Source organism: Lipophrys pholis (assembly GCF_963383615.2).
Source record: "Lipophrys pholis genome assembly, chromosome: 5".
NCBI classification, from domain to species: Eukaryota; Metazoa; Chordata; class Actinopteri; order Blenniiformes; family Blenniidae; genus Lipophrys; species Lipophrys pholis.
The window spans coordinates 27,693,963-27,761,662 of record NC_137628.1 but is presented as its reverse complement, the minus strand read 5'-3'; the positions used below and the strand labels follow the sequence as shown (position 1 = coordinate 27,761,662).

At 41.7% G+C, this 67,700-nt stretch overlaps 6 protein-coding genes across 11 annotated transcripts; 2 read left to right on the top strand and 4 right to left on the bottom strand.

Annotated features, from left to right (window-relative positions):
- Positions 1-7,759: 7,759 nt before the first annotated feature.
- Positions 7,760-11,165, bottom strand: LOC308110234 (monocyte to macrophage differentiation factor 2-like; the record flags this gene model as incomplete). The annotated part of the gene is made up of 6 exons (XM_080464415.1): positions 7,760-7,963; positions 8,050-8,119; positions 9,394-9,495; positions 9,607-9,681; positions 10,727-10,887; positions 11,088-11,165. 6 exons carry the CDS (start codon positions 11,163-11,165, stop codon positions 7,760-7,762), a joined length of 690 nt encoding a protein of 229 aa, XP_080320541.1.
- Positions 11,166-19,057: 7,892 nt separating this feature from the next.
- On the bottom strand, positions 19,058-24,971 carry arpc1b (actin related protein 2/3 complex, subunit 1B). The gene is made up of 10 exons (XM_080463489.1): positions 24,613-24,971; positions 23,963-24,098; positions 23,232-23,336; positions 21,851-22,073; positions 21,646-21,753; positions 21,320-21,556; positions 21,066-21,141; positions 19,968-20,167; positions 19,578-19,668; positions 19,058-19,499 (listed from the first exon to the last, which is right to left on the bottom strand). Exons 2-10 carry the CDS (start codon positions 24,024-24,026, stop codon positions 19,461-19,463), a joined length of 1,143 nt encoding a protein of 380 aa, XP_080319615.1. The 5' UTR covers positions 24,027-24,098; positions 24,613-24,971; the 3' UTR covers positions 19,058-19,460.
- A 3,033-nt stretch (positions 24,972-28,004) lies between these two features.
- arpc1a (actin related protein 2/3 complex, subunit 1A) lies at positions 28,005-37,418 on the bottom strand. Of its 5 annotated transcripts, none has more exons than XM_080463484.1 (11): positions 37,097-37,418; positions 36,385-36,478; positions 36,003-36,107; positions 35,581-35,803; positions 34,317-34,424; positions 34,071-34,174; positions 33,876-33,984; positions 30,349-30,424; positions 30,064-30,257; positions 28,868-28,958; positions 28,005-28,787 (listed from the first exon to the last, which is right to left on the bottom strand). In XM_080463484.1, exons 2-11 carry the CDS (start codon positions 36,446-36,448, stop codon positions 28,749-28,751), a joined length of 1,113 nt encoding a protein of 370 aa, XP_080319610.1. In that variant the 5' UTR covers positions 36,449-36,478; positions 37,097-37,418; the 3' UTR covers positions 28,005-28,748. The 5 variants fall into 5 exon arrangements, with proteins under 5 accessions (XP_080319610.1, XP_080319611.1, XP_080319614.1 ...); XM_080463485.1 differs by having other exon boundaries at positions 36,883-37,107; XM_080463488.1 differs by having other exon boundaries at positions 36,561-37,102.
- A 3,486-nt stretch (positions 37,419-40,904) lies between these two features.
- On the top strand, positions 40,905-41,789 carry LOC308109715 (uncharacterized protein; the record flags this gene model as incomplete). Its single annotated transcript, XM_080463483.1, has 1 exon — positions 40,905-41,789. Exon 1 carries the CDS (start codon positions 40,944-40,946, stop codon positions 41,787-41,789), a length of 846 nt encoding a protein of 281 aa, XP_080319609.1. The 5' UTR covers positions 40,905-40,943.
- Positions 41,790-42,677: 888 nt separating this feature from the next.
- Positions 42,678-57,914, bottom strand: abcg2b (ATP-binding cassette, sub-family G (WHITE), member 2b; the record flags this gene model as incomplete). Its single annotated transcript, XM_080464566.1, has 15 exons — positions 42,678-42,983; positions 44,051-44,103; positions 44,238-44,327; positions 44,432-44,586; positions 45,050-45,174; positions 46,115-46,204; positions 52,504-52,655; positions 52,916-53,058; positions 54,068-54,160; positions 54,390-54,541; positions 54,720-54,877; positions 56,193-56,348; positions 56,431-56,548; positions 56,653-56,712; positions 57,769-57,914. The coding sequence occupies 15 exons, from the start codon at positions 57,912-57,914 to the stop codon at positions 42,836-42,838; spliced, it is 1,839 nt and encodes a 612-aa protein (XP_080320692.1). The 3' UTR covers positions 42,678-42,835.
- A 1,949-nt stretch (positions 57,915-59,863) lies between these two features.
- Positions 59,864-63,912, top strand: hapstr1b (HUWE1 associated protein modifying stress responses b). Of its 2 annotated transcripts, none has more exons than XM_080463466.1 (4): positions 59,864-60,300; positions 61,628-61,711; positions 61,849-62,124; positions 62,228-63,912. In XM_080463466.1, the coding sequence occupies exons 1-4, from the start codon at positions 60,105-60,107 to the stop codon at positions 62,464-62,466; spliced, it is 795 nt and encodes a 264-aa protein (XP_080319592.1). In that variant the 5' UTR covers positions 59,864-60,104; the 3' UTR covers positions 62,467-63,912. The 2 variants fall into 2 exon arrangements, with proteins under 2 accessions (XP_080319592.1, XP_080319593.1); XM_080463467.1 differs by having other exon boundaries at positions 59,897-60,300; positions 61,628-61,715; positions 61,853-62,124; positions 62,228-63,906.
- The last annotated feature ends 3,788 nt before the right edge of the window (positions 63,913-67,700 follow it).

The following is a 67,700-nucleotide window of genomic DNA, read 5'->3' as shown; positions in this document are numbered from 1 at the left end:
GTTGGAACTTATGTCCACTTTATGTATTTTTTCCTCCTCCTCCTCCTCCTCTCTCGCTCTCTCTTTCTCTCCAGCACATATCTGGCAGGAGGCCTAAAAGGTGTTGTTGTAGCTGACTGTGCAAGGGCTGGTGGGATAACGTGACTATTTAAAATGCCTGCTAATCCACTGTAATCTGGCTACTTGGCCGCAGTTAACTCAATCCTGGGACCAACAAACCCGTCCTGCATCAACACACACACACACACACACACACACACACACACACACACACACACACACACACACACACACACACACACACACACACACACACACACACACACACACACACACACACACACACACACACACACACACACACACACACACACAACACCTAAACACACACACACACACACACACACTCTTGTCTACCCTTGTCTTCACTTGCAGAAGGTCACAAATAAAAACTGCGTTGAGGAGAAAACATTCAACATGATAGATGAGATTACTGCGCACAACTTGTGAGTCTGTCCTTTTTTTTTTTTTTTTTTTTTTTTTAAGCGTCAGTCAGTCTGTTTACCACTTCCGACTGACTGGTCGTCAGTAGCAACCGCCGTACCAACAAAAGGCAGGAGAAAATCCTCAGAAATTAATCCGCTGATGAGTCGAGAGGCGCGGCACCGGAACACGGGCAGCCCCGGCCTCTTGACAGCCAGCAGGTGTGTCCACCGTGCCCCGCCACCCCGATTAATTACCCCCCACCCATCCACCCCCCAAGTCTAGTCTGACTATTGTAGGTGCGTCTGAGCAGCAACGAGAATAAAACGCTTCTTTCCGAGTGTGAGGGCGCCGAGAGCCGCGGCGCGTCTCCCCGGGAATAAAATAGGTCGCGCAAAAGTTGATGAGTGATTCCAGCAGTGAGCCAGTCCTCCCCCGGGGGGCTCTCCTGGTGTCTGTTGCGTTTGTACTCACGCTGTCTGCAATGCGTGGCTTCTCCATGGTGCTGCTGGGGAATCCTTCCTTGGCTCCTCTCTCATTCCGTTCCCCCCCTGCGAGGTAGAAAATCCCCTGAAAAAAAAAAATGAAGGAAAAAAAACCCACATACACAACAGCCCGGCTGCCCTGTTCCGAACGACAACACCCAGCGGTCCGGGGCTCACACCCGCATCCCATTAAAAAACAAACAAAACAAAACAAAAAAACAGCCCCCGTTAACTTGGGCACCGGCCAGCCGCTGTGGGCTCCGGTATCCGTGCGCTCATCTCCGCTGAGTGTCCAGCAATGCCCACACAGCCTCCGGCAGCCGCATTCCTACATCCACAGCGGTTCACTGACGAACGGCGACGGAAAGAGCCGAGCTCGAGGCGCCGCTTCACCTCGGTACACCTGCTCTGGCAGCCGAGTGTGCGCAGACGACTCCCCCTGGCGGACAGCAGCGGTACGACAGCCACGAAGAGGCAGTGTGGGGACACAATGAAATATGAAACCAATTAAAAAAAAAAAACCGAAATAAATCGAGGAAAGGAGAAGTGGAAAGTGTGCTTAAAATATTTGCTGGAGTACAACTACAGTTTTATCATTCAAATGTTACTCGACTACCGTTGTCTTTAACTGGTTTACGTTGCGTTGTTAATAACAGACATCTGATTCAATTCTCCTGAGTAGAATATTTGTGTTCAAATCACGTCTCTGAGACGAATGATAGAGTATATAAATATTACACCATGGTATTTGGGTTTGTCACCAATTTGAGATATAAATCAGGATATATTTCTTTTAAAATAATTAAGTAATTTGACACAAAGATGCAGATCAAAATGTTTGAATAGTATTTAAAAGTAATAGCAGCCTTTGTATTACTTATCTAGACCATGCCTGTGTGTAATGCATCATATTTGCATAGGAATTTTGTTTGTTTTATTATTATGGATGGACAATAGTTTGTACTTGTGATTTTAAAAATTAGTAAAGTGGATCACAAGGTGTAAATTGCGTTTGTAGCATATGAGTAAAACTTACCTCGAAACATCCATCTCCACCACAGAGATGCAGTAATTGTGGATTCCTACAACATTTCCTTAGTAATATGTGGCTTTAAGAGTCCAAAAAGCGGCTATTACCTGATTCTTATAATTGTATTTAAGGCAGTTTAGTTCCACTTTGCACTGTTTAAGTTTAGCCTTTATTTTTTATAATTACAACAGGGGGAAAAAATGATGATCAAATTCCTCCCCCCTTTCTCAAACAGTTATGCGTCTCCATACATATTCCAGCCTTGGTCTTATACCTTACTGCCACTAACTGCTTCTAAAATATGAGGTATTTCATCAAAAAGCAGTCCTCGCATAAGAAATCTGATTTAAAGTGGACAAACAAGACTGATAGCAATACTTTGACAAATCAATTTGTCACAGTAGAGTTTAGAGTCCCCAAACTTGCTGTTGGTTAATATGGTTTATATCTTCCTGTACAAGATTCAGCAAGAAACTGCAGAAGTATTTATTTGTAAGAACCTCCGTAGACACACACACAAAAAGAAGAGTAAAACATCAGAAAATGTTGAGTCATAAAGTATACTGCATGAAAAACTTTTTTTTATTACAAGAGAAATAGAAAAGATAAAAGCATTGTTGGCATCATATCAGCTTATCACAGCACAAAAAGCACCACAGACACAATAACCAATATGAAACCTAGAGAAAGACACAGAGAATCTAGGATAATAATATAATCGGTCTTGTCAGACCAGAAAGAAAAACACCAGCGGGACCGAGAACAGAGTCAGCAGCTCCACAATCACAGAGCATCTCTAAATAATATACAGAGGGTCCATGAAGGCTCCGCGGAGAGTTTAGAAAACCACAGATCTATACAAAGGCAGGTGGGCACTGTGTGTCTGAATGAGACAGATATTTGTGACCGAGACAAGACAGACGCACGTCGAATCCTCAGCTTCATCCCTGCATATCCAAACCTGCCCGTGGATCCCGTCATAATACTGGCAGTAATACGACAGTAAACTCCCGAATGTTTGGTGCGTTCGCAAAGGATCGGGTAAACACAGAGAGTCTGAACACCAAAAACTGTGCGTGAGAATATTCCATCCGAAGTCTCTCGTTTCAAACAGTGTGACGAAGGCATTTCACTGACAGCGAGATGAACAGACAGAAAATAACACGATGAAGGTGAAGATTTGTGTTACCACCCTGGTGTAGTTATAGATCAAATATCTCAGTGTTCATGAACATATTTGATTGAGGTCTGGTGTTTGTTTGTTTGTTGTTGTTTTTTTAATGTTATCATGAGAAGATTCCGTTGTTGGACGCTGCAGCAGAATGCTGCGTTCACACGCTGGTGCATGGGTTTTACATTTTATCACTGTGGCTGTTCAGGAATGACTGTTAGGCGCACCGAGGCAGCAAAGGGTGCGACGTTCTGTACAGAGAGTTGCTGTTTTGCTCTAGAAGTATATTTAGTTTATTTTTATTTTTTGCCTGTTTATTAATTTGCTGATTACTTTTAAAGGGGACGATCCTCCCTTCACAAGAGTGCAGACTGGACTATAATCATCATGGAACACGTTAAACGTGTCGAGCTGGCTCACTGTGGCACTCCTACTGTGACCCTGGCCCATCTTTTAGCTCAGGGAACATTAAACCTCGCCAAACCAAAGGCAACAAAGTCCAAAGCAGTCAGAGGCACCAAGGGACGGGTTATAACACCTCCATAGTTGGGATTACATAATCTGAGAGACTGCCATCATGTAGTATCTAGTGCTAGTAATTTGACACCATCCTCACTAACTTCAACGATGCTGTTGAACCAGAGGTTTTCATAGACCCCTCAAGGTTGAACCACCGTGCACTTTAAAAGTAGTAGTCGTAGTTGGTTGACTGCCACACTTTGTAGTGTTATTAGCATTTGTTAATCCCAAAAAGCATGACTCATGCAAATTATATGAGATTAGATTCTAACTGGTAATATCTGGTACGAATACAGTGTTCCTCATTTGGTTTTCCATTACAGCATCTTGATTACACTGATTTTAAATGCGGTTTTACAAATGTGGACTTTTCTTGAAATAATCAATAGTTTGACATATTTCCTGTCATCATTTCTCCTGAAGAAAATCTGAAGGAAAACATCATTTTAGAAAAAAAGGCGTCGCCCTGAAAAACAGATTTTTCCTGCTTTTGCAGCAAGTAGTTAAAACCTGAAATGACGGGCTAACCTCTTTAGTTGATATTACAGCCGTGTTCAATATAAAACGACCATTATGGCAACGATAATGCACCGATCTCAAAATACCGAGGACGATCATCGATCCCCTTGAGAGCTGTGAAGCCTCGGACTGAAAGTCAATCACTGATGGTGTGGAACTGAATCTGGTGTTTATACAAATAATTTAACACTAAACCATTGCACAATAAGGCAATCTACATCTTTTTATCATTTGTCAACAACTTCTGCACTTGCATGAATGAGGGGAAATCTTATCTTATGAGAGATTATTCCTGTGTATCTTTAAGACAAATCCAAAATGCAAATTTATGGATTTCACAGCAAATTCAAAGGAGTTTGGAATATTTGTTTTCTGGGTCTTTAATATAATCATCAAGCACATTTGGTGTCATAATATTTGTTGGGATTTTATACAGATTTCTCACAATTCCCCCCCCCCCCCCCCCCCCCCCTCCTTTGCTTAAGCTTCCTCCTGTTTGGTTGTGTGTGAAATATTACCCATATGTAAAGCTTAGAGGAAACCTCTGGAACAGCTGCCGCGCTTGAGCAAGCGGGCGGAGCTGCGTGGAGAAGTGCTGGCAGTAAAGAAAGCAGCTTCACAGCCATTGTTGCTGCAGACGGCACCCAAACAACTGGAGCAGCTTTAGTGGTCCTTAAAAAAAGTGGCTTCACAGACTTTTAAACCTTAAACGATCCAAATCCTGAGAGACACACAGAAGTGAAAATACAATGAACCGGAGATTAGAAATGTTGTCTTAAATGGTTTTAAATACCAAACGCTTCTGACCTTTTGGTCCTCGAGCCACATTCATCTCACTGTACAAGCTTGTCCAAAATACCATGTGCCACCACATACAGTTTACCACTAATAATACACACATATTTCAAATATATATATATATATTATTTTTTTTTGTATATGTTCAACATACATGCGTTCACGTGTAAACATAGACTCAGCCAATAGAAGGCTTTGGATTCATGGGGGTCAGATAGTAGAGGGGTACATACACCCACACACACAAGCACACCCACATGCATGTACGCACGCACACACACACCTGAGATGCCTTAATAGTGGGCCGGATTGTTCAACAATACTATAGCTTCAGTTTCCTTTCAAGTGTGAGACATATGTGGTAGTAGTGTGCTATCGGTTACGGCAGTAAGTCAGTCTTCTGGCAGTGCTGAATCAGACAGTGGGCTTTTTTCTGTTTTGTTTTTCTCCTACGAGGTTCAACCGTGTAGCTTTGATGAACTATCAGATAGTTTCCATTCATTTAGGATGAAAATCATGGCGATAATCAAGTAACACTACGAAAAAAAAAACATTTAAAAAAAATATATATAGACGAGTTCAGCATGGACTGCGCGTCTTTGATAAATACTGTATAAATTGAACTGATGACTTCACATACTAAACCTATTCAACAACGGTAAACTATTAGAATTCAGTAAATATACTTGATAATCTACTGTGCAGAGCCTAGTAAATGTGGAAGCACACAGGTGAAATCTCCAAGGCTGAAACCAGGGGGGGGGTCTGTATGTTGAAGAGAGGGAATATCGTCCTACAGTCATGCTCGATTTGAAGATCACAGTAAGTCACTGACTGAAGCAGCCCTGGTTAAAATCACGCAGTGTACTAAAGTGTCGATAGCACAACTAATAACAATGAGAACACGATCTAGAGCTCTGAATTAGAATAGTGAATTGCTGATGTTGCAACCTCCTCAAGCGTAATCAAACATCTGTTCATGACAATTTACCTAAACTAATTACGATAGTCAAGTTAGCAAATTGTAAACACTGTCTTCCTCTGGATTATCAGACAATGCCTTCAATTCAGCTTCTGAACACTGAATCTGGACGTGCACCACAGAGAGAGAGAGAGAGAGAGAGAGAGAGAGAGAGAGAGAGAGAGAGAGAGAGAGAGAGAGAGAATCTCCAAGAATAGTGATTAACCCCTGACCATTGCAGTGAAGCCAAATTCCTGCAAAAACTGTAACGAATAAGCAAAACGAACTGAAGTGGGGGAAGGAGAAAAAAAAAAAAAAAGACAGGAAGCTGTGTCCCAGTTCACTGGCGGCGCCACTGTGGGAGGTCTGTCATGTACTTAGACCCAACATGAACCGTGTGTGATGGTGCATTCAAATATCCTCGTCAGCTGGTAAAGTCCGAAGGTATCGCGTCATACGTATGAGGTATTTGAGGAGGCCATCAGAAACTGAGAAACGACGAAAGCAAAGTTTAACGTAGGACTATGAACTCGTTAAAATTCCTCCAAATAGTGTCCGCTCGCTGTCTGCCAGCATAGAGAAATGAGAGGCACTGGATCAATAAAATGTTAATATGCTATACCTGCACTGTTTTACAAGCTGTGCACAACTGTAGGCGGGCTGTCGTTGCCCCGGTCTTTGCCTCACAGTCTCACACTGCGTCAGTCTTCTAACCAGCGGAGGCTTTCCGTGCTGTGTGTCGACATACAGGAATGCTGTAGGTGCAGGCATCAAACGGACTAGAACAAAAATAGTGGCAACTCTTCTGCAGGACAACGACGAAGAAATAGGTCGTTTAATTCCAATCTTACTGTTTGTACCATTAGAAGCGTAAAAAAGAAAAGAGTTTTTAATCAGTTATAATCTGGGACGGATCTGCTGGCTGTCCCAAAGAGTTAAAAATAAAATAATTAAATAAAAAATGAGAGGCAGGTTTTTTTTTTTTACGCAACACATATTTAGAAATCCTCCAGAAAACTTAAGGCCTGCTTCAACTCTTTCACAATCGGGTTATCAACTCTCCTATTTATTTCTGTCTTGAATTACAGACATTTCATTCATTTAGTCACGTCACATGTGGCCCAATAAGTTTGAGTCTTATCTTTTTTTTAAATCAAATATATAATTTCTTTAAAACATATCTTATTTATATCCTACAAAAGCTTAAGTATGCTTTGTTTAGGTAACTTTGTTACTTAAAAAAAAAATGGGGGAGGAAGAAAAGATTAAAGTTAAATATTGATCTACAACTAATTTCTGGAAAAATGTGCTGTAAGTTATAAATATATGTTATATATAAACGAAGGAAAGGGTAGTTTATCCAAGAAGGCAAAATCGTCTATCAACAAGCTTCTGGTGTGCTTTCAGAATACAGTAATTCACGCAGAAAATGTACTTTCTGGGTTTTGATCTATCATTAATCCAGAAACAAGGTTCCCCCAAAATAACTACTTATTATAATTTGCATTAACTTAGTCCATCATTCTCCTCCCTGGTTTTAAGACGAGTTCACCCTGCTGTGCCTGCTGTGTGAAGGCAACTTCTTGGTGCTGAATATGAAAATGTTTGCTTTTACGAGATGACGAGGATCCTTTGAATGCACCGTGAGTGTTTTTGGGCTGTTTGGGGAAAAGTGCCAGCTCGGCCTCCGGCAAGCGTCCGGAAAAGACGACCTTTGAACTGGGACACCGCTCGCATCGTTCTCCTCGAAGCCGCTCAAACAGGAGCCGTATCCCACAAGGTCAGCGCTGATGTCATCTGGAGGTCTGGACCTGATTGGCTGGCTGGGCGTAGAGGTACTTCCAGATGGCGTAGTAATGTATGGCCGCCCCCATCGCTACGAACATGTGCCAAATGGCGTGAGCAAACGGGACGATGCCGTCGCTCTTGAAGAAAACCATCCCGAGGCAGTAGCAGGCGCCACCCATCAGCAGCTCGTACAAGCCCGCCTGCTCCGGCTGGGAAGAGGATAACGTTATCGCAGATCAGAGGGGGACTGTGAAGCCCACGCAGTACAGCAGGAGGAGTGAATGACTGAACTCACCATGGAGAGGATGACCAGGGCAGGAAACACTCCCATCACCGTGTAGCAGATCAACTCCATGATTTTGTACCTGACGGAGAGAGGCTCGTTTAGACATACAGGTTCACCTTTAACCTTAAGAGCAGGCCATGTAGAGGTAGTAAGCAAAGTACTTTGGTATTACGCATAACACCTCATACCTGTGTTTGTATGCTTCATATCTACATTCAAAGAAGTAAAAAAACAACATACAGACATGTTTTTTTTACCGCTCATACATTTTTGGAACTGGGTCGGTTCTGGTTTATTTTTATTTTTAGTGGTAGTTGAGAGAAATTATAGAAGTTTTTGTTGCATATTGCAAATATCTTAGGAGAGTCAAACTCATTTTGGTGCAGGGGCTACAGATAGAAAAAACAAGTATCTTGAAATGTGCCAGACCAGTAAAGCACAAAGACGTTTAGATAACAATGGTTTCCATTTATAGAGCAATGAGGTACAAAGATATTTTTAAAAAGTCAACGCTTAGGAAACAATCTTGTCATAAAACCTGCATGACTTGATTAAAAAAAATAAATAAATAATTTTTACATCACGCTATGCTTTTTGCACTTTGGGTGTCGTATTTGTTTCTCGGGACACGACTTCTGCATCCTTCAGAGAGTAAATCTTTCTGTGTGGTTTAGATGCTGCTGCTATTCCACCACTAACAATGTGACCAGTTTTCAATGATCTCTCAATCCACAGGCTCCATTATATCTGCAGCGCTTGTTTAAATGGTGCAATCAACAATGAACCAATTACAACCAGCAGTTACTTTAAAAGAAAACTCTGAGTTAATATCTCATTTGCCAGTTTTTACATTTCTCAATGCGGGTCACAATGAGACGCCAAGGCAAAGCTGGACTAAATGTCTTTCAAGGAACTTTGAGTATATGTCAGAGATGGGACTGGAGATGTTGAAGCTGTTTCTCTGCTTTTAATATTTCTGTTTATACAAGCTTATTTGCATTTACTCGATTGAAAGGTTCAAATACAAGCGAAGACAAAACTGCTGTTCTACAACTCTGGAACAAGGTGGGTTTGTGGTGACTTACAATTATGTAATATTATTATGTTGATGTAGTTCTAATTCAACTTTATAGAAAAGGGTTCATGATCATAACACATAAAAATAAAATGCAGATGAATATGTGCAGAAGCTTTAGAAAAGACTATGATATGTATTAATCCTGGTTCGAATGTTAAATCCTGAATCCATGCACAATTGGTCAAAATGTCACCGACTATGAATAGTCTATTTCGCAAAAAAAAAAAAAAAAAAAACTTCCAATAGTTACAGGAACCTGAAAGCTAAATGCGTACCTCTCGTGGAAAAAGAAGACGTAGGTGGTTCCAAAAGACGCCATCACCCACACCAACCAGCGCATGTGACAGGCCCAGGGACCCAGCTCCCGCAGGTTCAGCCTGTGGACGTTTCAACAGGCAGATACAGGTACAAACACATACCACCGCACAACAACATACAAAACACAACACGTGTTATACAAACACAGACACACCAGAGAGTGTGTTTACCACGGAGCGTAGGAGGCAGCGATGAAGAAGTAGATGACCATCCTGTCACACATGTGGAAACAGTGTTCCACCGACCTGCAGAGGGAGCAGACGGGCATCCTGGATCATGGAGCGTCGGTGTTTTAGAAAAAAATGTTTTCATTCTTTCTTTGCATCATTTGTTTTCGCAGGTCTGGTCAATTTTATACCTTCAGCAATATCATAGAAACATTTCACATTCAGGGTTAAAGTAAAGCAAACGGGCTGCACCCACAGTAATGCTTATATGTCCAGGATTTTAAATAATAAATAAAATAATGAAATAATTTTAATAAACTCAATAGAATTAAAATAAAATTATTCATTTGAAATAAAAAGATTTCAAATTAACAAAATAGATAAAAGTGATAAGAAGGAAGGGAAATTAACTGTAATACAACCTTCAATAATTTTACCACGCCATCTTCAATGTTGCCGTATAAATTTCCACCACAAGGGGGTGTACTGAGTCACTAAATTTAGCAAATTGCAAAAAGAGAAATAAAGAGGAATGGTTATCAAGAAAATGTCCTCTGTTCAAGTGAAAACTGTAAACTTTTGGTAGTTCTGCCTGTTTGTTCGCATGACGTGTGTTCAAGTCTCAGCTTCAACCTTCAAACACCGAGTGGATCTACAGTATATGACCAAGAATGACAGGCTAAAGTCTCCTCAATGTTTATGCATTACTGTTTACTGCCAACTAGTGGCCTGGCATTCAAACTACAGCGTCGTTCACATCTCTTGCATTTGCATGTGCACAGCGATCATTATCAACATGTATAACAACAACAATATAGTTCCTTGTAGATTGTTCTCCGTGGTCTATATAATGATGTTCGTAATGTGGCGACACGCACCTTTTAACCCACACATCATTTTGCAATGAAAAGTGACTAATAGGCCGATGCTGAAGTGACTCAACACTACCTGCATTTTAGACCGTTCGCCTATTGGCGGTATGGATGTGCTGAGAGTCGGGAGCACAAATGACTCTGAGGATCAGGATACGAACCGACCTGATGATTATCTGCATTCCCTTTCTACAACCGCTTAAAAGAAACCCTTTGCACGTCATCTGACATGTTGAGACGCTGCTTCATACCGTAGGTGGCTCTTCTTCCAGGCCACAGTGTGGAAGAGGGTGGAGATGATGAAGAGCGAGCTGAGCCCCGCCCCGTACACCCAGGCCGACAGCTGCTCCCATTGGTCCTCCGACTGGAAGTGCAACATTGAGCTGCCCAGCAGGCTGGGGATTATCCATAACTGGATGAAGTCAGAGCATAAATAAAACACAAACACAAACATTCGGGATGAACTATGATCGTCTTCATGATTTATGGAGGTGCAGTTTTAAATCAGCCTGCCTGTGTCATTTAATCTGTTATGTAATGGTGTGTGTGTGTGTGTGTGTGTGTGTGTGTGTGTGTGTGTGTGTGTGTGTGTGTGTGCGTGCGTGCATTCACCGCATGCGTGGCACAGTTGGCAGCATGCTCATATTCTGTCGGCTGATATCTCTTGTTAGGAGGAACACGGTTGTTCATAAACCTGAAAACGATCAGAGACACACAAATAACAATTAATATCCATCAAATAAAGCAACACGACATTTAAAAGGAAAAAACCAATCAATCTAAAGCTCATTTTAAAAGATCCAATTTTATTCCGTTCAATTATGAACCAGTGATTTTCATTTTTTACATCAAAACTATTCTTCACACTGGGTGGATGTCGGTGTGAATAGTTAGTTTAAAATGATAATACTAATAATGATAAAAACCTGCTAATATTTCTTTTTTACCATCAATGTCCAATGATAGAAATACCATCTTGTGTAAGACGGGAGACAATAAACAACTTTTGACTTCAGCTTTTCTGCAGCATTTCTGTACAAAAAAGGAGAAAGTGATTGAAGAAACAGACTATTTTCTTTTTGAAATGCCCTCTCCTTGTAGTTTTTGACTCATAGTTTCTAAATATTAAGTCCAGGGTAGAGGTAACACATATTTTCAATAAAAACAGACTATACGGACACTGTGTGTTTGGTAAAAGTAAAAACTCAAATGAATGTCTCTAATTAGTTGTAGGGAATAACTACAGGATGTGCAGATTTATTCTTTAACTATTTTGTTTCAGAATTGTCAGTATTGGTCAGATTATCATTCCTTATGAAACACAGGAAGTTCTGCATTAAACTAGAATCTGTATGGAAAAAAAGAAAAGGTGAGTTTACGGTGAGTCTCACGTTCAATATGTGAGAGTGAGCAGGACTGGAGGAATAGCCTGAAGGTCACTACTGAACATTCCATCCATATAGATTTATATATGCATCATTTTGTGTTTATATTCATTTATTATTCAGTTGAAATGCGCTGGGTGGGACAATCATCAGCTTTTCCAATAAAGGGCCTAAAAACCCTCCTGTCACCTTGATGACTTCGGACTCTATTTATATCCTGAACGATGTGACATAAGAAGATTTGAAGGCTCCTTCCTGTTTTGTGTCAAACCACACAGTCAATCCTTGTCTTTTTTTTAATGACCTCCAAGTGTACCATTTAGAGCCGCTTCATCGCCCACACGTCATTTACAATCGTCTTTCTCTATTTCTAAATCTTTCAGCCTCATTTCGTATTTGAATGATGATTAGTAACAATAAAAAGAAAAGCTGCTTGTCGTTTGCAACGATCATCTTGGGCTAAAATGATTCACTGAAATATAAACGTTCTCAGAAATGTTGTATTTAGTGTGAGCATTGACAAATGTTTATCAACTTAAGCCGAAGATGAAGAATAAAAAAAAAAGAACCGCTTGAACTCTGATAATTGTTTCCACTTTTATCTCAGCGATGCTCATAAAAACTTCACCCCGTCCTCTCCGCTCGCTTAGCAACGCACGGTCCTGCTTCAACTTGTTGCCATGACTGCTGTTGCCTGGCAACAGCGGGTAACCACGGACCGGCTGAACCAGGGGTTCATCCCCATGATCTCTCCCAAAAACAATTCACAAACACACACACACACACACACACACACACACACACACACACACACACACACAAACACACACGCGAGCTCAGTCTCTTCACCGAGAACACTGCGCACAGACACTCAAACAAACAAACAGCTCGGGAGGTAGCTCCATCAGTGATGTCACTGTTGTCATGGAAACCACAGGGCAGGGATTGTCTTTTTTTTTCTACAGCAGAAAACTCCTCGTTTCTTTCATCTTTCTTTCCTTCTCTCTCTCTCTCTCTCTCTCTCTCTCTCTCTCTCTCTCCCCTGCTGCACGGCCACATCTCCTCTCTGTGTGCCGATGATTAAATTAACATGCAGGAAAGCAAATAGACAAAGACGTCTATGAAGACACGAACACGTGCGTGTACACACACACACACACACACACACACACACACACACACACACGCACACACGCACGCACGCACGCACACACACACACACACACACACACACAAACACGCACTGGGTACAACCCCTCCCGATTTTTGTGCTGCATCTTGCAGAGCTAGATTTAATAAGAGGCCTAGATTTAGTGACGTCGACCCCCCCCCCCCCCCCCCCCCCCCCCCCCCACACACACACACACACTCACACACACATTGTTCTAAGGCTGGCGAGACTCAAGATGAAGTACAGGCTGCCATGAAAGAAAAACAAAACCACTCAGTGCTTCAGAGAATTAACTCATTCCTGGTGCACTTTGAGATGTTTCAAGCCAAAGGGGCGGAACAACGGAGAACAAACAGCTCGCAGCATCGTATATATCCACATCTGTAAAGTGCCGTCTCATTGGGGGGGGGCGGGGGCACTTTCCGGGGCTGCACATCTCAAAAGCAACATCTCAGCCAGAGCAGCAGCATTATCACCCTGTGATGTTGCAGCGATGTCTACTTCCTGTACAAGCTGTTTCAAACAGTATTATTATTTAAAAATATGAAACAAAATGCAGATTTTCTGAGACCCCCTTTGATCCGGGAGAGAGAGAATACAGATCCATGAAAAAAAAAATTAAAAAGCTGAGGGAAAGACTCAAAGTCCACCTCACATCAGAGCAGTTATGTAAAACAAGGCGGCTCGTCCTCGTCTCTTTCATCACAGACGCTGTTTTTAGAGTGACACTCATTTGAAGTTATTAATAAGAACCAAAGCGGCACGGAAATACACCGTCCTGTCCCAAATAAAAGGCTTCCTCCGCCTGTGTCCAACACTGGCCTCACCACTCTCTTTATATGTGTGTGAGTGTGCATACACAAGTGTGTGTGTCACTGCCAGGCCCAGCAGGCTTGGCTGGGTCATTAATGACTTTATCAAGCTGGCTGATAATTAGGAGGCCAGAGGCCGAGGCGGAAAGACGCAGTGACTGGACAGAGTGGAGCCGAGCTGCACGAGCGTCATGGGAACTCTTGTCCTACAACAGCAGGACAGACAGACGGACGGACAGACAGACGGCGTGCGCCCCGCTCCGGCTGTCTCACCCAACCACCAAGACCTCGGTCCGGCTCACAGTGAGCACCAGCTATTATTTATGGCGTTGCATGATGTGTGTGTCTCGTGCATCTCTGAGCAATCATGATCATATAATCAAGACTTCTGTCAGTCGACTAACACTGGCTATGTCTTTATCCTGGCACCTGGTTAGTGTGTGGGATGTATCAGGCAGGAAGGGAACATCGTGTCCTCAGAGAAGACGTGTTAGAAGCACAAAAATAAACACATTTGGATGGGAAGTTGAAAAGGGCCAAATTGTGATGACTTGACTGTTTCAGATCATCCTCCGCTTTCTCTCTGCAGAGGTCCATACAAAAACAATAACAAAATATATCGTAAACCTATCAGCATCCGACACGTGTCGTGAATGAGCGATTGAACAACGGATGAAGTACTCACTGCATTATTTTAACAATACATCGCACCTCGTAGCAACAGAAGAACAAAAGCACTGAAAAATCTGGGAGAAATGACCAAAAAAAAAAACAGTCAACAACTTGATTCAGACGCACTGCTGCCTGACTGCAGATGCAGGCGTGATGGAAATTAAAAACTAGAGCTACACTCGGTAGAGCGCAGACCTTCGCCGTCGCCACAATTGTTTGCAGAACCGAGTTAGCATCACTAGCATGATAGCAGTTAGCTCAGATCGATGCTAACTAGGTAGCTACATTACTGTGTGAAACACTGAGCAGGGAGCGTCTCCATGGCAACAGACGCTGATCTCCGTTTTATCTCCTCCATGAGGTGCCTCTCCCATCCGCTTTGTAAGGGAAACTTTTATTTTTTTTTTGCAGATTTCCTGCAATTTGGGTGAGTAGTTCTGCGAAAGGTTGGTTACATACATACATACATACATACATACATACATACATACATACATACATACATACATACTCCATTATTTCTACTGTGCGTATGTGTTTATGAAATGTTAAACATTGCATTGTGCTAAATACATGTCCTTGTGCAAATCAACTTTGAAATAAATGAATATAGTGTATTTTGAGCTTGAACAGTCTCTCTCTCTTTCACTCTCACTCTCACTCACACACACACACACACACACACACACACACACACACACACACACACACACACACACACACACACACACACACACACACACACACACACACACACACACACACACACACACACACACACACACACACACACATACTGGACTTAAAGGATCTGCTGCTCACATCTCAGTGTCAGATACCACAGCTCGTGTTCAGAGCTCCAGACCTCCTCTAGTCAGAGCGACTTGAGAAAGCAAAAGCGCAGCCTGCATAATATTACTCATTCAAGTGGCGTAAAAAATACCCAACTAAACAGTAAAAACGTTGTATGTTGTAATTCATTTGATGACAAAGACAATGTTATATCTCGGAAGCAGGATATTCAGCTTTTATCACCCTTAAGTTACTCAACATGTTTGACTTTTGAACAGATGGTTGGACAAAACAAAATAAAAACACATTAAATAAAGAGGTAGTATCATAATGAAAATCCCAAATCCCAGTAATATTAATTACAAGTAAAGCAACAATGTCTACATATGTTTAAGGGGGCTGTGAGCATGTCCTTATTTTTAATTATTTCTCAGGTTTTTTTTACATATTCTTGTATTTTTATCAATATTTTATTCTTTTGATCTATTTCAACTGTTGCACTGGCTGGCTGGCACTTTACATTTGATTGTAAACCGAACAATGACAATACAGATACTCTATTCTACACAATTTCATACATCACACCCGCAAATTACCACTTCAAATATTTCTCTGATTAACTCAAAAAAAAAAAAAAAAATCCTCAAATTAATCGTTCATGACTTTTGGATTTTGTAATAATTATAGTCTCTTTATTTATAAGCTATAATTACATACATTTCAGTTTATGTTTACATTTGAAATATATGGACATTTTACTGCTTTTTTTTAATACTGGGAAAATAAACACTGTGTACAATTTTCTGAGATGTGAATGGCTGTGGTTCAAAAGATTTATTAACACATGGGTACAACATAGAAAATCATTCTTGCTAAAAGCAAAAAAAAAACAAGTGAAAAAATAAAAATCCTGAGAAAACCTGTAAACCATCACAGTCAATCATGGTTTTCTCAATCTACCAGACAGAACCAGTGGATCTCTCGGTTGCGATGGCAGGAAAAATAAATAAATAAAAGCTGGACATTCAAAGGGCTCGCCACAAAAAAAAAAAAAAAAGACAAATTAAGTAAGAAGTGTTATGCAACAAAAGAAAACCCAGCACCCACCTCCACAAGACACCATGTAGTGCCAAGCAGCTAAAAATACAGCTGCTGTGCACTCCTGCAGCACAACCAAAATCTCATTCAGGAAAACTGCAACATGGCAAGCTGCTTGTGTGCTTTTTTTTTTTTGTCTTTCTATTCCTCCATATCTGACTCCATCATGTGCTGAGAGCTGAAGAGGTTCTGGACAGAAACCAGAAGCCAGCAGCTGGAACAACAACAACACCTCAGACAAAAGACCGTGAGAGCCAGAGAGGAGTTTTCTGGAATATAAGACTCCTGATGAGCATCAGTGTCTCTCATTCCTCTCGGGAGACTTGATTATTGATCAAACCGTTAATCGGAAAAGCAACAAACAGACGAACAGAGAAATTCAATACCAACATGCATTCACTTGACATGACTTAGTAGGAACTATTCTTCTGAAGCAGCGCCTGGCCGGCATTTCACTGGAAGTTGGGAGGAAATGAGGAGGAGGAGGAGCAGGATGAAGGGGCTGACAGGTGTGTGTGTGTGTGTGTGTGTGTGTGTGTGTGTGTGTGTGTGTGTGTGTGTGTGTGTGTGTGTGTGTGTGTGTGTGTGTGTGTGTGTGTGTGTGTGTGTGTGTGTGTGTGTGTGTGTGAGAGTAAAAGAGAGAGAGAGAGAGAGAGAGAGAGAGAGAGAGAGAGAGAGAGAGAGAGAGAGAGAGAGAGATAGAGAGAGGTCTTTAATAATAAAAGAAAATAACCCCCCTGGTCTACAGGGGGCATCTTAACATGAGGTGTGTATGTAAGAGAGCCAAATGTTATGTTGTCAACAGTGAAATCCTCCCAGCATCGTCAGCATCTTCCTCTTAATCATCACCACCACCCTCCTCCTCCTCATCACCACCATCATCATCATCATCATCATCATCATCATCATCATCATCATCATCATCATCATCGTCACCATCAGTTGCCAGGCTGCATGATGTTAACATGATCCTTCCTCGTGAGGATTTCAATACGCGCATTTCACCCACCTTACAAGATTCATTTACAGTGGAAATCAGCAACAGTTGACAGCAGACACAGTGTGGCCGGAGCCCGGATCTCCTCTCACTGCGGGGGGCACGGCTCGCTCCGCCGGTCACTTCGGACTGGAACGTGACGATCGTCGCCGTTTCACCGTCGTCGTCTTTATCCTCATTTCAAGCGGCACCGGGAGACGGTTTGCATCTCGACCCAGCTGCCTCCAGAGGGTCCAGTCCGGAAGTGTGGGCGTCGGAGGAGGAGGAGGAGGAGGAGGTGGAGGAAGAAGAGGAGAGGAGAGGAGGAGGAGGAAGAAGAGGAGGAAGAGGAGGAGGAGGGAACGAGTCTCTGTGGACGCGCTGGGTTTATGCACGGTCGGTGCCGCTGCCGCTGGTGGAGGTGCTCTCTCTCTCTCTCTCTCTCTCTCTCTCTCTCTCTCTCTCTCTCTCTCTCTCTCTCTCTCTCTCTCTCTCTCTCTCTCTCTCTCTCTCTCTCTCTCTCTCATCACGACTCGGAGAGGAGGATTGTTTTTCACCACATCAGTTCGCGAGCGGCTGATTCATAACAGTGGCAAATCGGTGCGTGCAGTACCCGTCTCTGCCTGAAGGTGGAGCTGCATTCGCGCAGATGAACAGCGGCGCTCTCACAGTTTCAACTTAAAAATAAATAAATAATTCAACCACTAACTTGTGACTTGTTTGAAGTTAACGGTATTAAATACAGATTCTTATCATTTTTTAGTAGCTTTGATAAAACTGTAAATTACAAATCACTGAGGTGGGAATTTCCCATTTCGTTTTAATGTGGTGATTTTATCACACAACATGTGTTTGAATATTGACAATAATACCAACTCTTTTTTTTTCTTAAATTCAATCACAGAGGCGCTGGATTGTGATTTGTTAAAGTCAGGAATGCAGCCGGCAACAGCATTTGTATATGTTTACGTAATTTGTTGGGGGTTTTTTTCTTTCCTTAATCAGGAATGAGCGATGACGTTATTGAGCTGGGAATATCCCACACTGTGGCCTGCTGGTGTTTCAATATAGACCATATTGAGCATAACAACAGCAAGTCTTTTTTTCTAAATCAAATTCAGTCACAGAGAGGCTCAGCTGTGTTTATAAATGTAGCTCACAACAGCATTTTTACGAGTTTTATTTTTACTTTACCTTGCCAATATATTTTGTATTCTTTATTGACAAATGTGCTTTTGAAAACAGCATTACTCCATTTTTGTTTTTTTGTTTTTGTTTATGCTTTAATAAAAAATAAAAATTTACAAATGACAATATTCATGGAGCTGGGAAGTTTTTTCGTTCTCTACTGCTGCCAAACCGTGACTATTTTCACTTAAACTATGAAAAGCTTGATTTAATACAGAGTGCATCATTAATAAATAGTATAAATACATTTCTCATGGAGATGTATAGATATTGAGTGACGTCAAACTAACTTAATAATTTCAATAAAGTTGTCTTTAAAAAAAATACAGCTACTACTGTTCAGTTCAAACTTATTGCACATAAGGGAATTTCTCGAGGGGATAATTTCCTTGTGAACTATAAAAAAATGTAGTTATTTCCCTTTTTCTAAATAGTTACATGTCACATGTGAATGATCACACACCCACACACACACACACACAGAAGTGTAATAGCAATTATTTATTAAATGCTTATTATGACCAGCATAAGCTCTTAACAATACTGCAGAATTTCCTTCAGATTATTATAAGATGCCCGCTTTAAGCGTTCAGCTCAGTCTGAGCTCTTTGTGATTGTACTAATCTAACTCGCTAAGTACCTTTAGCAGACCTGAGGTCAGTCCCTCTGCAATGCAGCGTGTGGTTTAACAAGCTCAGCACAGAGCTTTAGAGGGATTACAAAAACTGGGAGACCTGAGGTCCGATCGGTTAACTGGTATAAAAAAAGAAAAGAAAAAGAAAACAGCATCTGATTAACATACGGCCGAGAAGCTTTGTGTAGTAAGGCATCAATTTTTCTTCATATTTCCAGAAGCTACGACACTTTGGTCCGAGAAATGTAAACTTCAGTTCAAACAATCTTCAAGTTCTTCATAGCAGACTCCAGAGTCTGGGAAGACACAGAAAAAAAAACCATGAGATCACAGAGTTATGGAGCAGAAGACCATATTCTGTGCATGTGTGTTACCTTAACATCCCAGATGCACATCCCTCCGTCCATACCAGTGGTGCAGAACCGAGTGCACTTGGTTCTTCCTCCGTCCAGCACTGAGATTTGGCTGAAAGAATTTCAAACAAGTCAGTTTAGGCTCAGTTTAACACAAAGAAACACTGATTTAAGAAAAAAACATACTAAAGATAAATACTTGTTGGTTTAGTGAACTGTGCAAAATACAAGAACATTTCATAACAGGAATTTATCATGTGCAAGTGAATATAATAGAGAAACGGCAACGTACCAATCTTCTTTAAAATGTAAACAGGAAGTACAGATATTTGTGTTCCTTACGACAGACACCCAAAAGCTCAGTGATTCTCTTTATCCACCGCCCAAACTGAAGCACATGTTTCTCCTGACCTGATGCTGTTCTTGTGCAGCGTGTTCAGGTCCTTCTCGGTGCTCTGGGTCTCAGAGGCGCGGCGGTCCAGGTTCTGAAAGCGTTCCCTGGCGCTGATGCCCTTCTGTGATGCCTGCTTGGGAACGTCCAGCTTGCCACCGAAAGTCATGCTGCCTTTGGCCCCGTCGTACACAAACAGCACCGGGTAACAGTCATGGCCCTAAGTGGAGAGGCACAGTAGAGGGAGTGGGTTTAAATAAAGAAAGGAATTAACTGAACATCATTTTAACATTTTAGTTGTTGTTGAAAAAACAAAACAGCCTTAAAGCACACTCAGTAGATGTGATATATGTGTTTATCAGTTTTAAAGTGATCATAGAAACTGTTAGAAATATGTGCATTTCTCAATGAAGACTTCATTTTTCTTTAACAAATGTAACATTGAATAGTGTCCTCAATTCAAAGTGCACAAATAAAATAAAATAAAATAAAATAAAATAAAATAAAATAAAATAAAATAAAATAAAATAAAATAAAGTAAAATAAAAATAAAAATAAAAATAAAAATAAAAATAAAAATAAAAATAAATTAAATTAAATTAAATTAAATTAAATTAAATTAAATTAAATTAAATTAAATTAAATACACCTATTACTGAAATACAGCAATAAAAAATGTCTGTGTCCTCTATAGAAAAGTGATTGAAACTGACTGTGTAGACCTAAAAATTTAAAGAAAATAAATAAACTTTGTGTAAATGGATTTCTTATTTTGTCACTAAGAAAATAGGGATGATAATAATGCCCCAGCCAAATTTGAATAATTACAAGAAAAGGTCAGCAGTATTTTCTGCTTTCTGATAACTCTCAAACAAAAGTGAAAGTGCAGGTAATCACTTAGAGGAGCAGATATCATCTGTAAAGCCAAGTCATTGCTTCCCGGTGTAAAGTGATCACTGTCGAGGCAGCTGTACAGTGGGTGGTAATTTACGTCATGTTTCCATCGTGAAGGCTATAGTAGGTGAAAAGGTTACAACCACAACATCTGGTGTGTCGACAAAATTCAATAAGGATGAACAGTGGCTTCAAATTAATGTTGAATAAGAAGGAAAACTCACAGCTGCCACTAAGCTGTTCTCAGTGATGAAGGTGACGCACAGCAGAGGAAGAGTCTCCGAGCTTAGACTGTTGGTTCTGCAAAAGCCAAAACAAAAGGTCAGAGACGCACGCACACACACACACACACACACACACACACACACACACACACACACACACACACACACACACACACACACACACACACACACACACACACACACACACACACACACACACACACACACACACACACATGCAGGTGAGCTCTTACGTGCTGGTCTTTCCCCCCTCTGCCACGGACACGGTGGAGTCGTGAGACGTCCAGGCCAGGCGGTTCCCAGAGTGGGAGAAACACACACTGTGCACCCAACCACCGCCTCCTCCGGAAGTCTGTGGCGAGGATCCAGGGCTTCCGGACTCAAACAGCACCTCTCCAAATGGCATCTTGCTGCCCCAGGGAGTCGGGCCAGGCTTCTCCTCCACCTCCTTTATGTAGGCTGAAAACACCCTGTGGGACAGGCGGAGCAGCTTGACGCTTTTGTCCCGTGTGGAGTTTTGTTTGTGTGCGATTTCAGAAGTATCCTAAGAGAGACATACCTGCATTTGAAGTCACAGGAACCGGCAGCCAGCAGCACGTTGTTGGGATGCCAGTCCAAACTCAGGATGGTGGAACGGATGGGCTTCTTGATGTGCTTACACACCCACCTGCAGGGGGACAGCACAGTGTGAGCCGGCGTCTCGTTACTTCGCAAACACAGTCTTACATGTGGATGAGCAACAGGTTTTCTTCCCGCAGCCTCACCAGTCATTTTCCTGCTCAAAGTAGCAGATGGAGATGAGGCGTGAGCCGCTGCCCACAGCGAACTTGTTCTCTTTGGGGGACCATTTCACACAGCGGGCCGCGCGGTTGATCCTGAGGATGACCAGAGTGGGCTTCCACGCTCCTTCTTTGAGGGTCCACACGTAGGCGTTACGATCGGCTCCGCAAGTAACAATACGGTTACTCTCTGGAGCCCAGTCGATGCCTGTGAGGGAAAGAAATACTCTGCATTTAAGGCAACGTGTGCATTAGAATGAGCAAACGCAGGAAATTTATGCAAATCCCATTTCCACGATTTTCAGATACCTGAGGCCTGGAAGAAGAAATCCCAAATCAGGAGGAAACACTATTGGATATTTTATGAAAACGCTTGTATAATTTAAAGTAGACAAATCATAATAAGAGAATAGGCTTTAGTGTAACAGAGTAGTTGTAGGCTAAATATAAAGACTCAAACTGAAAACATTTAATAAAGATAAAAAGGTTCTGCTTTTTATTGTCCCCAGCTCCCAACAACCTTTAACTGTAACATAATTTAAAGTAAAAAAAACCCAACCCAAAAAACAGGAAGTCTAAAAGCATGTATGTGTGGAAGCTGAGAGGGCGAAATCTATTTTGTCCTCTCGCATTTTTTACTTTCCTCTTGAGGAGTGTAATAACCAATAAAGTAATAATGGCCAATAAGGTGATCATTTTGATTCTTTTTCAACATAATAAAGCCCATAATGTAATAACTTGCCAGTGGTGCAAGGATACATAAATAGGGTTAAAAGGAATATAACTTTTCTTGCATGTTTTGTGCCGTCTGATTATCACAAATAGGTATAGTGGATGGGACAGTTGTCACATTCATTCATTGAGGATTCCTACTCTGCAGCACTCTCTCTCAAGTGTGACTGTAAAATGTCTGACTATTTGATTGCATTATTGGCTTCATTACAATAAAAATGGCCCAACTTACTATGTTATTGGCAGTTTCTTACATGATTGGCCCTTGTTACATTATTGGTTGCTTTAAGGAGGCTTCGTCTTTCTCATTTATGATTAAAATCATGATTAAATTCATGCCTCCAAGAGTTACTTAGATTGTCTGGTTGTGGAGTTGTCAAAACAATCACAGCTAATTAGAGCTTCTGCCTCTTTTTTCCAAGGTCCCTTTAACTCTGTCATGTTACGAATGAATCTTGTCAGTGAGTTGACAGCCGTACTGACGACATTCTGGGGTAAATCTTATGGTCCCAAAGACACATTTCTCGTTTGTAATATGAATATGATGGTCTTACAATTTCAATAGAAACCTTGGTCTCACAAACCTGCAAATGTTTGCCTGATCAACGTGAAAGCTTATGTTTCAGTTTCTCACCTGTCACCTGCCCATTGTGCTCCTTCAGCTCATGGATCTTGGTCCACTTGGTCCCGTCCTTCTTGTAGATGTGGACCTCATGGTTGTTAGGACACAGGGCGATCTCTGGGGCACAGAAACAGACACGGGGAACGGTTCATCTGCGTTTATGACGACCTGCAGTGTGACCGACATGAGTTCGACGGGCTGATCGGTGAAGTGGAAAAGACACAGCTGACTGTGTGCACGAGAACAGAGGAAAAACTGAAGAAATACAGTTTGTATCTGCCCACAGGCAGCACATAGACACATGGTGTCTTTAAATAGACAAGAACGGCAATCTTTCCTCCCATAACAGTGTAGCGAGGCCTTCATGTTGTAGTCAGCTGATGAGTCAGCGGCAGCGTTCGTCAGTGTGGGTGCTTCACTCTGCATTTGTTTGCAGGAGGATGAAACTTTGAGTGTTCCGCTCGCAAGCTGCGTGTGACTCGATGTGTTACATCCGCTTCACCCAGAAACTAAAGCGCTGATAAAAAAAAAAAACCCACAAGAAGCCAAATATGGCGTTGCTTTCCTCCAGTGAACGGAGTGAGGCCTCCTGCGCCTCACTGTTAACAGGAAACAGGAAATACCTTCTGCCACCTGGGAGCCAATCACAGACCTCTGTTCATTACACCACTCGCTCTATGGTAAACGGCATACAACAGCGCAGAGCTAAATAATGAAACGAAATAAAAAGCAGAACAACTTACGGGTCCGATCTTTGTTCCAGGAGTGACAGCTAATTGGTTCCAGCAGGAAGCTGTGGTAGGCCATAGCCAATCAGATGTCAAGAGACAGATCAGGAAGTGAGGAGAGGAACCAGGGGTCGGTGGGCAACAGTCAAATCTATTAAAAAAACAGAAGTTACATTGTTCAGAAGGGAAGGGACGAAGGAGGGACAGAAACTGCAGAACACTTTTAATAAAGAAAATCATGCTGTATAAACCTGGAGACACACTTCTTGATAATATTCTGGTCAGTCACACACACACACGCACACACACACATCACCAGCTGATTTTCACTGAAACACACTGAACTCGTCTCACCCGGCTGTGTTAATGAAAACCAGACCGTTCTGCGGTACGAGTGGAACTGAGCAGGTCAAAGGCATCACACGTCCCCCAGAATCAAACTTTAAGTAAGATTCTAACGGTTCAACCACCCGCCAACAAATGTTACATAACATTATCCACACGTCTCTGCTGTGAGTGAGTGAATGTGGGCAGCAGGACTGCCTGTTGCACTCTCTCCATTCTTCTCCTGAAAAAACACATCATACTTCCCCAGTGTGCGGGTGGTGTGACTGAGATGTCTAAACAAACTCAGTCAACTGTTAAGTATTTTCTAAGCTACTTACCCCCGGGGGCAGAGCAGAGATGAATGGGTGAATGGCTGCAGAGAGCTGCAGAGATGGGTGAGGGAGGGGACAGAGAGAGAGAGAGAGAAGAGAGAGTAGCAGATCAAATGAAGGAAGAGGGTGTTCAGCTCGCGGACTCTGGCCAGTCAACGCGAACGCCAACGACAGAGTGAGTTCAGGAAAAGGGAGCAGCCGAGCTGACGAGAGGGAGGAGAGGTCAGAGGGGGAAGTGGAGGAGGGCACAGTGAAGCTCAGGCGGGGACACGTACAGGAAGTCTGTGCAGGTCTCAGCAGCTCGGGGGGGGGGGCAGAAAACCTGAGGAGAAAGGCTGTCAAAGGTTTACATTTTACACAAGAACAGAGAAAAAGGAAGCAGGTAGAAGTAGGAAGCGAGGGAGGAGCATGAGCTCAATACAATGCTATTCAAAAAGGAGGTTGAAGAGGGGGGAGGCAAAAAAAAAAAAAAGAAAAGCCTGAAAAGACATGAAAAAGAAGGGGGCGGGAACAAAGTTGAAGAGGAGGGAAGTAAAGAGGGGAAGAAAGGGTGGCGTCAGGGAAAAAGAGAGTGAACTATACTTTATATTTGCTCCTGTTGTTGCTCCCTAAAATCCAACCTCTCTTTTCTTTTGAAATGTGAACTCTACTTTATTGCGTTACTTTCTGTTGGAGTCTCTTGTTCCCTCTCAAACATCTTCAGGGTTCAAATGAACTTATTCTCTGCATCAGCATCAGTAAATAATCTTTGTAAGTTTTAAATGATCGCTTTAGTTGAAGTCTGAATATGTTTTCACAATTCTTATGATAAAAGCTGCTCTGTCAGACAACTGAAAACTAAAAAGTCTGAAGCATTTTCAAAATGTCCTTTGTGATAATTGCTTCATCTGATGAAATACTAAAATAGTTCCAAAAACTGTGCTTATATGATTACAATTATAAAGAATGAAAACACCGTCCTCCTTTAGATTGCTTTAAAACAAAGTGGATAAATCAGCAGTTCCGCAGCAGAGACTGCTTTTGACTCACTTTGAGGCTCGCTTGGTCGTCTTCCAGTCGCAAGGTTGGTGGTTCAATCCCCGTCTCGCGTTGTCCATGCGTCGAAGTGTCCTTGAGCAAGACGCTCAAACCCCAAAGTTGCTTCTAATGGCAGTCCGGCACTGTGCATCACGGTGTTATCCATGTGTGTGAGGGTAAAGAGTATAAAGTGTGATATTAGCACAGTGTGAATGAGCTCTATGAGTGAACTCCATTTACAGCAGCAACAACTCATTTTGATTTAAGGGCCACCAAATTAGATTTTTAAGGGGCCAGATAGATGAGAGCTAAATCATTTCAAAATAAAATTTCAAGAAGTCTGGTATTTTAGGAAGCCTGAATAAGCGGAACATTTTAAAGTGAAATATATGCAATCTTAACATAAAGCCATGTTTACGCCGTCTGGTGCAAAATACATCACTGATGTGGGATCGGTGCTTCGTTAAGTCTTAAATCTGCTTTTGAAACATGAACTACAAACGTCATACATCCCCCGCGTTGGCGAGGTTGTTTAGTAAATGAATCCAGCAGAGGGCAGGGCACGTTGTTGGTTGACGACATTAAACAAGTTCATCTGAAGGTCATCTGAAACTTTTCTTGTCCCCATGTCAAGGCGATGTCCACATCGATCTATTTAGCCTCAAGTTCTTACTGGTTCAGCACAATCCGCCATGAAGTGAATCAGAGAAGCCTTTGTTTAAGTCTTCTTTGTACTCGACCGAGCAGAACCTCTGATTGGCCAGTTTAGGCCTGCGTGCCACATGTTTGACCACAATGATTTACGAGACACCAAAATGACTCCTTCCCCAAAACAATCAGTGCTAAGACCTCCTGAATCAACAGCACAGCAGGTTTACAGGCATGTTGGACGCTGCTTTGTTTGCATAGTGGGTCTGCTGTGTTGTTTGTCTCATAGACTGACTTTGAGAAGTTCATTTTTTTTTTTAAATTAAACTGACTTGATATACGATCTCGAGTGTCAGCAAAAATACAATATATGACTTTTGTGTGACCTTAAATGAGCCTTTATAAATTTATTTTGCAGTTGAACATGATCTAATATGATGCAACACTTTAAAGGTACAAAATTAATTTTCCCTTGTGAAAGCAATATTCTAATACAACCACACATCTATTAATCTGTAATATTTCTACATAGAGTAGACCAATGAAGCCGTTTCGTTCCGTTACCTAAAAGCTGTTTTTAGCCAGAGGCCAGTCAGTAGTGAAGTAACGAGCACTTGTTTCAGAGCAAAGTTTTTCAAATATCAATTCATAGGTCGGCAGACTTTCTTTGTGTCGTTTGCATGATCTTTTTGAGCACACGTGTTTTTAACATCAGTGAAGGTACTTGTTGATGTGAAACCACATCGGATCATAAAGTAGCGTTTGCTGGACTACAGCAAAAATTTATGGGATACTGATGAACTCTTGCAATTATTAGGAATTAAATTGAAATGTAAAGCAAGAAAAATAAAAAGGCCAAAACATAAGAGTAGGCAGGGGTTGTTTTTGCTCACTAAATAAAGGGATGAACTGGAAAGTTTGAGTAAAGCCTACAACACTTCACTAAAACAACTGGCTGCTCAATCATTTCCTCTCCAGCTTTAGTGTTGAAGACGTCTACATTCTAGTATGAAAACTACCTATTTAGTTCTGGGCTTTAAAATGAACATTTAAGGGCCCAGCCTAGTGGAATAGGTTTCTTTCACATTATTTTTTTTCCCCCCTTCTGGTTGTTTCAGGAATAAACCACATTCCTGTAAAGTGAACTCAAGTTCCATATGGCTGGGTCTGTATATTTGGACTTAATGGGATTCTCATTTTGTCTCCGTGGTTTATTATCAAACTGTAATGTTCCAACAAAGACGAGGCAGTGATAACGGGATCTCAGCAAAAAGTATCCCCGAGCAAAGGAGGACTTTTTTTTTTGGGGGGGGGGGGGGGGGGGGGGGGGGCACGCTTTGGATCTTTTCTTTCTTTCTCGTGGCTGTTTTAAACCCAAAGTTCAACCTCCAAAAAAATATTACCATTCCAATTTAACACACACACACACACACACACACACACACACACACACACACACACACACACACACACACACACACACACACACACACACACACACACACACACACACACACACACACACACACACACACACACACACACACACACACACACACACACACACACACACACACACACACACACACACACACACACACACACACACACACACACACACACACACACACACACACACACACACCTGAGAGGCATCCAAGCGGATATGCAGATTGCACGAACCAGCAGGCGATGTCAGAGCACAGAAACAGAAAGGAAGAGAGCAGTCAAGTGAGTTGTGTACTGTAAATGTATTTTCATCTTTATTTCATGTCTACCTCTTGATCAGTTACATAGAAATCCTCCGTCTCGTGTGGTTTTAGTGTAGTAGCTACAGAGCCTAGTGCTGGCGAGCTGCGACTCCACAGAGTTGAGACAGCCGCTTTCTCTCTTCCACCATCAGACCTGTACAGCTCCCAGCAGCAAAGCCCCAACATGTTCTCAGAATATCCACAACCTCGGGGTAGAACCTGAACAGAGACTTCGCCCCACCGGAGAATATCTACCATCCTCCAGGAGGTGGAACGAGCCATCCTCCCCTCTGCCGGACACTGATATTCAGAGGTCATGTTGAGGTTAATCTGAGGTGAAATACAGTCTGATTTTTGGATAAAACACACCTTTTAGTGTTCCGACTTTTGGTACAGGAGGTTAGAGAACATAAAAACACACATTTCACGTCACGTTTTAATACGTGTCAGAGGACCTTCCCAATTTGACACCTGGTTAACCTTCATTTAAAAACAAACAAAAAATAAATCAACAGTGATTTCACACGTCAGCTCAGTGTGTGTGTGTAGTGTATGTGTGTGTGAGAGAGAGAGTGAGTGAGCACCCACAAGAGTGTGTTATGGTCTGATCAGTGCTTCAGCAGACACTCGATAAGGTGGTCAGTTGTGTATGTTACTGGCTGCGTTCAGGAGAGGGGAGGGGAGAAGTGAGGCCGCAGCGTCTCTTCATTCATTCACAAGATTTCTTCACATGATGCGGAGACCCTGGATAGAAGCTTCTAGACTCTGAGGGGGGGGGGCAGAAAGAGAAAGTCAATGATGGTGGACGGTGGCGAATTCAAGTGTGAAAAAGAAAGATTATTGACCTTAAAGTCCCAAATGGTCATCGCTCCATCGATGCCTGTGGTGCAGAACTTGCGACAATCCCTTTTGTCTCCCTCGTAGATAGACACTTGGCTGAAGAGCAGGAAGCACACAGAGGTCAATCAAAAAGCATGAACATGTACTCTAGTCTACAACCACAGCAAGAGACAACATTACTTGTGATTTACTACTACGTTTTCCACTCAAAAGACCAAAACCTGCATGTTAGTTTAACTGACTTAACTTTAACATTCATCAAAGCGACACAGTGACATGAAGTGCTGGATTCACGACTCGCAGAGAATCTTTTTTAATGAGTGTCTGTCGCTGCAAATCCAAAGTAGTCCCAAATTATTGACATACTTTTGTTGTCAGTGGGAGGATTTGAATGTGGTCTGGCCAGTGGTGGATGATTGGTTTGCGACACGGAGAAAGAGCTCGTTCTATTGGTTGAAATACTCAAATTTGAAAGAGGAAGCCTCGACAGTAGAAACTCTGACAAGCGGACCCGATAAGAGCGGACGAATCAGAGTGCACCGACAGGCTGTAACTGTTAACACACCTTGATGAACGGACAACCTGCCAATTGCGGACAATGGACAGGTTTTCCTGGCAAATTTCAAGCTGAAATGGTCCCAACTATCCGAATATTAATTGTGAGATCTGAATAATCTCCGGCTCCCCTGCAGTGCGGTGCTGTGACGCTCATGTTTGACTTTTCACTTTACACCAATATGGACCTGCCCCCACCTGCTTCAGCCCCCCTGTACCAAACCCGCGGCCCCCTGATGTTCTACAGGAGCCAACAAGGGGAAACCAACCCCACACCAACAGGAAATGCATCCCAGTATTAACTACTTAAAGCTAGATGTTGATAAAATCAAAGTGCATCTGTTTCTGTACAAATATCAAAGTCGGACTTAAAAATGTGAACAGAAATAAAAACCTGCTTTCAGTTCTTGTGACATCCATTTGTTTACAATTCAACATGATCAAATGCAACTGAACAAACAATCATTGCACATCTGACTCCAATGAAAAAAGGTTGAGCAATTCCTTCATTTGGTGAAAACCATTAATAAAATTTGGAATTTGATCAATATGACTTATGTAAATCTGAAGAATAAAATAGATCTTTATACAATCTGCACTTTAATTTAAACTATGCATCTGGCCTGGCTGCTGCCGTCTGACTCACGTGATGCTGTTCTGGTGCAGTGTGTCCAGGGCAGTGTTGCGGTCCTCAGTGGTGGCTCTCTTGTCCATGTTCCTGAAGCGCTCCATGGCAGAGATGTTCCTCTGGATGCTCTGCTTGGGGAGGTCCAGCTTCGACACAAAGGTCAGGGATCCACCATCATCACAACGGAACAGCATGGGGCAACAGTCATGACCCTGACAACGGAAACAAGCAACAGTGGAGGTGAACCGACTTTTATGAGCTGTTGTCATGTGTCAAGAAAGTTTTTTGGGTTTTTTTTCTTACCGCAGCTACTAGACTGTTCTCTGAAATAAAAATGACACTGAGCAGAGGAAGGAACTCCGTCTTCAGCTGTGAGGGACTGAACACACAAAAAACACGCAAATTAACTTCAGTTGTAAGTCGTCAAAGCATTGAAATGTGAAAGTTTTCTTGCTGATGTCTCACATCTTGCGTCCTACAATAACTGATAATGTATTACTATGTTGTTGCGTTTCATTTAACTTCTCCAACCCAGCAGGTCAGGGGTGGCCAACCAGTCAGAGACCATGAGTCACAAAAATGACGGTGGTACTACAAAGAGCCACATCGTACACATGTGGGCTTTCAAACAAACTCCCTCTCTCACACAGACACGAAATGATATAAAGTGAAAATACATACATATAGTATGACACATCTCCACGTGGAAATATGAAAGTTAGACAACAAGGTGTGGGCTTACAGGCATTAACAGGAATAATTCCGGCCCCTTCAGCCCACATAAATGTGCAGGGACCGTCTGCAAATTGCAAACTGCAAAACCACTACAACAGCAAAGACAGAAACTACAAACCACATATCACTATCAACTCAAGAGTTGTAGTGTGATCAAGTGAAGGCTCCAGTGATTTTGGTGACACTGCAGTGAATACCAGTGACATTATTAGATATTTTTGTGGTATCCGTCTTCGCTTTTGCAGCCGTTTGTAATTTCTCCAACTTCTCCACAGACCTGCCCCGTGTGGCGTATCTGAAGTGTCTATATGTACCTGAGCCTTTGTTTACTACATGAACATTACTTCCCAGGACTTTATTTCAACATTTAGCGTAGTTATTCCCAATAGTTCTGTATTTCTGTTCATTTATCATCCTCCATCATCGTTCCTTTATTATTCTCCCATCTTTATTATCTTGTTCGGGCTGGTTTTGTGTTAGACTGTGTGACAACGAGAGTGAGGGAGATGTTGCACATTATGGTGCTATGCGTTTGAGTACGACTTAAGAAAATCCGAACTCCGAGTTTCACACGAGAACTATTTATTGCTGCAAAAGATTGCATGAAGATGATTTCACTTTAATGGATCAACAGTTGGCCACCCCTGCAGCGGGTGCTTAAAAATCAGGGAATACTCACTATGACCAACAAGATTACTGGAAATTAAAATTAATTCTCAAACTGAAAATTATCTTATATTCATTCCATAAATGTATTTCTAAATGTGATAAGCTGATTTTTCAACGTTATATATGAGCTGGAGATAATCATTTTAATTTAATGAAAGGGACCATGTTTTTCTTTTTTGTTTCGATTTAATCAGATTGCTTGAGAAGCGTCTACCTTATAATCTGTTGCTAGGCAACAGTAATTTCCATCTCATCAATCAGATTGGTTTACAAACACAAACACACCATATTAGTCTGAATATGAAAAGACGACTGTGATTAGAAGACCCTCGTATTTGGAATAAAAAGGCTTGCCAGAACAAATCTTTTTGTGAAGATCCACATTATATTCGCTACAATAAAGAACATGAAGACACATGGAATAAGACAGCTGATGTCAAATTTTCTGCACCTATGCTGAACTTCTGAGACTTTTCCTGGTTACATATAGTCTTATATACATACTCCAGTGACCTAAGTATGTTTCACACCTTCATTTGGTTCAGGTGGCGTTCAAGTATTACTTTTAGCACCGGATCAAACCGCCTGGATAATGTCACTTAGACCAATGGCAATTACAAAAGCTGCTTGTTTGGGGGCGTCGCCAGAAATGAATCCTGACCAGAGAGGAAGTGAAAAAGAAACACGGCTCATTGATTGGTCCCGACCAAAAGCCTAAGTACCGCCGCTTTAGCCCATGGTGGCTAGGGTAATTAGCGCCGGGCTAACGGGTAGCCACAAACAATATATAGTTTTCAGACCAGATATCAATGAGCGCATTTCTCTCTACTTCTTCCTCACTACTCCACGTCTGCTGGCAAGATATTTCCCAACTTTTTCTTTCTGCACCTGCTTCTCCTGATTGGAATGACTATATGGTTTTGATTAAATACAAGCATGCAAGTAGTTTGACTTTGTTGGTTTTGGTCATTTTTCCTTTAGTTTTGTGCTTTTGACATCTGACATGTAGCCACCAGGGATGAATCAATATGTGCCGTTGATTGATCATCATCATTGTGAATTAATTAACCATTCATCGCATTTTGGTTTCATTATTAAAATTCATTCATTTTGAATGTGCAGAGCACAAGTGTATAGAGCATACAAATACAATTGATTGCAGTTGAGTCATACTGTTGTGATAATTATATTGCACATGTTCATGCTGCAATTACAATGAATGTGCAGTAGACTGTGCAGCCTAATGAGCATCACTTCTGACATGTTTCAGAGGCCACTCTGCTGTTTTTAATGTAGAATTTGATGTAACACCGGGAGCTGAATATAGGACAACCTCACTTTTACAGACCTATTTCCAGGAACAAAAAAAGAAACAACCAAGAAAGAAAGAAAAAATCTGTCTTTTATTTGGACCAATGTGGAATATCTGGTTCAATCAAAGATGGGTTTTTTTTTTCTTCCTCCCAGTAACATATCAGAAATCCTCTTACACACTGTGTCTAACAATCAACGTCAGCTATCATCAGTGGACTGCTACTCGGGAGCTGTAGGACAACTATTTTTGTTGAGAACAGTAATCTTGTTCAGTTTGTGATACAGTGAGCATAAAACTGAAGCAGAAGGCATCACTTGTGCAGAATATTTTAACAAATACAATCAAAAGTGAAAACTCCTGCACACATGCAGCCTTGTTCTGGACCAGAGAGCCAGAGGTAAACTAGTGATTTATAATGCTTGTAACAAAGATGGCGCTTCAACAAGTTTTTAATGTAAATTAAAGGAACGTTGGCGATTGTTCAGAGACCAACATCGTTCAAGTGCAACAAAATCACCACCCACATTGTATTATCGCTAGACCAAAACATTTGGACAAAGTCTTATTCTTAAATAACTCCCTACTGAACCTTTTTTTAAATTTATTTTTTAAACACTGATGAGGATATTATTATTCCTCCAATAAATTTTTTCATGTCATCTCGGTTATGTTGGTATCGCAATTTAAAAAAAAAAAAAAAAAGACTTTTAAAGAGTTTTCCAGCTGAGAGCTTAACGGATTGGTGAAATATGTAGTACACCTTTCAGTTCCAATTCAATGACGAGGGAACATAATGTGTTTTACTGTTATAGAATGAGTTCTTTTTGCTTTTCAAAGTGCTGTAAGAAGAATTATGTCTTTATTAATGTGTTGGTTTGTCTTGAAGAGACTTTTTAGAGCTAGCTATTAGTTATAAAAAAGATGGGACCGTATTTTTTTTTGCGTAAAGAGTAACATTTTCCAACAGCAGTAATGTTGCAAAGCCTTAAACTTTATTTTCCACCATCTTTCACATTATATAGTGGACAGTTTCCCTTTATTTGGTTTGTTTTAGGAGCTTGAGAGAAGCCGAGCTTTACGCAGCACCTGTTTGTGTGGAAGAAGGACATACCTGGCCGTCTTGGAGCTGTCCACCACCGTGACGGTGCTGTCATGGCTGACCCAGGCCAGACGGTTACCAGAAGCTGAGAAGGAGACCGAGTGGACCCAACCCCCTCCACCTGAGAGTCCAAACAAAAAGCAGCTTGTTTAGTTCAAAGATGGGACAGCAGTGGTATGAAAGTGACTTAATAGAAATAATGCAGACCAGCTCCTCCAAACTCTGCTAGCACTGCCCCAAATGGCATCTTGCTGCCCCAGGGTGTGGGGCCTGGTTTCTCCTCCACCTCTTTAATGTAGGCTGAGAACACCCTGGAGGACAGAGAGGGAGGGCGGAGAGCGCAGTTCAAGGGAAGGAAATGCGGACAGCAAATGAGGCAAAGAGGTCTGGCCGCTTTTCAGTTATTCCTCCTCCCAATGTGTCGTTTCTAATTCAAACACCAACAAGTTTCACCTGCATTTGAAGTCACAGGAGCCGGCAGCCAGCAGGATGTTGTTGGGATGCCAGTCCAGACTGAGGATGGTGGAGCGGATTGGCTTTTTGATGTGCTTGCTCACCCACCTTAAAACACAAGAGCGCCAGTCTTTTATGGTTATTTCAAGAAGCACATAATCAAACCTAAAATACATCCGGCGGACCGATAAACAGGCTGTGTATAATTGGTATACAGTTTGTGAGGGAGAGGATGACGAATGAAAACAGGTAGAAACAAGGCCTGGGAGTAAAAGGAATGGTTGTTTTGAGTCTGGGAGGGGATCCTGCTCAGCCGAATGAAATGCAGCACTTTGGTCTTTAAGCCAAAAGAAGACAAACAGGTACAGGTTCCATACAATGACCGTCAATGAGGGGGGGTGCATGACGGCAATGAATTCCAAGTTAATGCAACATGAATGTTACCTAAATCAATGCAAAAAAAGAACGGAAGCAAATCGGATTATCTTTTTTTTTTTTTTAAAGCCTATACAATAAAAACATTACGTTTCCTCACAATTTAACTCAAACTGTGAAAATGATTTTGGATTCACAACATAAATGAATACATACAATTTTGAAAAGCTGAACACTTGTTGATATACCTGAGAAAACAGCCATTTGAATTTTTCTACCTGTATACTGCACACAATTGAGTAAATGCAATGATTAACCCATTGTAAGGCACACAGTAAATAGTGGAATACAACAATGGATTTTTGTTGGATATTTTTTCCATTTAACATTTTCTGATTAGATAAATTAAATCATGATTTCAGTCGCAAGATTTCTATATTTAAGATGAATAGTTTACAATCTTATACATTCTATAAAGTTCTTACAGCAACTGTCCAATTTTTTTTGTTTTACTTGAATTTTTTTTATGTCTTGTATTTAAAATTAAATATCATGCATCTATCACCATAACTACTTTGATGTGCAAAATACACACACTCAAAAATGGCATCCCCACATATAGAAATTCAAAACATCAAATCGGGTGCAGTGACAGCGAGGAGGAGGTGCCATGTTTACACACTGAGAGGAGTTAAGTAGTGGTGATGAGTGGTGATCAGGATAATCTTCAAAATTTCATATATCCTACACAAGCAGCACCCATTTTCATGTTCAGCCCAACTATGAGAACATGTCTTCTGTGACTGCATCTGACACAAATGAGTGTTATCAAATATGATCACTTGTCTGATGAAAGGTAAACACTACAATGCACCATGAGAAGCCTCACCAGTCATTCTCAGACTCGAAGTAGCAGACGGAGATGAGTCGAGCTCCACTGCCGACCGCGAACTTGTTCTCCAGTGGAGACCACTTGACGAAGGTAGCCGCCCGGTTGATCCTGAGGATGACCAGCGTGGGCTTCCATACACCCTCCTTTTGGGACCACACGTAGGCATTACGGTCTGCTCCACACGTCACAATGCGGTCGCTTTTAGGAGCCCAGTCAATACCTACAACATACAGAAAAAAAAATAATAATTAAATGCCACAAGAAGATACTGGACACAGGCCGAATGAGCTTGGCTACAGATAAGTATTTATGTATAATACATGAGTCATGTCCATGCAGACTTTCACAAACGTTCACTAATGATTACATTGGATGAATATGAGTCATCATCATAGTCCCACAAAAGCTGGATTCAGTACCTGTTATGTGTCCATTGTGCTCCTTCAGCTCATGAGTCTTCACCCACTGGTTCCCACTCTTCTTGTAGATATGAACTTCATGGTTATTGGGACTGATTGCAATTTCTGAAAAAGGAAATCAGCAGGGCCACATGATGGGTGAGACAGATAGCAGACAAGCTGGACCGGTTCACACTATGCGCCACATAATGTTCGCACACTTTGGCCTTGTTATAGTCACCTGATCATAAACTGAATAAGTCCCTGAGACAAAAGGTGATATCTTGTGCTTGAATATTGATTAAATCCAGATGTTATCCATAGTGTAGATGGTTTGTGTATTAATCAGTGTGTTAGCAGAGGCAGACACAGGTGTGTGTGTGTGTGCGTCTCGTGGTCTTACGTGTCCTGTCGCGGTTCCACGCGTGGCAGGTGATGGGTTCCAGCAGAAACTGATGGAGGGACATCTTGTCTGGGTGTGGTCCTTCCCGGGAGCTCTGCGAAGCGACACGGCAAAAAACAACTTAGTTCAGCAAGTAGCCACAAACAAACCCGGCAACCAGCAGCAAAGCAACCGACCAGAGCTCCGCCTGTGTCGGCTGAAAACCCTCCCGATTACTGCGTGTGTACAAACACTGGTCACCACCGTAACCACTTCCACAATGACAAACAAATATATTCAACTTTCATTGAACTCGGGAGTAGTTAGCATGAATTAGCTCAGCCCTCACTTATCTCGAATCAACACTGTCACGGTAACGAAGCCAGACAACTCTCGCCTGAATCTAGACTTCCAATCAAACACGACACACGCAAACGCTTCAGTACGGAGATATTTCGCGAACTACTGCAACATAAACTTGACTACGTTAGTCGGTTAAGTGGGTAAAAACGTTCCTACTCGGCGTTAGCCTGAATTCCACCGGTGTCACACAGGCCCGACAGCTCATTCAGACACATTTCTGAATTACTGACAAGCTGCAGTCGACAGGTTTACAAAGCAGGCCTCCTTCCCCAGTCAGCCCTCGGTTTACCCCCCAGGTAGAGACGCTTTTACTCGCGGACTACAGCCGCGGCGACCCGCCGTCAATTCCGCTAGCCCGACGCCAACTCACCCAGTCAGTCCGGTTCTTCGGGTGGGAGCTCTCGTTAGCCGGCGAGCTAAAGAGAGGCTAAGCGGGGAGAGGTTAGGTCGGGAGTGGACCTGAATTCGCGGACTCTGGTCAGTCGACACGAATTCGTCCAGGAATGTGGAGGGAATGTCAAGACGGCCAGCAGGATACGACCGGGAGCATCCGGCAGCTAACTCGGTAGGCAGAACCCGTGAATGATGCCTGGCTGACAGCTAGCTTAGCATCATCACGCTGGCTGTGAGATCCGAGTGTCGGGGGCTGGCTCACGAACCGCGACCACGAGCAACAGCGCCCCCTGTGGCTCATGGGGGATAAGGATTTTTTTAACCATCGATATCAGCGTTTGAAATTTAAAAGCCATAGAATTTAGAGCACAGAATTATTTTTGCTTCTGATTTTTTTTCAATATTCAATTAAATTCAGCGTGAAAATATTCCATGTCTCAAAATATTCCGTTTTCTAAAATTCGACATGTAAAAAAAAATTAATAAAAAAAATGAACACCTAAAAAATGAATTCAGTGTAAAAAATGTCATCATCTATAACAATGAATTGTAAAAAATAAATGTACATCTAAAAATTCAGTCTCAAAAAGTGAGCTGCAAAATAATTACACTAAGCCTCCCTCCCCTGTGCCATCATGTCAGCCAGCACTGAACCCTCTAAAAGCAGGGGGGGTCAAACATGAGGCCTGTGGGCCAAAACAGGCCTGCAAGAGACTCCAATCCCACCCTGGCCACCTGGGGCACTTACATTAGAGTCCACCCGGAATCCACTTCCTTCTGTTCCACGAAATCATGTTGATAGAAACCTGCCGGTGGCCACTATAAATCCACAGTGGAGAGGTTTACTGCTTCACTGTGTGGTTCACTGGCTGCTTGGCTGCAGACCGAAGGGTTCCTCAGAGGGTCATTATGATGAAGCAGAGAAGATTAGAGGCCGTCACCTGCCTTAACTGGAGGATATTACTGAATTATTGTGTACACAGCCATAAAGCGTCTTATCTAGAGGAATCAGGAGACCATACAGAAGTATAAAATCCCTCAATCAGACTCAAAACTGTGGATTCCCCCTCTGCTGATTAATATTAGGTGGTGTTGTGACCACACACAGTTTCACCAATTAACCTTAAACGCATGTCTTATACCCAGAAAACACATGCATACACAATGAAAACATGCAAACTCCACACATAAAGGCCTCCACAAGCTGAGGTTTGAACCACCACTATCATTGTGAGGGAGGAGTACCAATCACCACACCACCATGCAGGCCCCACAATTTTATCATTTGTGGCATTCATCTTAATGTGAAACAGAAATTTTATAATTTAAGTTATGATTACATGTAACTTAACATTATTTTTCTATTCTCTCTCGCTCTATCTAGGCGTGTGTGCGAATCTCGCCTATATGGAAAGTTTTGTTTTTTGCATTTAGCACCTTTTCTGTTTTCTAGAACAAATGTTAAAATCATTCTGTCAAAGACATGAATTTGCAACAAACTTTCATCACATTTAGTCCAATTTTTTCTGGAGTAAAACACATTCAAGACATTTTCTGTTGAAGTTAGAAGCCACCTTTAAGAAGGCTTTTAAAGAATGAGGTCGTTGTCCAACCAATCAGAGGAGACTTCAATTAAATGCAGCTGCCAGGTGAAGCCGAACTGCTGCAAAGCTGAAACCACATGGGCTTTTACCTGTTATGTCTGTGCCGTTTTATCACGGTTAAATGGCATCTAAAGCAGACGAGTCATTTCCTACACCCCCACCACACGTTTTATCAGGTAGGACTGACATTAGAAGTGAGTGCTTGGTTTGCTGGATTTTGAAAGTGATACAGCTTCAGCTGTTTTTCTTTTTCTCTCCAGATGGGAGTAAAGCAGAGTTTGATGTGGAGGTTTACCACACTCAAGCACCTTTCAGTGCCTTACCGCCTCCGCGACTGCTGTCTTCGCTCTCCTTTTCTCCAGGACTGGGCTGCTCCACCCATGTGCACACACCTCTACCAGGTACAACGATCACCTCATTTTTAGACGTTAAAATATTTCTTTTTGTATTCAAACTCTAACTGGAACATTTAAAGTGATGAGTGAAAATGTGGCACAATGTTGAACTGCATAAGAATGCTTATTTAATTTTGATGCGTTGTCACAGGACAGAGAATCACAGTGATGGGATGAGCAATGTTGAGTCAAGCCTCCCTCTTCCAAACAAATTACATTATCTATCCACGACAAAAAGCAACTTCGCTGGTTTTGAAAGCTAAATTGATTCAGAAAGACCACAATGAATAGTTTTCACAACTTTTATTTACAGGTCTAAACAGTTTAGACATAAAATGCAAGTTTAAACAGTTAAAAGTCTTGTTGGACCACTGTTGCCCCTAGTACAGCACAAAATGTCATTAAGAACTTGGCTGACAACATAGAAGAAAGTTCATCACTCCATTGTCTTGACTTAACCTTTGTCACAGAAGTTTTAACCCTTTAGTGGGCACTAGTTACATATACACAGGCATTTCAACCATTGCATGTTTTTTTTTTTTCTTTTCCATCATATATGGAAATCTGATGGAAAGTGTAAGACTGACTAAAATCACACATGTTTTTACAAAGAAAGAATTCATTAAAAGGGATGAATGTGTCCAAAAGACTTTTGTACGATTTGCAAACACAATATTGTTCCATATAACAATTGCATTGATAAATTATTTAACTGTAATCAAAGGGGAAACATTAATGTTGTCCGGTCTTCTCTACAGTGTTTGCTACCCCCTCATATATTCCCAAGGCAAAGTCTGTGACCTTGGCGGTCCCGCTGTATCGGACCCCCGGGGTAGCGGCGTGCCCCTACTGTGAGACTCGGGTCACCACGGAGGTCGTCTTCCGGGTCGGGACTTACGCGTGGCTCATGTGCCTTGTGTTTGTGTTGTTTGGGTGAGACAAGATGCCTTCAAAGGGCTAAATCCTGTTATCTAATCGCTCGGGCATCAATCGCACTGACTCACGCTCGCTCAAAGACGGAGACTAATGAGTCATTTCTGTCTCGCAGGTTGGTGCTCGGCTGCTGCCTGATCCCGTTCTTCGTCAAACACTTCAAGGACGCCTATCACACCTGTCCGCACTGTCGACGGGTCCTCCATGTGCAGAAGAGGAGCTGCTGCAGCTGAACGCCCTTCTCGTTAAAAATCGGCACGTTATTAAGTCAGACAGTGTTTTTCAGAAGTTGCACATTTTAAGCAGATTTTATCTCTGAGTGAAACAATCGGAATAAATAAATGTTTTCCATGTCAACCTGTTTTTTTTAGTTCTTTTAAAAACACGATCCCACTTGCAGTCGGGAAGTAAAATGCTAAAAAGCTTTTATGCTTCATTGGCCGCGTCTTAACATCTGTCGCTCTGCTAAGTGCACACACTCATGGTCGCTCACGGCCAGTGTGGATTAGACCTGCGTGCGCTGTGCGTAGTAAACGTGTCCTCCCAGATCAGACCCCTGGATTACAAGTCTTGGTCTATTTTAGAGCTTTGAGCCTTCGAGTAATGAGTATTTGAGAGACTGCCAGACTCTTTATACCCACTCAGAGGACGTACGTGTTTAAAAGGTGCCATACCAGTGCACACTCCCACCCCGCGAGCCACTCCAGGCTAGGTGAGCGCCGATGGAAACCGGCTGAAACACGGAAGCATTCTGCTGACCCCCTGCATGGCTGAAGATGCACTGGAGTGTCTCACCACCCTCGAATCAGTTTCCTCCTTAATGCCCTCGGTTTTCATCCACAGCTTCAGCAAAACTGAGCTTCTCTCCTACCTGATCCTGTGCGTTGCCAAAATGCCCTTCATACCTCCGGTGTCGATTGCGAAGTCGGGGTTCTCAGGACTGACCGGGAAGGAGAGGCCTGCTCACGGCCCTTTTTCTCCCACCGAGGCCAAAGCTAAAGCTTCAAGAGAGGACAAAAGCAGCTCGGTGAAGGAGCGACTGACTTTAAACCTGAAGCAGCTGGGGAAGAAGAGTCCACCCAGGAGGACTCTACTACCCACAGCTAAAGGAGTATCCGGACCAGAGCTGCACGCGAATAGAAAGGACTGCCCGTTGACCTCGTCACACACGGACCGCTCGCCTGCCTCCAGCTTGGGGGGGACTACAGTATCCAAGACACAGCAGTACAAACATGTGAACCACAGCTCAGTGAAGAGAGAATCGGAGGCGAAAACCAGGATAAGGGATCAAGACGAGACCCGTTTCACACTGACTCTGACACCCGAGGCTGTTGTGCTGCTGCAGAGGAGGAACAGTGAGCGGCGTCAGCGATCAGCCAACAGAAATGCTGCGAGTGGAGCCAGCGCTTCAGGAAGTGCCGCGGACTCCAAGCAAAGGAGGGAAAACTTCTCCAAGAGGCATCAGCCGGCAACACAGAGGAACAGCTCGCTGAACGGCAGGATCGCTGCTAAAAACGTAGCCGACACGGACCTGGGAGACATCAACTCAATCGTGAAGATATCACTGTTAAATGAGCAGCACAGGTACGATGATGTGGAGTATGAAGAAGAGGAGGACTACAGTGTGGACGAGCGCGTGGTGCTGAAATGTACTGAGTGGCTCCGTGGCTTGGAAAACACACCAGTGACCGTGGGAAACAGCCTGAATAAGAGTGCAGGCAGTGTGAAAACTTTCTAGTGATGAAATTTAATGAGCAAATCTGAAAACTGTCCAGTCTTCTATTTTGTTTCTGGTATATGTTCTCAGGTTACTCGCCACTTGGTTTGTCAGTAGAAGCTTCTCGGATAAGGTGACATTCTGGTTTTACTGGGTGTGTCGTCGTCTTCTCCTGTTACATGTAAACATTCACAGCCTATTGGGCGATGTTCATAAAACCTGAAGTGTTCAACTTCAGAGCTTTGATATGATGAAATAGTTTATAATTTTGAGATATTGTTTATTTTTGAAGATGGCTTAAAGGCTAAAAATATAAAGAAATAAATTTGAAATATCTTGAATATTGGAGTTTGATATAATTTATTGGAACAAATTTCAATTGTAATTTTTTTTTGAGATGCACCTGAAGAGCTGACCAAAAATAAAGTTAATATGCAGTAATGTTAGGGTAAAATGTGCTAATTTTCTAAAAACTAAAGCAATTTTAAGTAAAAATGAAGAACTGGTCACACCGGTTTATGCCATACTTTATGTTAATGGGGTGATTTTGTAGAAGTTGCACAAAGTTTTAACTGGATAAAAAAAAATTGCACTACAATTCAATGACACTTCTTTCAGTTTGCCCTGATGTCATTTTTAAAGCAGCTTTAAATCACTCATTTAAAGGAAAACAATTATTTATAAAATGTACATATTTGCTCCATTGAAGCTAATGCTGTGTCACTCACGCTAATCAGCTTTGTGAGGACTTAAGACGTTGGCTCGGGCGTTCAACAGTCCCTCGTGCACACAGCGAGTGTGCTTAGCAGCAGCTTATCCACCTGGGAGTCAACTGTGACAACACGTGCATTTGTTTATGAGCATCTGCGAGACAGATTCCACGTGATGCTTAAAAAAAACAAAAAACTTAGAGTAAATACTACTTATTTATTGTTAAAAATTACATAAAGAATAGGATTTTGCGCCAACAATACAAAAAAATAGAATTTTGGTAAATTCTTTGCTCTTGGTTAAATAAATAGAGATATATTTGCTGATGGGCTGAATATGCAGTCGGACGAGGGGAATCACTTCCAGCGGTTGATTCGACGCAGCTGCACGTAGGCCAGCGTCATGCAGATCGCGATGATTCCCAGCAGAGCCACCTGGTTCTCCCAGAAGCCCCACACGGAGTAGTTGATGCCCTGGCCGTTCAGGAGCAGCTCCCCACTGACACTGCAGCAGAGACAGCAGACGGTCGATATGTGTGTTTATGTGTGGAAACATGCATTTATGACGGTTGTGAGGGAATCTAACTCGCACACTCGCAGTTTCGAGAACTGTCGTCCTTGCAGTGGAAAACGTTTTCCAGCTTTTTAGAGTTAATCTTTAGAAGTTTCAGTTGGATTTAAAGGAAGTCTACATGAAATGTACCTCTATGCAATGGCCCTGAAATGTATGAAAACACACTGTGTGTGTTGTGATAGTGTGTTTTATGTCTACATTGTGGGTACCTTTATTCTCATACACACACGTTATGATGACTTGTCTGCAATATCAGGACAAATATGAAGTCATGTTAAAATAAATGATAAACATTTGAAAAGGGGTCATGTTTTTAGATGGGACCAAGGCCAGGGTTAGTTTCAGGTCAGGCAAGTAGGAATGAAAAAGTTTAGAGTGATTCTTCAGGAAATGAATGGAAGCCAATGTAAAGTTCAGTGAACTGCGTGCAGGGAGGCGTCCACAATACCTTATACCTCATTAGAAAGTTGTTAGATTAAAAGATTAAGGTTAAAACTCTCATGACCTGGATATTTGGATATATTTAGATATTATGGCTATATACAATTCCCACAAAATATGCTGCAATTCAGATCCTCTGACATTATAACATCTAATACATGGCAGTCCTTTGATATTAAGTGTGTGACGCACCAGTGACCCTTGTCTGTGATTGGAAAGTCATACAGAGAATGTGCTGGGGCCCAAATGACTAGCATATGTGCAAAATGGTCTATTTCTCTGCTTCCTGGAGGTTATAGTTTCCTAAATATCATGAACAGCGTTGGACTTAAGAGAAGTACGCATATGCACTCTGCGAGCAGCAACAGAAATCAGTGCTCTCAAGGCTGAGGTTGCACACAGCAGGTTATGGGCAGGATTTGGCTCCGGTAGTTGATGGTTAAGGTTAGAATTTAAATCTAAGGCACACATTAAGTCCACGACTGGACAAAACAAATAATGCTGCACTACTGCTTGTGTATGTCTGTTTTAAGCTGTGGCTGTACTGTCATACTCACGGTGTTTTGTTGAGGTAGAATGTCTGTCCTTTTAACTCATTGATGTATACAGCCTACAAGAGACAAAAAACATCATCCTGAACCGTCTTTCAATTCAGAAGGTAGATTACAATCAATCCTAAATATCTGAATCTTACAGAAACGCCACACTGTCCTTATCTGGCTGTGCATGTTTTTCATATCTTACATTCAATCCATATCTGAATATACTGATCCACTCCAGCCAGGAGAGCCAGCTCAGCATGGAGTTGAGATTGACAAGGAAACCGCCAAAGACCTGGAGCGGAGGAATGACCAGATAAGAGAGGAAACAAATGTTTGAAGATGCTGATGAGGACACATTTTGATCTGTCTCCTGTACGTTCTGCCTGAGTGTCTCACCATCATGAAGACGAAGGGTAGCGCAATGAGGATGTTCGCCATGGCAAATGAGGATGCACTCGCTGACACGAGGAAGGCTAAACTTACTCCCGCCAGACTGACCAGAGACATAGTCAGAGCAAAACATAAGAAGGCTTCAGCAGTGGGTTTCAACCCTGAAAGAACAACAAACACACACAAACAGGAAGGCTGATGATGACATGTAAAAGACAAACCAAGAACATAATCCAATCCTGGGTTAAATAGAGGGTTTAAACAACAGTGATGAGAAGTGGCTGCATGAATTTGAATGACTTGAATGAATACAGTTGGAATCCTGCAACTCCCTGCGATTAGGATTTTATTCATCAAAACTAGAACAGAGTTGAGAAGAAGAGACATCGGTGCAGAAAGAATTGGGCTGATTCCTTATTCACTGCATAATTTACTGCTTCCACAGTCAGAAGAATACATTACAAAAGCATTTTATGGATTTAGAAATCTCAACATTAGTCCATGTATCAACAATGGATAAAGCAGCTCCTGCTCCTCTCTGTACATGTGGCATAACAGGAGGTTTTCAACCCCTTTATAACACAAAGTAAGTCATATGCATGTGAATACATGCAGGCTTATTACCCATCATCCAGTAGGAGATTGCTGAAAAGACGAAGATAGGAATGATGCGATTCGGGACGAGGTCAGCGAAGATCTTTGACAGGAAGTAGACAGAAGTTCGGTAGTAGCCACTGGAGTTCTCATGACTGCAACAAACACCAAAACAAAAACAATGAGTGTGTTTGTCCAGGATTCAAACTCAGGTCCCTTTCACTCAACGACGACACTCGACCCGTACAAATAGTAAATACTGGAAAGTAATTATTGCATGATTTCATCCCACATTGTATATTAAAGGTACCGTAATAAACACATTTCAATTATCTTCTTTCAATGTAAATTTGACATCAGCTGATCTTTGGAACGTTTCAAAACATGTGAGGGGATGGTAACAACCTGTTCTTCTGAGTGAATCGTCTTTGGTTTTGTCGCTTAATCCAAAGAAATCTCTCCCATTCACTGATTGCTGTTATATGATCACTGTTATATTCTTCATATACCTTTATATCGTCACAGAAAGGAAGTTTGGACGTGTGAATTTCTCCTAAGCTTAGTTATTTCATTTTTACTTTACTTATAGTAATAAAATATGTCACTTGTAGTGTGTAAGTCTGTTTTTTAATTTGTCGCACAAAAAAACCTAAATGAGGTGATAGTTTTAACTTGTGTCTGCTCATTTTTCTGTACCATTAAGTTACATTTTGCTACAAATGTTTTTAGAACTAAACAATATTAATCTTGAAGTCTGCTGGGATCCACAGGCATAACAGTTTTTGAATGAAAGTATTGAAGTATTTTAAGTATCTGACAAATCTTTATATATAGTCTGTAGTTGCTGTGACTGTGATTCCCACAGTTATGCAGGGAAACTATTTTGTTTAAAAAGTTTAAATTTCTTTCTATTACACAATAATTACAGTTCTAAAAATTACTCTAGTAAACTGAAGGAAACAAAAATCTTGCTGGGGAAAAAAAAAAAGCATCTTCCCAATACCAAGAAGTTTTGTAGCTGCTGGCAGCTTCCCTCAGTGGAAACATTTATTCCGGTCAAAAGCAAACACAGCATAACTTCAAGGTTTCACTCACATGAAGATCGCTCTTTCATTGATGAAGAGTTCAACGGCAGAAAGATTCCCAAACACCATATTGATGATCAGGAAGAAGAACGCTCCACTCCTGAGAGAGTGAAGAAGAGAGGGAAAGGTCAGGTTAACTCCTATAAACATGGGCAGGTTACAGCATCATACAATCTGTCTTTTCATCTGGATTTTACAGCTTCTTATTTTTTTTTTTAAACTTAATTTTTATTGAAATTTTTTCAGTTTTCACAGTTACAGTGTCAGGGCAAAACAAATATACAAAATCTATCCATCTTTCATCAACCAAAGTCTCTATTGTCCAGTGGTGGCGGTGTCCTCTTCTGTCCTCCTGAAGTCAGTCCATTTTTCCCACTTTTCTTCGAAATGAGACTCCTGTAATCTTAGTTTGTGAGTGAGTCTCTCCATTACAAATATTTCTTCAACAACACGTAACCACCGCTCCCGGGTCGGCGGCTCCACTTTGTACCACAATCTGGTAATCACTTTCTTGCTTGCTGTTAGTAATATCTTAAACAGATATACGTCTTCTCTTTGTATCACATGAGTTATGTTTCCCAAATACAGCATCTTACAAGTTTTGGGGAACTGATATCCGATTACTTTTTGTAAACTCTGCCATATTTGTTCCCAATACACCTGTAATTTGTGACAGGACCAAAATATGTGTGTGTGATCTGCATCAACTTGTCCGCACAATCTCCAACATGGCTGTTGTGCCGACACCACTTTTGTCCTTATTTTTGGAGTTATGAAAAATCTAACAATATTTTTCCAGCTAAATTCCCGCCAAACCCTGGAGCTCGTGGCCGTGCACTGTGATTTACACATAACAAACCATTCCTCTTCTGTTATTTGTTCATTTAGCTCTCTTTCCCATTTTTCTTTAATATATAGAGAGGAATCGTCCCTATTTGACACCAGGTTTTGGTATAAAGCTGAGATCACTCTACACTTTTTCCCTTCATAAGCTTTCTGGAATATCTCCACTATTCCATTATCTCTGTCAATCTTAATCTCCTTCTCGAAATAGTGTTTTAGTTGTAGATATCGATAGCGTTCATTTTCCTTTAGTCCAAATTTTTCCTTGAGTCTCTTAAAACCCTGCAGCTTCCCCCGTTCCATTATGGTGCATATTGCTGTGATTCCTTTGTTTGCCCATTGCTCAAATCCTCTATCAACCGTCCCTGGTTTAAACCTGTGGTCAAATGCAAACCAACTCAGCGTCTTTATCTCCTCCTCCAATTTATACTTTTCCACCACTACATTCCAAATTTCTACTGTAGTTTAAGTTATTATATCCAGTCTATTATCCAGTTTTCTCAACAGTCCTTTGTCCGCTATTAAGTTCCGTACCTCTGTGTCCATTGTGCCCAGTTCTATATCTTTCCATCTTGCGACAAAAGCATTGTTGCACCAAAACACCAGAGGTCGGATTTGTGCTGCATAGAAATATTCTTTCAGGTTTGGCAAAGCAAGACCTCCTTTCTCTTTAGGCAGCTGCAGGGTTTTATAACGAATCCTAGGTTTCTTCCCTCCCCATATGAACCTTGATATCCACTTATCCCATTCCATGAACTGTTTTTGTGGGATTTTCACCGGCAGAGATTGAAACAGGTACAGAAGTCTTGGTGAAATGTTGAACTTAATTATCTCTATTCTTGAGCTGAAATCCAAACAAATAGCCGACCATATGTCCAGGTCCCTCCTAATATCATGGTTCACTTTTGTGTAATTTGCTTCCTATAGCTTGTCTATTCTGTTCGTAATGTTGACTCCCAGGTATTTTATTATTTTAGCATCCCATTTGAGTTTATATACGTCCTTTAGTTCTTGCGATGCCGAGTAATTTATCGTCAAAATCTGTGTTTTTTTAACATTAATTTTGAATCCTGAATATCCACCATAACATTACAATAGTCTCATTGCTTTCGGAAAACTTTTGTCAGGGTGCTTTAAGAAAAACAATATATCGTCGGCAAACAATCCTATTTTATGTTCTACCCCTCCTAATCTCACTCCTTCTACTCCGTCCTCCTGCCTGATCATCTGGGCCAGTGGCTCCATAAACAGTGCAAAAAGAGTCGGAGAGAGACTACATCCCTGTCTAGTCCCCCTCTCTAATCTGAATTGTTTTGTCAGGCTTCCATTTATTTTGACCCTTGCTTTAGGCTGCTGATATAGTGATTTAATACAATTGACTGATTGTTCATTGAATCCAAATTTTGCCAGTACCGAATATAAAAATTCCCAATCTGCACTATCAAAAGCCTTTTCGGCATCAATACTAACCAAAATTGCATTTTCCCCCTTTCTTTGGACATAATCCACAATATGCAGACCCCTTCTGATATTATCTTGTGTTTGCCTTTCTTTGATAAACCCACATTGGTCTTCATCGATCAGGTCCTGCATAAATGTCTCTAATCTTTTGGCTATAATGGAGGTGTACAGCTTATAATCCACATTTAAGAGTGATATGGGTCTGTTGTTACTGCAGCATTCTCTATCCTTGCCCTCCTTTGGGATTATGGAGATGATGGTCTCCTTCCATGAGGGAGGGATCTTACCTGACCTGAGGGTACAATTGAATGAGTCACATAAATATTGACTTAACTCCCCCTTGAAGGTTTTATAAAATGAGGCCCCAAATCCATCTGCTCCAGGTCATTTCCCCGGTTTTGCCCGGCTAATTGCTTCTTCTATCTCTTTTAGTGTGATTTCTGAGGTCAGCATCTTATTTTGTTTTGCGCCTATAGATGGCAAATCCAATCCTTCTAAGAACTCTGTCAGATGTTCTCCTCCTACAGAAGCACGCCGTGAATACAGTTTACTATAATATTCCTCAAAAGCCTTCTCTATTTCTTCCGGTTTATATAGAGTTACATTTGTGATGGGGTCCCTTATTTTATGTACGTTTGTTGAGGCTTGCTGTTTCCTTATACGTCTGGCAATGTTTTTTGTGGCTCTTGCTCCTCCCTCATAGTATGTTTGTTTACAAAATCTTGCCTTCCTTTCCACCTCTTCTAACAGTATATCATCTATTTCTTTCCTTACTTCCTGAATCTGAGTATATACCTCTGAGTCCTTTGACTGTTTATGTTGCTGTTCCAATTCTTTTAATTTACCAATTTGCTTTTGATACGTCTCTAATCTGTTTTTTTTTGGCAAAAGCTGTGTATGATATCAGCTTCCCTCTCATCACGGCCTTCAGGGCGTCCCATAAAATTGTCAGATCTACTTCCCCATTATCATTTTCTTCTCTGTATCTCATAATTTCTCCCTTCAATTCTGTAATCAGCCCCTTATTGTTTAGAATACCTTCGTTGAGTCTCCATATTGTATTTTTCCTCTTATTATTCAAATTAATTTTTAGATAAACTGCACTGTGATCTGATATATCAGCTACCCCTATCCGACACTCCTTTATTCTGTGTATGTCACTCTTATTCAACAAGAAATAATCAATCCTGGAATACATCGCATGAGGGACTGAATAGTGGGTATAATCTCGATCAAGTGGGTGGAGTTCCCTCCATACATCCAACATGTCCATTTCTGACACTAACATGTTTACATAACTACTAATTTTCTTTTTGCTTCCTTTTGTACTTGTCGTATCCAACCTATAATCCAGTACCACATTAAAATCCCCTCCACATATCAATGTCCCTTCTGTTTCTGAGTTCAAAAGATCGAATATTGTTTTATAGAATCTTTTCCCACATTCTGGGGGTGCATACACATTAAACAGTGTAACCAGTTCGTTTTCCAGAGTACCCTTGACCATGACATATCTCCCTTCCTTGTCGTTTATTTCTTTGATCATCTCAAACCCCAGAGCGTTAGAAATCAATATTGCCACTCCTCTTCTATGATTTTCTCCAAATGAGCTGGCAAACGAGTTCTTATAGCCTAACTTTTTAAATTTAGCATGCTCCTCCCGTGACAAATGTGTCTCCTGAAGGAAAATGACCTGCATCTTTTCCTTTCTGAGCTTGGTTAGTTTTTTATCTCTTTTTTTGACATTCTTCAAGCCGTTAACATTTAATGACACCACCTTTATATCTCTATGTTGCATCATTTGAATCCCTTGAAATGATCCTCAGCCCCTCAACTGTAACATTATCAACAAAATCAAAAAACACAGCCCTGAGAACACAAAAAGGGCAAACACAAAACCTGAACTCCACAGCAAACAGGGGCCGCTCACAACACCGACCCCATCTCCCCGTTGGTAGGAGTGGGGGATAACCTTCTGTAAACAAAAAAGGGCCCCCCCTAGTGTTCGGGGGAAGACCTGATGTAGGTCTTCCCATGTCACCAGATAAGTCCAACAGTTATTAATTTAGTAACTCTCTCTGTCGATTATTGTCCAAAACACAAAAGGTTCAGTGAATAAAACACAAACAAGAGAAAAGAAACCAAACCTTTTCTCTGTTTACCAGGTAGATATCACTGCTTTATCTTTTAAACTCTTGTAGTCTTTCCTTTGCTCGGTTTCCCGCGTCCTGACTCAGATCCTCTAATGCCGCAGCGGATCCGCTCTGACCCCGTTTCTCTCCGACGTGTCGCCATTGAAGCGCCTTCTGCAGGCGCTCCTCGAGCGGCGCTCCGGTGTTTGCCGCGCCATCACGTCTTTCAGGTGTCTCCATCCCTCGCTTCCTCATGTCTTGTAGCACGTCCTCGGCGTTGTTATATGTCTTTGGTCCTTCCGGCCAGTGGACCCTCATCTTGTCCAGCGGTGTTTGGAAGCGGATCTTCTTTCCGTGGAGGATCTTTTTAATCGCTACGTATGATTTGCGTTTCTTCATCACCTCGGTCGGATAATCGTGATCAAAAAATATGCGTCTCCCGTCGATTTCAATATTCTTTTTCCATGCTTTGGCCAGAATATCCTCTTTTGTCTCGTATTTCAGGAAATTGACCATAATAGATCTCGGAGACGCTCCTGCTGGTGGTTTTCTGCCAAAGCTTCTGTGCGCTCGTTGAATTTGTAACTCGGAACTTTCCGGTAACTCGAGTTCCCGGTGAAGGAGCGCGTCAACCAGCCCAGGCACGGATTCACCGTCCTTTTCAGCGACATTATAAATCCTCAAGTTGCAGCGTCTTCCGTGTCCCTCCACCTCGGTCAACTTTTCCTGTAGTTTCTTTTGTTGTTGTAATAACGTGAGGATTGCACATTTCGCCTCCACTCACCACTCTTCCGACTCAATTACCCGCTCCTGGATCTCGTCAATATCCTTCCGCTGCTGTTTAATTTCTTCGGCGTTTCGTTCAATTTTTTTAATTAATTTCCTCTTTGAACCCGGCGAATTCTCGTCTGACTTCTGCTTTGAAGTCATCTCCGAATTTCGCAAGGTCCTCTTTCAGCTCTTTCTTCAAGTTTCGTATTTCTGTTGTAATAACACCGAGACTCTCCATTAATAAATGAGGCTGTTCGGCACTCACGTTTTCCCCTTCCATTGGTTCGACCTCGTGGTCGGGTTCTTCTGGGTCATTGGACATGGTTTTCTTCCTTGAACCTTTCTTTCCTCGTCCCCCGCTCATTTCGTGTTGATCAAATATTCGTGTTTTTCAAGTTTTTTTCTAAGTTTTGGGGGATAATTCACCTAGTCGACTTGGGAGCTCCGCTCTATGCTGCCATCTTGGTATGCGCCCCTCTACAGCTTCTTATTGACGATGCGTCAGCCCATATCAACAATATGTGTGTTGTGGTTTCTGTGAGACCTTGAGCCAGGCCGCTTTTATAGATATCCAAATTGGCTGTTGCCCCACAATTTGAATGTCCTTACATTATCCCTTTATCGGACATGAGACCATGTTTGCTCACGTTTACATTTATTATTTGTGCCTGCCTCTTTAAGAGGCTAGGTGAAAATACTACTATCCTAGGTGGCCGTTTTTAAAAATTTTTTTAATAAATAAAGTTATTATTATGTGTTCTCTTAGTTTTGAATTAATGACTGCAAGTTGAAGACAATCATAGACAAATTCATTAAACAGCTTCACTAAACATTGACTGAGTTGCTGCTGTTATGTGTTGACCCTTTGCCTTTGGTACACCATGACTTCCTCCCTGCCAGTGCACTTGATAGTTGCATTTACATTGAGAATACATCTTTGAGCACACAAAACATAGATTACATAGCAGTGGTACTGAACGATTGTTGCAGGAATCAAGTAAGAATCAAAATACTGGATATTTTTTTCAAGTGCAATGCTTTGACTGATTTTATATTATACAAATGACACATTTATTCATACTAAAATGTTTTTAGGTGTTGAAATATCTCTTTTTATTGAGTTGGTGTGTGACAATAAAGTAGGCACACTGAGGTGAAAGCCTTTGGCTGCTATGCCGCAGGTGATGCGTACCTGTTCTGGAAAGCCTCAGGCAATGTGAGGGACATTTGGTAATAAATGAGCCCCACCAAGATGGCGAAAAAGATGTTGAGAGCCATCTGGGCGTAAGACGTATGCGGGTTCCTCAGAGTGTTTATCGCTGTCCTGCCACACACCACACGCATCTGACACACCCACAGAAAAAAGACAAAAGTTATCTATGTTCAATAGAGAAATCGTTAACTGGGGTCATTCAGTGGGCAGCCAAGCAAACAGGCTTAACAGTTGGTTGTCACCATCATTAAACGCCCTTCTGCTTCGGTTAATCATTACTCCAACTAGGTAAGCCAGACGTTATTTCCATCAACTGGAAAAACATTTGAACCGAGCAAACATGTTTGTACAGCTTTTTTGAATTGTGTTTCTCAGCTGCAGGTTCACTGACCTGATAGAAGAAAGATGTGGCGTAGTTCACCACCTCTTCATCACTTTTGGCAGCTTCGGTGACATTCACACGCTGCAGCTCCTCAGCCACATCCTGGTACAGCCGGGACTGTCGATATTTTATTGCCAATGCGTTTTTATCCTCTGCTTATAAAAGAAAACAGTCATATCTTTGAGAATTGTTAACGACAGATAAGAGCAGATGTGATAAACGTCTGCTTGTTTCAGTGGGGAGAGATTTATGATTTACAGCTGAAAGAGTCATTTAGGTTTAAAATGTCTTCGGCTGGCTACATGTTGTATATACAATGTTTGACATTTGGGAAAAAAACATACTGAATAAAGAAACCAGGCAAAGTGTAGAGACTCTAAAAACCAAACTGACAGCGAGATTCCCCAAACAGTTACACTAATTCCAACAAAACCCAAAAGTCATAGCACAAACGTGACGGTGAGATGAGAGTGAATGTGATTCAATGAGATTTTGAGTGAATTCTGAGGCAGTAAAGTAAAATTTCTTTAATCAATACGAAGAAATTTATATTTTTTATTATTTTATTTTATTTTTTCTGTTTTTAGTGCTGTTAAGCACCTTGTGACTCATGTCTGGGAAAGGTGCTATATAAATTCTATTCTATTCTATTCTATTCTAATACTTCTACATTTCATCCATTGGCAGGCTTCTTGAAAAAGCTGGATGGCCCGACAATAGTTTTTCAAATGCTGGTATGACGGAGAGGCGTTTATGAGATGACATGTATGCAAACACGTGAAAGGCTGCTCACTCGCCACACCACAAGTATTTAATCTTTATGGTTATATGAGTCTTCTTGGGTGTAAGTGGTCATGTTGTAGTTATTTCTTTCATTTTTTTTAATTCTTCCTAATATTGTAATCCTCTTTTTTCAGTTAATTTTATACCTCACAGTAGTTATGTTGTGAAACTATGGTCATTCTCTGTTGTCTTTTGGTGTCTCTTGAGGTAATTTTGAGTCTTTTGGTTCTGTTTTGGGACCCTGAATCGAGATTCAGTCTTGTTAATTACAATTCACTTTATAGTATGTGCAATGCACATAATTGTCAATAACTGAAACAAAAAACAGTGGGTTTTAGTTGTTGAGAGTAAAAAGTATTGCATTTTGCCCAAGTTTACCTGCAAGTTCTGAGTCCTTTACTGACTTTATGTCTCCGTTTGAAATGTCCATGAAAAAGTCAGCGGGATTGTCGAAAGGCTCGATTTGGTAACCTGACCAAAACACACAGACACATACATACTTATGAACATTTGATGATTGTTTCTTTGATAGCAAACATAATTTGGGTTCAACAGAGAATTGAGAAGAAGAAATGCTGAAGTAAGGTGGTACAGTACTCCAAGCATCACTGCTTAATGTTGCTTCCGTTCTTTCTGTTTTGCTGTTTTGTAAAAGTATTCAGTATTTGACATGATCCTCCCACACAATCACACGACTTACCGAGGTCTGTGAAGTACTCTATTGCACGGTTTGCTGCTCCTGCATACACCACCTCGCCTTTGTGCATCAGGGTCAGGTGGTCAAACTGTCTGAAGATGGAGTAGCGCGGCTGGTGGATGGAGAAGATCACAGTCTTGCCTCTTCTGGACAGCCTGAACACGTTTTTTAAGACAGATAAAGAGACAACTGAGAAATTAATTGCATTCCACCAACATTAAATGACTACAGCGAAGATTGAGCTGTTCACTGTTGGACCCAAACCAACTTAAAGCAGTCACAGTTTCGTCTACATGTGGGATGTCAGATGTGAGGTAAATTAATAGTGATTACTTGTGCAGTAGACCGATGATGCAGTTTGCAGTGTTAGAATCCAGCCCAGTGGTGGGCTCGTCCAGAAACAGCAGCGAGGGAGATGTGATGAGCTCCATCCCGATGCTGCACCTCTTCCTCTCACCCCCTGACACGCCACGCAGAAACTCAGTACCTATCTGAACACAAAAAAACAGAACGTACACTGAGATCCCAAGGTGCAATCCTGAACCGAGCCCCTTTGATGAAATATATTCTCTTTTAAACAATTAACTTTTCACTCAGGTACCAAGCTTCTGGACAGTTACAATCAGAGTGGGAATCGGGTAAATCAACTCCACATTTGGGTTGATGGATCCCCTCTCCTTCTGAATGAGCAATACAATCACTGTGAATGAGTAAAGCTACTTCATCAGCAGAAACAAAACACATCAAAGAATTGTTAGAAAAGCAGCAGTAAAGCAGAACTGTCAACTTTCACACATAGTGAAAGCGACACAATTTCCTCTCAGATCACATAAAATATGTCATATTTCTTGCAAAGTTTCATATTTTGGGAAATGTCATACTTCCTAAGTAAATTAACCATAAACAGTGATGCTATAGATTCTTATGAACAGGCCTGCAACAGTCATACCTGTTATACTTAAAAGTTATAAAACAGCCTAAGTTCTTCTTTCAATTCTTCTTGCATTTACAATACATTTGATTCTGAAAATGTTAATAAAACATCCTTAACAATTTCAAATTGACATCGGTAGTGCAGCTGTCAGATTTTCATAACAATTTAAATTTTTTGGACACATACAAAAATCTCCCCCACTATTCACAAATCTGCTTCCAAGGTTTCATAGACAAACTTTGTGTTTCAAAATTGTTACTTCAAGCTGTTGTATATGTTTCCAGCTTTGGATGTTCTTTAATTATCCCATTTTGTGCATTAGACACTCTTAAGGATTTTGCAAAAAACAGCAGTGCAGTTTCTAACAAACTGCAGCTTCAGGAAGTGAGAATAAGCATCAGTAATGCTTGATTCTGAATTTGGATCATATTACTTTTATTTTTGTGGAACAAAACACTGCAGAGGAAGACTCTTTTTAGATGATGTATAAAAAGATCCCATTGCTGCGTGATCATCAGGGTGATAGAAAACAGTTTTGTTTCTCCAAAATGACACATACACAATGTTTTCACACTAAATCCACACAAAGTACAAGAGACATTTAAGATATTTCCTGTTTGTGGCTATATTGAAGTTGTTGACAAACACAAATATCTGGTTTGAATCAAACAAATACTTTTTTTTTATTACTATCTTGCCAGAAAAAAATATACAAAAAATAAATAAACTAAAAAAACTGAACCAAAAAGCAAAAAAACTGTTCATTCATATCACTGTTTTTAGTTTCATAATATCTATATTAATGTTCAGGAGCAAACAAGTATTAAACTATGTTAGCCACAACTGACACAAATTGAGAGTTTGGTCTGTACCTTAGTGTCAGCGCAGTCAACGAGGCCCAGGTCTTGTATGATGGCATTGACTCTGCTGTTCTTGTCGCTGGAGGAGTGACATTTGGGACTGAGTCGCAGGTTGGCGCTGAACAGCAGGTTCTCTCTCACAGACAGGGTGCCCATCAAGATGTCATCCTGGGGGCAGAGGGACAGTTCAGATTAACTACTTACAAATGCTCAGAGTCGCGTACTGTGTGTTAAGTGTCTATTTGGGTACCTGAACCACATAGGCAGACCTCAGCCTCAGTTCGGATGTGACAGCATTTCCATCCACCAGGACGTGACCGTCGCGCAGCCCGGCAGGGTTTTTTCTGCCTGCGATTACATCCAGGAGTCTGTTAAGAGAGCGAGCAACAGCTTTACAGGACAACTTTGCTGCTTTACATGTATAAGACTGTCCATGAGCTAATTGCTGTATGTAAATGAATGTATTACTTACGATGTTTTACCACTTCCTGTGGCTCCCATGATAGCGTTCATCCCTGGTCTCATGATGCCACTGGAGCAAACAAATGAGAAGTCATCTGTGGTTATTTGTTTACTCTCATAAGTTCTATATTTCAAAATGGATTTAATACAATGAATAGGGAAATTTGTGCGTGGTAGATTATTTAATTCTGTAAAAATGCTTCCCACATTCTAATATATTTGTAAAGCCTGTTTTTTTTTAATACTGCCACATCAGTGATGACTATGCATTTGAGGGATCAGTAGCATAATTCTGCTAAGACAAATTGACTTTTTTCTTTTCCCTGATGAGTCTTTTTTTGGCGGCTTGGAATATTGAAGTAGAAACAAGTCATACAGGCACTTGAAAAAAACATATTCAATTAATAAACAAGAGCCTCAGTCGTGTGTGGAATGATCAAGCACAGCCACAACAGCCTGCTGTGAGACAGCATCAGCAAAGCAGCAGGTGAATGTAGATGAATATAGATCATCTACATTGAATAAACAAATTTCAGACAGTTTTCCCCACTGACTGAGCTTGACTTTACGTCCTACTTTATATAGATAACAAAAACAAAAAACTAAAAATCCCCATTGGCATTAAGTAGTGGTCAATACAAACAGCATGTTTGAAAATAAGATATTGGCCACCTAAATGTTTTACTAAATTATATTTAGCACCTGCAAAAGTGCTTATTAATTCAAAATGATCAGAATTAATAAATATGAGCTGTATTTCATAGGTGGAAACAGATCGAGGTGGACAGAAATAAATGTAGGTTACATCTGTTACCTACTTAAATAAATCAGCATTAATAACTGAGTGCTTTTCACGTAACTGTCATTGATGGTAAACGGCATTACTTAAATGATTCAAAAGCTTTGGAACATTTAGCCCTTTCACATCACTCTGTTTTGTTTAAGATACTCTAAAAAAGGTTGGTGACCTCAGGTGCAGTAAGACGAGTCCTGTCGGAACCATGAAGCCGTTCTACCTATTGTGTTTCCATGCAGTGTTAAAATGAGAAAACACACACCTGTCGACTGCATACAAGTACTATGGCTGCGCATATTTACAGCATCACAGGCGAGTTTTTCTTCTTACCTTACGTCTTTCAGGATGTGTTTTTCAGATATCTTGCGGCACATCTTTGTTTCATCAACAGCGTAAAGCACATTGCCGAATGTGATGGTCGGCCCGTATTCTTGGAAGTTCTCCATATCGTAAACGACGTCCCTCTCTTTAGACATCTTCAGAGGCAGCAGACACAGGCAGGGATTAAATAAAACAGACTCTCAGGGTGTGGAAAAAGGATAAATACAGAACAGAGGTAAGAGTCAGGCACACAGGACTTGCGCAGGCTGACTGAGGGAATGGTGAGCAACAACGTCACCTATGCACTTCTATTAACACATGTATGACCTTTGGACGTCCCCAAGGCTTGGTGCGGACACTTGTAGCTTTAAAAGATAGCCTTACCTTGAACCTGAAGAAACTCCCAAATCTGCTGAGTATATATGTGATGATAAGAGCTCACAGTGTGTATAGAGTCCCTGCAATCTGCTGCTCATCAGCACGTAATAATGTTGTTATACAACTTTATGCTCTTGCGATCTGCTGATTCATATTCAAGACGAGTCAAGTCAAGACAGAAACAGCAACAAAAGTGCTGACCAATGGAGCATCACACGGAAATGACAAAAAAAGATGCATGCAATCAAAAACAAATTTATGGATATAGAGACTTTATCTTTTAGAAATCAGCTGTGATTAGGGTGTGCTTCATCCCCGGTCAGTCTTTCAATTAATTTTAATAAATTTTACAAAGCAAAGAATGGTGATATTACTTTAATCATGGTGGCCTATTTGTGCTAAATTCAAGTGAATAGAGCGGCAGATGGGGGTGAAACTGTAGCTGTATCCTTATTTTAAAATCTGTAATGAATACAGGCCGTCATTCATGTTGTACTGAAATAATCTGAGCATTAGATAACCTCTGCAGCACTGTGAGGCCTAAATAAAATTATATATATATACGAATAAAGAAATGCAGGGATGATGAATCACGCACACACATACAACTGCACTTAATGACATGATACATTCCCTAACTCACTTCAACAACCTCAATCTTCAGACAAACGTTAACCAAGTCTAAACCAGAGCCTTGACTGTGAGCCAAAATGTGACCTTACATAAATATCCAAATCCTCACTTTACAATGTTAAACATTTCTGCGTGGACAGAACCCTGAGGACACCTCGCATGCCTTTGACTCCACATCAAACCAATCAGTCATCCAACTTGAACTGGACAGATCTTTTTGACGAATTCAGGAACTGAAATCAAATACTATCTGGACACCTGAAACTATCTTGACTGGGTCCCATTTATGACACTGCTGCTGCTACAACACAGGTGGAACAAACATACAAACACACTCATGTTGAATAAATGCACATGCTGCACAAATGCCCAGTTAAAATGTCTGTCACTACTATGATTGAAGATGACTGACTCACATAGAAGCACACACGCCTACAGTATACTGAATAAAGAGCAATTAGAATCTCTTGTTTAACAACACAAGCAAAAAAAAAAAGTCACACAAATGGCTCTGCAAAGGTCACCTACTGGTTTGGTGTTTAGCAAATTGAAGTTTAAGCTTCCATATTTCTTTGCCAAGTTTGCGAATTCTCCCTGTGCATGCATGGATTTTCTTCAATGTCTAAAATTCCAAAACTCAGCAACAAACTTAATAAAACGGTTAATTGGTGAGTTCAAAATGAACATAGATGTGAGTGTACGTTTGTGTGACTGTCTCTGTGTGTGTACATTATAGATTCTTTTTTTTTTTTGAACGAATATTGAACATAATTCAGCTATCTCTGTGTGTACCCTGTGATGGACCCTGCCCACATTCAGCTCCAACCATCAGCAGCCCCGAGTTGGATCGAATTTGTATTTTATTTTGGGCTTAAAATTCCATGCGCAGGCTGCCCCCTGCTGTGCAGAATGCCACACAGCAGGCTGAGGGGACTCTACTGGGAGGGATCAACATTGTTTTTCTCTGACCTTTTATCTGTTTTTACCAATGTCCAATCAGGCGTCGTGTTCAGCACAAACGCCCGCCCGGAAAAACTATTGTGACCAATCATCTTCCAGCACAGCGATAAAGTGGGCGGGGCCAAGTCCAGAAATTCTAAGGTGTTGTCATCGCGTTCCTGGGTGTTTTACATTGGGCGTGCGTACAGAGTAGAAAGCGACCATAATGCGGCTTTAACAACACTTTTTCGCATTTTCTGTCGGCTTTTAGGGTCGTGTACCGTATCACTGCGGTGTAATACTGCGAGGAGCCCGCCAGGTACGCGAGGAAACCGCAGCTCTCACGGTAAAGACGAAGGTTAGCTTGTCTGCTACTAGCTAACGCCTCGTTAGCTATGGAGGAGAGGAAAGAGGAGGGGGAAGCGGAGATCCAGGAGCACGGCCCGGAGCACTGGTTCTCCAAGTGGGAGCGACAGTGCTTGGCGGAGGCCGAACAGAGCGATCCGAACGAGGAGGAGACGGAGCAGAGCCAGCAGAAGCTGTGGCACCTCTTCCAGAATTCGGCCACGGCCGTAGCGCAGCTGTACAAAGGTAGGCACGGGGCCGCCTGGCTAACGCTATCTCCGGGCAGAGCGACACAAAGGGCACCGCCGCGGCGAACACCGCGAGCCGCTCCCAGCTGCTTCTTTTACAGCGTTGCACGTTGAGCTGGTTTCACCCGACATGGCTTCACCACCGCCACTCGTTTCGTCGTTGCCCTCGCCGCGATCGGATGCTACCAGCCGCAGCTAATGCTAGCCGCCGGTCAGAGTGTCGGACACCCGGCTGACTCCCGGCTCGCAGCGGCCTGAGCTGTCACACAGCTCCCGGACCGGGCATGAGGGCAGCAGGTCGAGCTAACCGTACCACCCCAACAAAGACCTGGCTCACTGATCACTATGTAATCCCAGCTTTTGGCTGGTTTATTGCCCCCCTCAATCCGGTCACAACATGGCTCACAATAAAAAAATGTTTTTGTCTATCCTTAACGGCTCGCAGCCAGTCAAAATGGCGATACACAGGGAGGAGATTGTGGACTGAAAACAACACTAGTTCAAGCTCATATGAAGCTGCTGCAGTCTCTCCTCCCTCGAGGTTTATGTTTATAAGTAAGCAACGCGAATACGTTTCACACGAAGGCTAAGATCAGTTCACTCTTGATATTTAACATTGTTATCCATAAGTAGAACAAAATGGCGAAAGGATTAATGTAAATGTTTATAATCAAAACTTGGTGGTTTGAAAACTCATATTTAATTAGCATACATATTCAATAAACTAAGATGGGGGACATTGTGCTCTGTTACATGGGACAAGCATGTACTTATTGATTGACCTCATGTGATTGATTGCGTTGCTCAACACACTTCACTGTTATCTTATTTTTGGCCATGTGTTTGTTAATCTTTCCTTCATTGTGGTTGTTTTACTTTAGTTCTTACGTCCAGCTTCTTTAAAAATGTGTATATGTCGGCGGACAACAACATTTGATCTGGAGTCATTCCAGTCAACACTCAACTAGTTAAAGTAGGACCTCAACTCCTCTTACCTGTCCACCTGTCAGACCTGCATACATCAGTTTCTAGTGTCTTTATGCCACAATAGGACTAATGAACATTAAAATGTTACACATCCCATGAAACATTAGTAAGCGTAGTTCCATGTGCTCCTTAGTGTTTCGGACTGTCAGCATTTCTCCAGTTAACTTTTCTCTGGCTCAAACACCTGTGCCTTTGGTTCACTTTAGTTCAGATCTTAACTTTTTTTTGCTACAGTTGAACATGGGCCATTGTGAGCTTTGCAAAAAGTGCTTGGAAGTGAGCAATGTGCTTTTACAGGCGATCTCTCTCTTGACTGTTTTGTTAAATGTAATCTACAGATCGAGTATGTCAGCAGCAGCAGGGCCTCTCTCTCTGGGCTCCCTTCCAGAACGCAGCCACAGCCGTCACTAACCTGTATAAAGGCAAGTAAAGATTCACTTCACTTGGTGATTCATTGTCATTTTGAGCCATTTCATATAATGTCTTGGACTCCAGGTTTGATTTGAAAAAATTAATAAATAAAAAAAATTTAAAATGAACTATCCTTGTGTGCCATCAGAGAGTATTGAAGCCCGCCAGAGGAGCTATGACCTGGGCATCCATTTAGGCTACCAGCGCAGGAATAAGGAGGTGATTGCATGGGTGAAGAAACGCAGAAGAACCATCAGGCGAGAGGACCTCATCAGCTTCCTGTGTGGCAAAGTTCCACCTCCGCGGACGGCTCGCGCCCCGCCAAGAGTCTCCATGGTGTCTGCGAGCCGACCAACGCCCCCCGAAACGGGCAGCTCCGTGGAGACCGACCTGCAGCCCTTCAGAGAGGCCATAGCACTTCACGGTCAGCCAAGATGCCACCATCAGTTTGACGCTTGGGATTTTATGAGGTTGTATTCTTCACTTGATGCAGGCTGATGTAGCTTTGTGCGCTCTCTCCCTTCCAGGACTAAGTGGTGCCATGGCGAGCATTTCAGTGCGTTCTGGACCTCCCGGTTCCCCGACTCACCCCGCCCAGCCCCTCAGTCGTCGTAGGAACGGCCTCCATGACGTGGACCTCAACACCTTCATCGCTGAGGAGATGGCGCTCCATTTAGATTCCACCGCCAATCGTAAGCGAGGCCCCGCCCCCTGTAGTGATGTCATCACAGACTCACCCACTCATAAACGTAACAGGATGCTCTGAACTTTTGCGACACCACCGATCCCTCCTCTGTCCTCTCCTCGGTGGCTGACTGGACAGCTGACGGGGACCGATGCCTTGGCCAACCTTTTGAAATCTTCCTTCCAAGTTGCAATGCTACAAAATAAATAAACATAACTATTCTCTGCCTCCGTATTTAGAGCCATTTTTATTCTCCCACACCCTCCTCTTTCCCCTGCAGGAAGTTTGTCTTCAGACGTCCTCTCCAAAGTAGATTCATGTTTAGTTCTTCTGCAGATTTACTTCAGTTTGTCTTTTCTTCAGTTAATTTTCAAACTGAAGAAATTCTTATATTGCAGGATGTCACATGTAGTTTGTTTGGCCGGGCTCCTTCGTGCTTCACGTTCGATAATCAGATGAAGCAGACTTGGCGTCCTGTCTGCTGTTCTCTCTCTCCCTCAAGCGTACTTCCTCCTCTGTGGAGCGCTGGCCAAACCAGACTGGACCCCCCCCCCCCCCCCCCCCCCCCCGCCCCTACCCCTGTGGCTTCTCTCGAAAGCTCTCATTCTGCTGCTGCTCTGTGTGTTTGCGTACCTGACAGCAGATCTGGCACTTACTGTGTTGTACTTGTCTTCGCCTTTGAGAAAGCTGCTACAGTATCTCTGGTTGTTGTGCAACAGTGAGTACGTGTGAGTGTTTGTGTGTGTGCGCGCGCGTGTGTGTGTGTGTGTGTGTGTGTGTGAGAGAGCTTGTGGATGCAGGATTCGGGCAAATCCAGCATTCACTTGACAGTTATTTTCTCTTTTGCTTAATTTCATCCTACTTTTGAGTTTGTTTGTTTGTTTTTTTAGTTGCTCTCTAGAGCCGAAACCAGGGTTTTATCACAAAGCAGGAGAGTCCAGTTCACACAGACAAGTCGAGCAACAGGGCTGAGCAGGGAGAGACACTTTGTTTAACCATGTACCCTTGTCCTGTACTCTTGATTTGTAATTTTATAGCCACGCTGTTACGTGTTGTCGAGTTTACAAGAAGTACAAATACGCACATTTCCCAGATCGGTATCCAAACACGCTGGATTCTGCAGTGGAGCACCAGTGTCCCACCGCTTCCATTTTCACCGACTTCATGTTTACACCTGACACAGAAACAAGAACTTTAAAAGACTGTTGCATTGCCATTGTCCTGTTGTTTGATTTTAAAAACACTTTAAACGCTTGTGATTTTAGCTTTAAACCTAAAAAAAATAAATAATAAAAGTCACAGATTACATTTTTTTTTCAGCCAACCCATGAACTTTCGGCTGTGGTGGCCACTTGCTATTTGCGAATTTCACACACACTGCTTTGTGATACAATCTTGTGTAACGTGTGTAAATAACATGTAGGTGCTGTTATATGTGGTACATATTGTAAAAAGAAGTGCGAACCCAATTGGGATGTCCATGTACAATAACAATTCTGACATTAAAGAACATACAAATGTTTAACTAAAGTTGTCTTTTGAGTATTTTACAGGCTCTTTGTATCACCTGCTTGACTTTAGTCTGTGTTTTCTGTAGAAGTGATATTTCTGTGGATTACCTCACTTGTCTCCCTGGAAGGAGAAGGTATGAAGTGAGAAAGCCGGAGAGTGTTGGTTATTGCCTCGTGCGGCGCCTGTTCTGTTGACTAATGGCTTTAACATTTCCCGAACCACACATTTGTATTCCTAAAGGAGTTCATACTCTGTATTTCATTTCTCACCAAGGGGAGGAGATGAGTGTGGTGATCGTTTCAATTCATTAAGCATCAATCTATGAACAGAATTGGTTACATATGTGAAGTTCAGACATGATCGCTAAAGTAAAAAAAAAAAAACTTCAAATTACACAGTCCGATGTCATCACCAACACAAAGAGGGATAACCTGGTCTGTCCACTAATCTGCTATATGGCTTTATCCAGATCAGGCTGGTGGAGCCAATTTCATCTGACTGGGTGAAAATGCGAATGAAAAACAATACAACACCTCACAGGACTCCAACTGGAGACTCTCCCCTCCATTACAGCCTCGACATCAAACCTGTGGCCCGTAGCAGACTGTCAACAAACTTCAAAACAAGTTTCTGGCAGGATATGTAGTACAGCAAGGCAGCCACACGGGGGCGACACAAACTAGTTTATCGATCTTTCAGCTCTCTCAGAAAAGAACATTGCACAAAGAGTTTTATTACCACACAGAAATAGCAACCACTCATGTACATACTCCCAAATCAGGAATCCTATATTTATGTGTTGTACTTGTTTAATGCAAACATCTTTTCTCTGCTTAATTTCTTTAGGAAGTTAGATTTGTTTCCCCTTTCTACATGACTCATTTTTCCAGCAGCATTATTCACATCTGGAAACAAAAAGAAAAACACTTGTTCAAGGGCAAATAAATTATCAGAGAATGAAACTGAGCAAGTGATAACAACTAAATAACCATGATAAAATCACTTAAATCATAGCATTTGAGGTGACTAAGTGCATTAGTGTGGAGTTGATGAGTAATTAGAGGTAATGCTCTGTTCACCTCGAAGCTGGCATCATTTAACACACAAACATGTGCATAAGATGGACAAAGTGGCATGAATAAAAGACTCATTTTGCAGCTCGGGACTTCAAAAGATTAGACTTGTCTCTGTGTCGAGCATGGAAACCTTCAAAGCATAAACAAATGTTTCCATTCACACAATTATCGGTCCAAATAGGCCAGTGTCAGTCCCCCCCCCCCCCCCCCCCAACACTCTTACAATTCTTATCACGTCTTCACCAAAAAAACCAAACTTTAACACAAAGTTTGCAGAGTCTCACACAGAAAAGGTTTATTAATGACTTTTTATTTTTGCATTCGTTAATGCCAAGCCGCCCGGACGTCTCCACCTACGATATTCATGCAAAGTCCGATGATGGATTTTTATCTGCACAATGCACAGCAGTCATAAATCCTGAGCGTGACTCACTGCCTGTTGATTTAGGAACTCTCCAGAAATCGACAAGCTTGTCTGTTATTACATGCATAGCTGGGTTTCTATACAGATTGATGGAAGCCCGACTCTGATTTGTTAGGGAGTGTAAGAGAATTACTTCAGTGTCACTTCAGTGACACTACAGAATTCGCTTGACGTCAAAAAAACTTAACTTTTTTGAAACGTATCATTGGTGAGAAACCTGAAAACAGCCACGAGACAGATGAATTTTTGGATTCCATTCCAAACAATGAGGGATAGTGGTGGTCTAAAGATAAGAGGAGTTTATAACCAAAAGCTTCCCGCTTCATGTCCCTGACCAGAACTTTCAATCAAATATGATCACATGATCCGCTGAGGGGAACCCAAGAAAGGAGCAGCACAAATGCCCTCTAGCTCAATCAATAAATCTATCAATCAACTGAATGTACTCTCTTCCCTGAGTGCGGCTCGTGGGCAGCTGGACTCTGTCCCCTCTTACACAGTGCAAACGTGGATTATCACTCCAGACCGGTCACCATTTTACCACCACACCTTGACCTCTTAGGATATGGAGCTAAATCCAGGCCAAAACGTTTGTTAATTTGAATATTTTTTTTTTTAAACTGAACGTTCAAGGTTTGCTCTTGAATTTAAAAAAGAAAATAAAAACACTGTATTCAAAATAAAAATAAGCGTGTGAAAAGTTTTTTTTAACTTAAATATTATTTTGATTCAGCTCTGGAATTCTTTTGATAAAATCATTTATTTTCCATAATTTTTCACATTTATATATACATATATACAGTATATATATATTTCTTTTTTTTAAATTAGGTGTTAATTTTTTTCAGTTGCAGGTTTTATATTTTCAGATTAGCATCTATTTTTCCCCCACACATTTAAATCCTGTTTTCAGGTTTTAGATTTATTTTTTTTATTTTTTTCACCTTCAAAACTTTCGTTCACTTTCAGATCGTATATTTTCAGGTTCAAACTTTCGGCCCTGTTCTGGTGTGGCTTCATTGTGAATTTACAACACTGCAAAGATTATGTTGCCTTCAGGAACAGCATATACTAGTATTAACGATCTTAACACTCTCTTTACACTATACTCACCTGATAGCTGTAAATGAAGTTAAACTGAGGACGCGGCTCACTTTTACAGGCTGTTTAGGACGATTCTTAGCAATTACTAATGTATAAAAACTATAAATTATTCCAGACGGTTAAGTTGCCTGTCCAGGATTTACACTACCTTTGCAGATGGCCAGCTCCAATCGACTCCACAAGGTGGACAAATGGATGGATCCCACGGTCTTTCAAAAAGAAAGATTTTAATATTAAAGAGGTGAACGTGGTGAATTAGATTACAAGTTCCAGTGGTGATGACACTGTCGTTTGTCTGATGGAGCTTGGAGCACGACATCAGGGTTACAAGCTCTCGCAATAGTATTTATGTTCCAAAGTTAAATGATGTAAACTGCCTCGGTATACAAATCAACTTTTGTTCATTACAAAGCACATTTTCTATTATAAATCCAAACAGAGAAGAAAGTAAAGTGAGCCAGTCAGTCGATGTCGTGGCACAACTTAAACAACTTTTTTTTACAAGATAAGAATATCAATTTTTTACATTTTAAGCTGAAAATAATGTAGGAACTATATCAAATGTGGGGAAGAAAAAAAATCTGTGCTTCCCAATACTTATAGGCAAACGCCTGAGAGTCCATGTTTCTGATCTGATCAGCAGGTTTGACCTCAGTGTCAGCACACGACTGCTGTTGTTCACCAGGTCCAGCAGAATCTCTCCAGTAAACTAAAGCCAGAGAACCAGCAGCCCCAAAACATTCTCTGAAGTGTGTGAGAAAAGATCCAACGAGTCAAAAGGCCATAGTTGACCTCACACTTTTTGGTCTTGCAGAAGTCAGCGTCACAGTTTCCCCTCCTCCACAGAGCTGCACAAAGAGCAACCCGGCGCCATAATCCCACCAGAATATCTTTCTCCTCTCTGTTGCTTTTGTTTCATCATGTATCTGAAGGCTCTAAAGACTGCGATTTGATGGAACCATGGAAGAGGAGCAGAGCTGACCGCAAGCTGTTTCGCACTTCAAAAGAAGCGCTCTTTGTGTGTGTGTGTGTTAGTGTGTGTGTGTGTGAGAGAGAGAGAGAGAGAGAGAGAGAGAGAGAGAGAGAGAGAGAGAGAGAGAGAGAGAGAGAGAGAGAGAGAGAGAGAGAGAGAGAGAGAGGAAAGAGACATGACAAGAAGCAACAAGTGTCTGAATGTTCCAGAAAAACCCCTCGAAGAT

What these genes read in the sequence shown, in the direction of transcription:
- arpc1b (XM_080463489.1), bottom strand. Translation starts at nt 24,026, where the DNA reads ATGGCCTACCACAGCTTCCTGCTGGAACCAATTAGCTGTCACTCCTGG. An exon ending in TCCTGTGACTTCAAATGCAG is followed by an intron (nt 21,557 to 21,645) that starts GTATGTCTCTCT and finishes CCTGTCCCACAG; the next exon opens with GGTGTTTTCAGCCTACATAA. An exon ending in TGTGCATCTGGGATGTTAAG is followed by an intron (nt 19,500 to 19,577) that starts GTAACACACATG and finishes GTGTCTTCCCAG; the next exon opens with ACTCTGGAGTCTGCTATGAA.
- arpc1a (XM_080463484.1), bottom strand. Translation starts at nt 36,448, where the DNA reads ATGTCCCTCCATCAGTTTCTGCTGGAACCCATCACCTGCCACGCGTGG. An exon ending in GTGGAACCGCGACAGGACAC is followed by an intron (nt 36,108 to 36,384) that starts GTAAGACCACGA and finishes TTCCTTTTTCAG; the next exon opens with AAATTGCAATCAGTCCCAAT. An exon ending in TTCGAGTCTGAGAATGACTG is followed by an intron (nt 34,425 to 35,580) that starts GTGAGGCTTCTC and finishes TTGTGTTTTAAG; the next exon opens with GTGGGTGAGCAAGCACATCA.
- hapstr1b (XM_080463466.1), top strand. Translation starts at nt 60,105, where the DNA reads ATGGAGGAGAGGAAAGAGGAGGGGGAAGCGGAGATCCAGGAGCACGGC. An exon ending in CGTCACTAACCTGTATAAAG is followed by an intron (nt 61,712 to 61,848) that starts GCAAGTAAAGAT and finishes GTGTGCCATCAG; the next exon opens with AGAGTATTGAAGCCCGCCAG. An exon ending in AGAGGCCATAGCACTTCACG is followed by an intron (nt 62,125 to 62,227) that starts GTCAGCCAAGAT and finishes TCTCCCTTCCAG; the next exon opens with GACTAAGTGGTGCCATGGCG.